At 36.4% G+C, this 72,089-nt stretch overlaps 4 protein-coding genes and 1 long non-coding RNA gene across 6 annotated transcripts; 4 read left to right on the forward strand and 1 right to left on the reverse strand.

The window, feature by feature from the left end:
• The first annotated feature begins 229 nt into the window (after window positions 1-229).
• On the forward strand, window positions 230-1,253 carry LOC110185952 (uncharacterized). The gene is made up of 5 exons (XM_020954971.2): window positions 230-403; window positions 467-563; window positions 629-822; window positions 883-1,080; window positions 1,136-1,253. The coding sequence occupies exons 1-5, from the start codon at window positions 338-340 to the stop codon at window positions 1,157-1,159; spliced, it is 579 nt and encodes a 192-aa protein (XP_020810630.1). The 5' UTR covers window positions 230-337; the 3' UTR covers window positions 1,160-1,253.
• Window positions 1,254-21,298: 20,045 nt separating this feature from the next.
• On the forward strand, window positions 21,299-22,441 carry LOC110185920 (uncharacterized). The gene is made up of 2 exons (XM_020954933.2): window positions 21,299-21,572; window positions 21,630-22,441. Exons 1-2 carry the CDS (start codon window positions 21,443-21,445, stop codon window positions 22,349-22,351), a joined length of 852 nt encoding a protein of 283 aa, XP_020810592.2. The 5' UTR covers window positions 21,299-21,442; the 3' UTR covers window positions 22,352-22,441.
• Window positions 22,442-30,595: 8,154 nt separating this feature from the next.
• On the forward strand, window positions 30,596-34,801 carry LOC110185995 (sodium-dependent nutrient amino acid transporter 1). 2 transcript variants are annotated; one of them, XM_020955023.2, is made up of 6 exons: window positions 30,596-30,796; window positions 30,849-31,155; window positions 31,614-31,863; window positions 33,279-34,020; window positions 34,129-34,405; window positions 34,459-34,801. In XM_020955023.2, the coding sequence occupies exons 1-6, from the start codon at window positions 30,713-30,715 to the stop codon at window positions 34,701-34,703; spliced, it is 1,905 nt and encodes a 634-aa protein (XP_020810682.2). In that variant the 5' UTR covers window positions 30,596-30,712; the 3' UTR covers window positions 34,704-34,801. The 2 variants fall into 2 exon arrangements, with proteins under 2 accessions (XP_020810682.2, XP_086697134.1); XM_086841008.1 differs by lacking the exon at window positions 31,614-31,863 and adding an exon at window positions 32,741-33,008 and having other exon boundaries at window positions 30,602-30,796.
• Window positions 34,802-41,012: 6,211 nt separating this feature from the next.
• LOC147644783 (uncharacterized) lies at window positions 41,013-41,713 on the forward strand. Its single transcript, XR_015273501.1, has 2 exons — window positions 41,013-41,295; window positions 41,397-41,713. It is a non-coding gene; the product is annotated as an uncharacterized LOC147644783 (long non-coding RNA).
• A 14,403-nt stretch (window positions 41,714-56,116) lies between these two features.
• On the reverse strand, window positions 56,117-57,265 carry LOC110185961 (protein rolling stone). The gene is made up of 4 exons (XM_020954979.2): window positions 57,066-57,265; window positions 56,796-57,009; window positions 56,434-56,737; window positions 56,117-56,373 (listed from the first exon to the last, which is right to left on the reverse strand). The coding sequence occupies exons 1-4, from the start codon at window positions 57,171-57,173 to the stop codon at window positions 56,196-56,198; spliced, it is 804 nt and encodes a 267-aa protein (XP_020810638.1). The 5' UTR covers window positions 57,174-57,265; the 3' UTR covers window positions 56,117-56,195.
• Window positions 57,266-72,089: the final 14,824 nt, after the last annotated feature.

Here is a 72,089-nt window from a genome sequence, read left to right on the forward strand (position 1 = left end):
ATTATAATTGCGATGGCTCGGCTCATATGCAAAGGTTATTGTTAGCTTGATGAATGCAAATGCCAAGGATATGGTAAATAAGTAGATGTATCCAAGGCTAAACAAGTCACAGCAACTGCATGTAGCACAGAGATAGCTAAAAGCATAATGTTATGCAAAAGTATTAAAGGGATATTAAGGTTCATGACTTTAGTTAGTCTGATTTGCAGTAAGGTAAATCTTAATTATGTAATAAAAGGACAGTAAATACTTTTGTTCTCTGCCATCATTTTAGTGTCAACACACTTTAGTTTCGGAAATACTATTCAAAATTCTATAAATTATTTACCTAAAACCAATGGCTGATGTACACCAGCTAATTGTGACTTGTATCATTTACCTGTACCAGATCTACCTGATTTTTGTAATACAATTATTGCATTCCAATCGAATCCTGTATTTAATACTTTCATCTTTCCCTGAACAGAGATCCATTAATCCCCTCAAGAAGGACGCCCTGCTGCTTGTCTTACACAACTTTCTGCTCTACTATGTGATCAACATGTTCAAGCGCTTAGCTCAGAGTGAGTTACTATATTTTCCCACAAATATTTATATATAATCATAAGCAATAACTATTAATCGACAGCTTCGATGGGCTCTTCGGGACCGGTAAACACCTTTTACTATGTACCCCTGGTATACGAGGAAACCGTGAGCTTGGACGCTGAACAGGATAGCTGGCATCAGGTGCTGCGGTCCTCCACTTGGCAGTTCTTTGAGACTCTCTTCAGACACCATTTGGCCCTGCTGTTGTCATTTAATATGGCCCTCATAGTGCCCGTAAGCAGACCCCATTGTCCTTTTTTTGCCGCCCAGAGTCCTCTTTCGATTCCATTGCAGCGCTGCAAGCTAGGCTTCATTAGCACTCTTGTCCTGGCCTCCAACTTCGTGATGTTCGTCTGCTTCACCTCGGCCATTTGGCAGCTTCTAATGTGCAGCGGCCAGGCCAATGTCAATGCACTGCGCCTCGTCCTGATCCTGAGCCTGGGACCCGTGTGTCAAGCGCTCCTGGGGTGTCGTCTCCTGTCCCGCATGTGGGTGAGTCACTTGCATTAGCAAAACCTAGCCTCTAATTCGTCAATGTTCCCTACAGGTTGGCCTGTGGATTGTTGTTTGAACGAGGGAATTCGATTTGCCAGGACACAGCCAGGAGTTAAGCTAGCAGCAGGAGCAGCAAATCAAAGCAATAAACCAACTGAACTGGGCTCTAACCGAAAATCACTTTCACTGCACAAAACTGCCAAACTGCTGGCATTTATGACAGCTCAGGGCATGGGGGCGAATGTGGGGAGTAAAATCGCATAACAAAATTGTTGCTGAAAAGTTGAACAAATATTGAGGTCAGCAGAATGTCGAGTCTCGAGTTGCGAGTTGCAAGTTGCGAGTTGTGAGTCTACACGGCATTGTTGTTGGCGCACAAACTGTTTGCTGGCCTCTGGCACAAAACTCCGGACACGCTTCGTCCCTGTGAAGGCCTCTCTCTATCCAGACCCTCGTCCTGGCCCAAAAATATTCAATGAAAAGCGGCAGTCGGCAGTCGGCAGCAGGCAGTCCCCTCTTTGTCAATAATACAAAATGGGAAAAAATGAGATGTGGCTGCCGCAGCTCGAGTTTGCATGGCGCAATGCAGACGTCGACGTAGCCCGGGGGTCCGGCTCCAGCTCCGGTCCCGGCTCCGTTTCCGATGTCCTGTCCCCAGCCTACCCCCCTCCAGGCTCCCCATGCCTCATGCCTCATGCCAGCTGCCTTCGTTTTCGCCTCGAATTGAGAAATTGCCGCAAATGCTTTTCGATTTTTCGTTATGGCTCGGACAAGCCTTGGCTTTTCATATTGCATAATTGATTGTGGGCGTGGGGGGAGTGGGATGGGATGGGTGTGCGGATTGCGTAAATACCCAGCAGACGGCATTGTCACCACCCTGTTTCCCTTCTGCAACGGCAGCGCTTATGCACATTTTCAATATGCATTTCCCCAGTCAGATGCATTCTCGATGCGTAGAACCGGAAAAGAGCATTGCCAAAAGAGCGTGCTGCTGCTGTGTTTACGCTTTCTTTGGTTATAATTAAATTGTGCAAATTTCAAAAGCGAAATTCTGTGAAAATCAACAAGTACAGTTAAAGAGGAATAAAGTGAACTCAAGGATTTCCATTAATTGGTTCGATCTTTTAGTATAAATCATTCAATCAAGCAAGAAGAGAGCTCCTTTGGAAAGGTTACCTGAGACAACAGAAGCTACAAATAGGTTAAGTAAATGTACTAAAAATTTACTTTACACATAACAATTTTTATATCCCAGCTATGTTATATTAATCCATTTTCAGAGTCCTGGAAAATCTTCAACATTTTATATGCAAATGCAAAAACACTTCGATGTTTATTTATAAAGCAGCAAATGCAACCCCTGCACTCATTATGCCACCTTCACTGTATCTGGTACACACTCGGCCACCCATTTAGAGCTGATTTTATGTGCCAACTCTGTATGAAATGCACACTAAATATATACTATATATATATATATGTGTGTACCATCCAAGCTTGTGGTGCCAAGAAGGAAAGATTGCAAATTGCAAGTGAAGTTCCCATGAGTCTAATAACATCAAAACAAAAGCAAAAAGTTCATATAGACCTAGGGGGCATAGGAAAAAGCAGTGATTCCCTTTAAAACTAAAGCCAACCTGAGTCTTCTTTCCAACTTGAAATAATGTTAAAGCTCAATGCAGATATACGTATATAAATTCTAAACTCCATTTTCATTCGTATATATACAAGTTGTAAAGTCGGATTTAATTGAACTATAGAAAACAATCTTAATTGGGGAATCTCCATGTGCAGATACTAACATGATTTCATCTCTTCTATATAAGTTTCTCTCCTTATAGTATGCAGTTTTCCAACTCGCTGCACTTTTGTGCACTTTATCACAAAGTTAGTTTACCCCGCTTGAGTGATGTACTAGAACTGGAGAGCCCTCTTCGAATCTCAAGTCGTAACGTAGCCGCACAGTAACGAGGGCTCCGTCGTTCTCTCCCCTCCACGTGTGTGTCTCCATAATAATGAGCAACGATACAGGTCCCGGAACTCTAAGCATGAGAAATTTAATTTTAAGCCACCCCACCATGCACCACCAAAGCCCACACCCATCACTCCTTGCCACACACACACACACACACACACGTAATTGTGTATTCAAGTAAGAGATATGGGAACTGAAAGAAGCTCCATCATGGGGCGGCATGGGTTGCCTTAAATTAAGATAATGACACGTGGGGTATCTGACGCCCCCAGGCGGCAGGAGTGGTTGGTAAATTGCGATAACATAGAAATGGCCTGAATAGCGGCTCACTTTAAAACACTTAACCCTTGACACACACGCCCCTCGCCTTGCCTTGTCCTCGTGCCACCCATCCGTCGACTGGCACGCACTTTTAAAGCGCACCTTGATGGCAAACTGCCAAAGAGTTTGACTCCATTGACGAGGGGGAGGGAATCGGGTGAAGAAAGTAGGGCATGCCAATGTGCCGGCTTTTCGAAATTTAAATTTCCAAGTAGAGAGGGATGTGGGTATATCGGAATGGAACAGTTTGATATGATGCGTACAAAAACTACGACAAATTGTTAATTGTTCTACATGTCGAAATTTAAATATGTAAATTTAGGGTTAGAAAAAGTAGAGGGATGTTTGCATTATGAATGGAACAATGATATGTACAAAAAGTATTAAATATAGTAAATAGTTTTTCCTATCGAAATGGTAAATATCTAAATGCATCGTTAACATATTGGACTTATTGATATATTATGTAAGTCGAATGCAACGCTAAAAAAAACGGGAACATCACATATTTTGATCTGAAAACCGAAAATATCCAATAAATATATAAAAACCTTTGTTAATTTATTATGTTCACTCCTATTTTTAAAGTTAAATCGATTATAATCATAAAATAATGAATTAAATATATATAAATCTTTATTAATTGGGCTTCGCATTAAAAATTGATACTCTATTGCTAAAACGATATTTTCTGATTTATTAATATTATGTTATGTCATGTCATAGGTAGTCATAGTTTTCGTTTCCTACATTACCAAGCTACATATGTATATGTACCAATATATTATTCATAAGAAAACTTAGACTTAATCAATACCATACATTTTTAACAGATGCATCAATGGCGGATTAATAATAATGTAAGAAATTATTGTAGGGTTTTTAGGAAAAGGGCAAACACCGGCTCAACTTGTGTTGTTTGACAATATTAACAATAATAAGTAAAATGTATCGAAAATTAAAACAAGGCTACGAGTTGGGTTCTGTTTTTGCAGTATTCATAATTAATTATTTATTTAATTATCAGTAATTGGGATTGGAAAATTTAATTTTTAAAACTTTAAAACGGAAAAAGAAGAAGAATAAAAAAATTGTGTTTGCCAAGGTGCTTAAGTACACAGGTTGAGAAGCGCCGAGGAGGGCACTTTTTAGAGAGAGAGTGAAATAGAGAAAGTTATTATTTTTAAGAAGCGCTGAGAAGGGATCTTATTTGAGAGGGAGTAAAAGAAAGTCATATACATTTTAACATTTTTTGAAAGCGGAGATTAGGTCTTATTCTTTATTTTGGTAGAGTGAGAGTTTGAATTAGTAACAAGAATGGAAGCTAACTTGCCAATATTTACTATATCCGGATTTATCCCTTAATCAAAGGCCGTTACTAAATGAAATCTCTATTAACGGACAGTTTTTATAGCATTCAGATAACTCTAGCGAACCTATGCAAATTATCAGCCGTTTCTCATAGTTTCCATCACAACTTTGATTGACGCTCAAATCAACTAATCAATTGAAGGTATGCACCAAAGCTAGGGAAATAAACTAAGCAAAACAAAAATAGAACACTTGGGCGTATAAAAGAAAAAATCCCAGGATTTGATATAGCAAAAAAGAATTTGCATTTGAAATAGCCGCAAGGTGAGTATGGGCGTTAGCTCTTTTTGTAAGTAGATATTTTCCTCGACGTGATTTGTGCAGACTGTGGGCCAGTGGGGAAAACATGCGAGACGGGCTGAAAAAAGAGTCTGGGCCAGAAAGAAAAAGATTTTTCCCCAAAGGCGGCCTCAGGGGTGCCAAATACTCAGCCACACAGCATCCACACAAGTCTTACCACACAAACAACAAATACGCATTTCTAAGAAAAAAAAACTCACAAGAAAGTCAAAGTCACTTCCTTGAAATTGGTATAGTAAGTCTGCACTGTGGTCTCAGAACCATCAAATGGTTAACCTTAATTCACGGATATAACATAATAAATTGGATTTAGTTAATGAAAGTAATCTACCTTCGTCAAGTTTTAGTATATGCTTCATGAAAAATCAGAAATTGTCAATAAAATCTGATAAATATTTGTTGCATAATATTATGTTGTTTTTGAGTTTCTTTAATTAGGATTATAATAATTAAATATATATAATTTTCTATAAAAATATCATTTTAATTATAAATCAGTGTATGGTGTGAAAATAACCCATCATACAGTGTCCTTGCCATTTGGTTTTCAGTTTTAATAGCTTTTTAATTGCAGACTACGGCCCAACGAAGTGTTTCCCAATTAAAAGAGTCTGCCTGACTCCGGACGACATCCGGCCCCTCAGCTTGCTTTCAGCAACCTTAATCTTTGAATGAAAGCCAAGGAGGACCGAGCCAGCGACATGTGCGCAATGGGGAATCCCCACCGAGTCGCGTACACATACATATCTGTTAATTATGCAGGCGGGCCGTGTCCCCGGGAAGATAGGGAGTCCAGTTGTCAGTGTCGATGCAGAACGTGAGCGAAAAGTTATTTCGATGTTGACTTATGGTGAAAACGTAGTGGAATTTTCAGAAAATCTAAATTCAATTTAACCATTCCCCCATGAGCTTGTACAAAAGATGTATGACTAATTTGAATGTCTTTAAGTTCCATAGTTATTTATATTTCCGTATTTCTACTGCAGAATACTTCAGTATAGAATGAAGTCTAGCTACAACTGATAAAATATCTCAAATGGAACTTGGTATAATTAATATCCTGTTTACATCTCTTCCTATCCAAAAGCACTCTCAATATCGTACTGACTAAATAGCTTTGATAATTGCTTTGCAAGAAGTATAACGTATGTATTTAAAAAGCCAAAACAGACTTGAAAGGCAATTTAGTCAAAGACAACCCCTTCTCTTCTGTAGTAGAGATACTAAAGATATTTTTTATTTTATTGCGTATATCAGAGGACAAATAACTGGCTCTTGTTTTGTTGTTTACACCACTCGCACGTGCTTGGAAAATTAAAAACTACTTTTACTGCTTCAGTTGTCCTGTATGCCCTGTTTACATATCTGGTCATATGTAGCTGTAGCTAAGTATGTGGTATCTAAATCATTTGTATATAAAAGGATTCCTCTTACATGTTTTTAAAAAAGCGTCTACTGCTTTACAAATACATATTTATTCATACATATTTTTAATCTTATGTGTAGCTCAGAAGAAGTCGATAAAAAATCTATTTGTTTTAGGTATATCAGTAAAAAATATGATGAAATAAAATGGATGTTAAGTAAAAAGGCAAAGAAACTTTATTTTGATAGATGAAGGTCTTCATTATTGCCATTTTTCAAACGACTATAAGCTGACATTTTAACTAACTGATTATTTCTGGTAAAAATTATTTTATTATTAAAGTTATTGAGTCCGTAAATAAGTGAAAATTATGTTTGCAATTATGTAGTTTGTTTTTCAGAATTTATTCACAAATTTAAGCATTTAATCGTTTAACGACTCATGTACCTGGGAATGTCGCTTGCAATTACGGCTGTAAATAATGCTTGGGGCCCCGTTAACAACAATGAGTTGACTCATTGCTGCATTTTTCAACCAACAAAACGAACCCTTCCTCCGCCTCCGCTAGCATTAACTTCTGCATCGATAAATAAACAAGTTGAGCTACTTAAGATTTAAGTTGTTGTTGTTACCGTCCTCGTTCGACTGCTGTTGTTGTTGTTGCAAGTGGTGTGCACACAAAATTTGTAGTGAATACTTTTTCCCCCCATAAACATGCACGCCCCCGTACTGGCACCCCTTAACTGAATTAACCCCTTCAGTCCGTTACAAAATTTCATATTACGTATACGCTACGTATGCGCATTTCAAGCATGAAACGCTTCTGCACAGTGCACAACAGCAGCTGCACTGCTGCGTGTGCCTCGGATAATAATATAAGCATATAAATGTTTATGTTAAATTAAATTGAATGCAAAAAGGCGGAAATGTTACGAAATGCTTAAAAAAAAAGAAAGGAAAACAAATACATATATTTTCGCCATGTTGGCTACGAGAGCAGGAAGCCGGGGTATAATTTCCCTCCCTCTGGCATCAGAAACTTGAGAAATTTAAGACGATCTCTTTAAGTTATGTTTGCTTTAAACAACTATACCCTATCCCTATGCAGTTGGCGGCTGTCAGGCTGAGTGCAGCCATAAATACGTTAACGTTCGATGTTTTAGGCGAGGCCAGCTGCATCCACAGAGCCCTAGCTAAGTGGCTGCACTTTAGCAGGTCCCCAAAAGGGTCCCTTCGACATGACACTAAGCAAAACAACTTTATGGGAATGTGTTTGTTTGTCTTCACATGAGAACAGGGGAATCTCCATATGAAAAGGTGTAGAAAAACTAAAATGTGTTGAAAATTAAAACAAGGCAAGGAGTTGAATTCTTTTTTTTCTGGATTTATTTAGCAGTAATTGGGATTGGAAACTTTGAATTTACACAAATTTTATAATATCGCAAGGTTTGGTGTATATTTAATAAATTTAAAACTTTAAACCAGAAAAAAAGAAGAAGAAAAAAAAAAATTGTGTTTGCTAAGGTGCTTAAGTACACTGGTTGAGAAGCGCCGAGAAGGGCACTTTTTTGAGAGAGAGTGAAAGAGAAGCATACATTTTATAATTTTTTGAAATGCGAAGATTAGGTCTCATTCTTTATTTTGGTAGAGTGAGAATTTGAGTAAGTAACAAGAAAGGAACTTCGGCACACCGAAGCTTGTATACCCTTTCATTTCATTCACCTATACAATTATATTTACAGTTTTACATATACAGCTTTGCATTTTCTCTATATCTAACGATCGTTTGTATGGCAGCTATATGAAATATATTTTATAGCATGTATAGGACATCAAATATTTATATTTAAGTGTATTATATACATAGTTCTTCACCCTAAAATTAAAGAGTATTTTTAAATATTTTGATTATTAAATATTTTAAAATATATAAATATGTTATATTGCAATGCCAGTAAAATTGTGATTTTCGTGGAATGATTCTAAACCTCTTGCTCCTGTTGCTGCCCCATAGACACGAACGGCATTGGAATTTCGTTCTTTATCAACCCATTCAAGTGTTAAAATATGTATATAAAATTGATTGGCTGATTAAGCACACACTTTGCACAACCCGCCCACACATTGTTACTCCTTTCATCCTACTATTATTCATTTTTTTCTCTTTGCATTGTCTGGCCTTGGTATTTTACCCTTTTTTGATTTGCCTCGGAAATGACGCAAATAACGCAACAAATTTAAGCCAGGACACCGGTACACACTCTGACAAACACACCTACAGAATGGGTTATTTATGACAATAGGCATGTGAGAGCCGACAACAGGATGTTTTATATTATGCCATTGGAAAATAAAGGCAAACACACACCAACACACATCCGCTCACGTACGCACAATGCCCAATTTTGTTGTTCCTGTAATATTTTGCATAAATTCCACTTAATATAAAGGGAACTAAGGGTATATATATGAGTTAAATAACTGAAATCTTGTAGAAACTGAAAAGATTAACTATGTTTGGAGAAAAATGTGTTTAAAAAGCCAAAGAATGATTAAGTAGGATCTAATTAGAATAAACCTTTAGCACAAGTAATTTAATGTATAAAAGTTTTAAAATAACAAACCCTTACTTTAATTTCTTAAATGCGTATCCTTTAAAGTAAAGGAAAGAACTTTTAATGCTCCGCAGTGACTTCTTTAAGCCGATTTCATCGAGAGAAAAAATATATCCCTTTATCGAGGGCATTAACAAGTCTTTTTATGTCAAACAAATACTTTTTTTCATCCTTTTTGAGTAATTTCGAGAGTGAAATTTAATTTTGCTGCTCATTAATGGCACGTCGACCGCCAGAGAGCTCACCGGAAATATGTGATTTCCGAATATAAATACATATTTGTACCATTTTCATATTACGCCCCATTGTACGTAATTGTGTGTTCTTGTAATACCCGTAAAACAAAAAGTCTGTACAGATAATTACGGGAAGTTTAAGAGGATGCAACAAAATGAATGAAAAGACTTAACTAGGATTTTAATAATGTGGGGAAAAACAAACTGGAAGCCAAATGAAGAAGTAACATATAAGCAAAACCGAATTTAAGAATTTTCATCTTCAGTAGACTTTAATCATTGCCTCAAATAGTCCTTGTTTTTTTTTTTTGACTGCAAAATATTCTCGAAACAGACTTCAAACTTATCTTCGAGCTTTCAGACCACTCATTTAAATACAAAGCTAATAAACCTTATTCGTTTAAGACATTGTTTGTGAGTAGGCAAGTAGGAGGCAAGAAAAACAAAGCCCAAAGCCGAAGCCAATCAAAAGCAAAACAATAAACAAGCATGACAATAAATAAATAAATAAATGGCCAGACGAAAAATGCGAAGCGGAGGAGTCGCACAGCAGCGTTTTGCCTTGCGTGAAAGGATAATGACGCGTTCATTTCCCACTCGGCCCTCATCCTCGCTGGCAAATGCAAAACGACAATATTGAAACGGCAGGACATCGGCAGGATAAGGCGGCCCGGCCCGCAAGGCCGTGAGGCGGGAATTGATTGAATGCCGTATTAAGCTTAAGCCGCACACACGCCGAAATAAGCAAACATTTATCTTTCCCCTTTTTGGCTGCGCTTATTTCGTTTTTTTACCCACTTCAATTTAACGGCTACTTAAGTCCATCATATTGAATAATGCTGTGTACCAAGAGGAATGCGGGCTTCAGCCATTTTCCCAGCTATTTCTGATATGTGAGTAAGCATTTGCAAGTTTTGCAGCAGGAATGTTGTTCTTAAAAACGAATCAAATAAATTATTTTGAAAAGAATTCAGCAATTAAAAACCATCTGAGAATAATACATATTTGCGTTATTTGATTTATGCAGCAGGAATTAAATACAGAAAAGGAATAAGTTCAGTTCGATGCGGGAAAAATGTATGAAATGTCTGAAAACACTGAGAAAAATTATTGGTACAATTTGAATTACCTCAGGTATAAAAATTTCAATTTTAGTGTAGATTTTTTAATTTCGTGTTAGTAACTGTGTCTTAAAATGTATCATATTTTCAGAGCCATTGAAAAGACTTCAAATATATACTTAAGCAATACATCATTGCTTACAAATTAAAATAAAATATTTTTAAACTTTTCTACTGCATTACCTCCCAAAGATTCCTCTCGGTGTACTTTACCTCCTTCAATTTAATAGCTACTTTAATCCATCATTTCAAATTATTATCTTCGCGCCTGGTGGCAAAAGTTGGCAAGTTCCCTTGCACGCTCAGTTGGCCACGCATCAAATGGGCCCTCAATGGGCATTAAAAGGCTCCTTGATGCCGCTACCTGAAAATCGTGATGCGGCGGAGCGAACCAGGACGGGAAAGGACTAAAGTGGAGGCTCATTAAAAGGCCACCGCACAAAACTGCTGACATCACGACAGACGGCGACGATGTTGCAGGGTGGCTACTTGGTTGGCGAATTAAAAAGTTGCCTTGATAATCCTTTTGCAAAATAGACGGGATTAAGTAAAACGCTGAGCCGGAAATTTATGCGGCCCAGGTGGGCATTGGCTGCTGTCCAGGTGTTGACCATCAACTTGGCCGACTCGAGTCGCGTCGAGTAAGGAGTTCGCCGCGAAAGCACTTAAAATGTGCCACAGTGTTGCAATAATTACCGTTAAATGTTCACAGTTAAAAACACTTGCAGAGGGGGGGAAAAAGGGGGGAAATTCAATTCCGGCACAGAAGGCTCTCTGTTATTATCCTTGCAGCCGTTCAGCATCGCAGAGCCTGGCAATGTCGGTGATTTGTAATCTTAAGCGGCGTATGATTAACTTTTGAGCTAAATGTGAGGGAACAGAGATGATTGGGGTTGTTAAGCCACACTTACTTAAGTCTAATTGCTTTCCTTATTAATTTATTTGTCACACTCGTCAATTTAGACTGTCAGAAGATAGTCATTGCTTTATATAAGCTTATCCTTTTTCGAATATATTTTTACTATCTGTAAAGCCCAACTGCCTGCAGACAACAACTAATGACTTGCCATTAAATTGGCTCGCCAAACACTACATTTAAATTAATGCACAGACGATCAAGAGAGCCCCCGGATTTTGGGGGGTGGCGTAAGGAGGGAGTGGCATCTACTGTCTGAGGGCAATTTCAAGCCCGATCCCGACCCCGGCACCCGTTTTCCGTGTCAGCCAAGTGTGCACTTGTACTTGTAGTTTAGCCAGCGTAAAAACATATAAATAAATATGAAAATCGCATAGAAAAACCAACAGAAGCCCACTGGCAACAACAACAACAGCAACAAGAACCCCTAGCAGCAGACACATGAAAATAGTCCTTGTTGGTGTTGTTAATGTTTTTGTAGTTGCTGTCTGAGTGAGCACGAGATGCCTGACTGCCGCTGCTGCTGCTGCTGTTGCTGTTGCTGCTGCTGCTGCTGCTGCTGCTGCTGCTGCTGCTGATGTTGCTGCTGTTGCTGTTGCTGCTGCTTTTGCTGCTGCTACTGCTGCTGCCTCTGAACCAAAGTGCCATGCATTTGAAATTTTTAAGCACAACACTGCGTATGATCAACGTGTGTGGGCGTCTGGCCAGAGGGGCAGCATGGCTAGAAAGGGGGTAAGGTGGGGAGCATGACTATATGGCACTGCACATGAAATAATGACAACAGCTATAAAATTTGGTTGGCTTTTTGCGACACAAGCAGAGGAGGGCAGCAAGAGTAAGAGATGTTCCCAGAAACGATGTCAACTAGGAAATTGGTTTTTGGGAAAAAATGGAAAAATCAAAATAACAATAACAAAAATCTTTATTGATTTGTTTTATAATTGCTAGAGTTAAATGGTGATGAATGAATCGTACAGAAAGCCAGCCAAAATGGGTCTAAAATGAATTATTATTAATAAATAAAAACCATTTAAACCCTTTGCTATTGTTTTAAGAGCTTATCAAGGTTTCATTTTTATGTCTTTTCAAGAGAATTCATTCTTTAGTAAATTTATTATCCTATAAAATATATATATTAAAATACTTATTTTCTGTTATAATTCGCGAGTTTTAATGGCGAAAGAAAGGCTCAGAACACAACGCTAACGCATTTACTCAAGTGGCTTTCTGACGCTCATCGTCTGTTTTTCCTGCTTTTCCGGCTATTATTGCTGGTGGAGGGAGGGAGGGAGGTATGGTGACTCTGCTTCTGCTTTTCCCATGCTGCTGTTGTTGTTGTTGCTTCTGCTGGTTATTTCCCTTGCCCGACTGTCTTGAATTATTATTCATGAGAGCTTTAATTTATGCTGCAGTTAGAATTAGTGCGCTTTACATTTTTCGCTATCTCGTTCAACTGTACATACTCCCATATGCACATAGTACGGAATGTGTGTGTGTGTTTAGTTTTCACAGCGGAAGTACTTAAAACGGCATTAATACTTTTATGACTTCTGGCCAAGGGAATCTGTGGCCAGGTGGTGCCACCAAATATTCACCATAAAATATTCATATCCATTCCATTTGAGATTTTGTGGGCAAACGGATTCCCCTGTATTAACTCGTGTAATTGACAAGCATTTCAAATGAACTTAAGGCTTGATATTAAATTCGGAATAGAATTCAATTTTTGTCGATTAGATAAAATAGAATTGAATAGTGATAATGATATACCAGGGAGATTTAATACTTGATGAGGGTTATTATAAGGAAATATAGCTATTAAATATATTATTAAAAATCCTTGATTATAGTTTTAAAATGTCATTTCTGTTACCTCTATTTCTATCAAAACTAAGCTCAAGAAACTCGGAAAATTGTATGGAATTGTAAAATTGCTCTTGACTTTAATTTACTCCCTAGTTTTCCCTCAGATTCACTTTCTCTAAATACTATTTTTACTATGTTATTTGCCTTGAACTTCCCCCTCAATCATTTTTTGTAGCTGCTTATGGCCATTTTCTTGTTGCCAATTTCCATTCTCGTTTGAGTGGCAATCAGTGCTGGGGATTTGTTTATGGCATTTTCATGCTTATTTTTATTTCCATTATCTTCGCCCCCCTTTTATTTGTATGTCTAGCTCTGGCCATCGACGACGAGCAGTGACTTGTCTCTCTGTATTTTCAATAGATATAAGCAAAAATTTGCATACCATCACGAAACAACAATAATAATAAGTTCAGAGATCTCCAGTAAACAAGCTTCACTTGCGTTTATACTATGTATATCGTAGAGTTTCCCTTTCCGACGAAGAGTTTCCTTCTTCCACGCATTCGAAGCGTTCGTTTTTGCATTTTTGCGCTGCTTGTTTGAAAACTAATTAAAAGTTTAAATGTTTGTAATTAGCGTCGAAATAAATGTCTGCCTGCCACATTATAAAATTAGTAAATTTTATGCCAAACTTCTGCTGCAGTCAAAATATACGAAACTGCAAAAAACAAACGCCAGAGCAAATCCCCTCTGCCCTTTCTGTCAGCCTCACTGCCTGCAATTCGGTGGTTTTAATTTCGCAATTTTCAGTTCGGTGTGGTTTTTGGTTGGGTTTGACTTATTCGAGTTATTAACCCAGTCACTTTTTATCAAGGATACACTTTCATTATCTACTTTTCTTTTTGTGTATGGATAGATAAATGAGACAACAAAATATACTTATAGCTAAGAAGTCACTACGTAATCGTTTCATAAAAGCACAAATGGAATTTTACAAGATCCTTGTCGACTGGTTACTCCTATGTCAAGTATTCAGTCATCAATAAAAACGCACACGCTTAATGAATTTAACCCGAAAAGTCAACCACGCGTAACGTAGACGAATAGCAAGGACATCGAGCCCGGCAATCCTGCAACAAATGACATCCGCTCCCCAACTGCCATTCACATCCTTAAGGTCCCTTCGCAAGAAAGCATGACACAATGACAGACATCGATAACAAGTTGTTTTTGACTTGGTTTGTCGGCATTAAAATAAAATACTCAAATTCACAAGGACAAAGGACACAATCAGACCGTTGTCAGTTCCCTTTGGGCGGGATTTAAATAAAAAACAGTCGTAAATGTTTACTTGCAACTTGCAACTATATTCAAAAAATACGACTCTTGAGAGCAGTGTCCTGATTTTATGGAAATTGCATTGTGTTCATATTGATGGCACATTTTTTATTTAATTTAAATTGCAAACTCAAGTTGTGTGGCCTTATGATTCTTTTGATATTTTGTAATGTCTTTGAGATTGACTTTATATAGGTTAAACATAAAGTTGCTTAAGTAACAAGGACATTTCTCTGAAAGGTTATATTTATAATCATATATATTCTTGTTACAAATTTATATATATTTTAATTTTTATAAATCGTAATAATTTAATATATATTTATTATCCTAAGAAGAACCAGCATAGACAGTTTTCCGAATTAAAATTAATGATATTGTGTCTTGGCTCTGAGTTCTTAAATATTTGAATTGTTAGCAAAATTGTCTCAGAAAAGTATCGATAAATATCGATTAAAAATGTAAACAATCGGCTTAGTTATTATCGATTTCCAATTCGATCCTTTAATTCGATTGAACTGCAAGACACTTCGGCTTCCCTAAGTTAGTTTCCTTTCTTATTTTATCTTATAAATATAAAAAATCAAATTATAATCCCAAAGGTTCATGATAATGTTTAAGAAATAACTACAATTAAAGATTTCACAAAGAAAATATACCTTTAAATAATTAAATCAATTATTTTCAATATCCTTACGACTTAAATGTATCAGCTTAAGATTTAACGCTTAGCCAGGATCCATTCACCTACTCAATGAGCTTAGGCCTTATGTGTATTCTCGTAGGCCATGTCTAAGTAAAAGCGGGTTGGCAAACATAAACTCATTAGCCCAAAATCATCCTTTATTGGGACGGCGTTGTTGGAGAGTTAGATGGGCAGTTCGATTGGTCAAATATTCAATATGCGTCGACTGAACGAACGGCCGGCAACACAGCACAACATCTGATAAATGCAACACAGCGTGGGCTTAATTAAGGTTTAGTACTCGGCCCATAACTCGCTCTGTGTTCCACCCACCCGCACCTATTATGGGCTCAGATCCATAGAAATACGCGTACATGCACTCGGACTACTCAATGTAATTATGTGCTAAGTGCTTGGGGGCACTGGCCAAAACTCATTCAATATCAGATAATCGCGCAATCGTCGGACCAGAATCGCTCTTCCAGAATTCCAATTGTGAGCTCGCGAGTCATTCAACAGAACATGTAGGTGTTTAAGGAGTTTTGGTTAATGATTAGCGGGGAAATAGTTACATTGGTGGATAATTATTGTTTAAAAGAACAGGCTATACTAAAAGAAGTCGTATCCTTTAAGGCAGGATAATAACATATATTAAACAGCGGGCTTAATCGATTATATCAATGAAAACTCTCCTTCATTGGCATGCCAATTTTTTCCTTCTTAAAATTTAAATTTAATCAACAGCTTCTTTTCCGAATTTTCTGCGCATCTGCTTTAACGCAACTTACTTTCCACAATTATTGCAATTTTCTTGAACCCCTTTTCCACCTCCTCCCATTGGATATATACTACGTTTAACCCCCGCAGTCTTAACCCCACAGTTGCGTATTGCTGGCTCAGCAGGGCGGTTCTGTGGACACAGAGCTGCGGGCGGGTTAAGTGTCGCTTGTGCTGTGTTGACCGGAAAAACGCGGGAAATTAAGGATAATGTAATTTATTGATGCATTGTAAAAGTTAAGCTCCAGCTCGCCAGCGTTGTCGTTGTCGCTGTCTGTGTCTCGGTCCAGTATAAATTACAATTTGACAGAAATGGCCAGCGAGGGTATCTGATGAGGGCTGGCCAGGGTTCATGGAAAATCGTGTGAGCTCAATTAAATTTACAATTAACAAATCCAATAATTGTGACGCTCCAATGGATTCATTTAAGTTACGCAAAATGAGATACGATAGAAATTGTTAAAGTATTTAGAATGAGGCTTAATTGCCATAAACAGGGAATGTGAAATCCTTTTTTTAAGGAATGAAACGGAAATTCTTTCTGACCCAACAATCAACACTTGTCTGGAACTCTGTATGACTCTCGCTCTCCGGCTGACAAAAGTGTGCAAATATTCCATGGCTTTCGGCTTTGACCAGGCAAACATATTTGCCGAAATGCCTTTGGCTTTAATTTCGGTAGACGACTTTGGCATTGGATCTGGATCTGGCTCTGGCTCCCGTCTATTTATATCTAAAGTTCCCCCGCCCATAACATATATATATCCCATATCCTTGGAGCTGGAGCAAGGAATGCCAGCAGCAAGTGTAAGTGTGGCGCATTCCACTCGTGTTGAAACTGTAAAATAGATGCTGCCATCCTTATTTCCGCCGCACACACCCAAGATGCGATTGCATTTTGTTACATACGAACCCACACATTGGTGTAAGTACAGTGCGGTTCATCAAGGGAATTACTAAAGGATAGTGCCTTGTTTGTTTATCTTAAGAATTATTCAACGTAGGTTTAAGGGGGGTTAAGAAATTATAGATTTATGTCTTCAGGAGTAGAGATATTACATATTAACCTAAGGTCTTGATTCAATTCTAGTAAAAAAATATTAAAAGTAGGTAAGTATGCTGGATATAATATATATTATATTTTATAAACACCAACTGTTGTAATGGGAAAAAATATATTATAACTATAATTGTATGGCTGATATCACTATATTATTGAAACGCAACTACATTCCCAACACATGCTTAATCTGGGAAATCCTTCTTGGCCTGCTTTCCCAAACACCAAATAACTAACAAGGAGGAGATGACGACGAAAGATGCCACCCCTTCTCGCATTCAGGTTCGGTATTCTGTGTGCTAGCTTAGCTGGTGGAGATTTATGGAGGAATTCCTAAAAGAAATCCAAGTCAATTACTTGCTTAATTATTTCCTTTGAAATTTATTGATTTCTTTCGCTTTCCCCTTCGGACTAAGGCAAGGAATTTTTGCTCAACAAGCTTTCCTTCCCATTTGTTTTGCCTTGGAAACCTTGGCAAATGTAAGACTTAAACCAGAAATGAAATGGGGAAATACCAGATGCAATTTTATCTCTTTTGGCGTTTGACTTTATTTAGAAGTGACTCATGACATTTTGATAGTAAATAGTTGTAATTATTAAAATGAAGAAATGTATAAAACTGTTGCATGTGTCATATAAGAAATTCCAAACAAACTTTCAAATTGGTATTTTTCTGTTGGTTTTCCACAAATTGATTTAAAAGTTTTCCAATAAATTAGCTTCCATAATGAAAAAAAGGAACATAATAGGAATAAAGCAACCTTGGCATCTCTTTGTCTTGTGCTAAGGGTAGTTGGTTGTTTGCTCAACTGTGCGTATGAGTAATATGAATATTGACGTACTCACGCTTCAGTGGCTTTTTGTTGTTGAAAACAATTTGTGTGTGTGAACTGCTGTTTTTGTTATTCCATGCTCTTTTTATTATTTTATATGTGTGCAGTGTGAGCTCATTGGTGAATGTTTTAAAAAAATAACCCACTCGTGTTGATTTTAAAGCAGTTCTGTGCCATTGAGTATTTTGAGTGGAAGTGAAGTCCACTTGCGGGCCTTTTCAAACAAATTGAATTATTCTGTAGTATGCCTTTAAATTAATTGATTAAAGACTTTATATCATAAATAAATTTAAGTAAAATTGTATGATATACAAACTTCTAATTAAAATATATATCTAAACAAAAATGTTACCTTTAACCAATTTAAATAAAAAGAAGCCGAATCTATTATATTTTGATTCAGGTCAATGTCTGGCGGGTAAATTAAATCCAAAAAACGAATCTGTGATACATTCACATGTTGGATTTATGCATTCCGCCGGCGAGGGTCACTACAATTGTTTTCACTCACACAGAAGCGACGCTTTTTTTGTTAAACTTTTGGTGTCGCATTGAAAATGTCTGGGTTTTTGTTTTGTTCTTTAACGATTTTGTGTGTCTGTGTGTGTGTGCACCCCACGGCAACAGCCACAACGAAAATCTCTTTATTGGATTATCCTGCAAAATTTACGCGGCATTAAAAGCGGCCAAACAGGACCCTCTGCCCGCGGTCCCTGGGGGATCTGAATAAGTGTATGTGTGTGTGTCCTGGGTACTGGGTGCTTCAAGGGGTTAAGCGCAAAGGTAGCCAGCTCGTGAACAACAAAACGAGAGAAACGTTTATTTACATTTTTAAGGTCGTCGTCGACGCTTCCATTAGTCCAACAACGAGCTCCCAATCCGACCTCCGACAAAAAAGAAAAACAGTAAAATAAAAATAAAAACGTAAAGGAAAAGTAAAAAAATCCATTAGCTTGGCATTTCCTACTTAGAGCCATTTAAAGTTTTAAGGCCGCAAAAGGAGTTTCTGGTCCAAAAGAGTTGGATGAAGATCTAAGTAATTGAATTTGGTTGTATGAAAGATATAACAATATAGAAAATAATGGGAAGATATAAATGGAATTTTGGGTTTTAAGGAAATTAACATTTCTAAACAGTACTGAAACTGAGCTATTTTAAAGACTGGTCGAACTGTACTTATACTTAGACGCATTCTCAGAACTTTTCCAGTTCCTGGGTTTTTCAAATCCCAGTTTCAACCTCTCAGCTTTGCATCAGCAAAAAATCCAGAAGAAAGAATGCCGCACGCAAATTGCTGAGAGAACCCTGCAATGCCTGCAAACGATTCTGGCTTCCTGTAACCAGGACAGTCCAGGACCATATCCTTAAAAAACGAAAAGCTTACGAAAACATGCGTGTGTGTTTGTACGAAGGTCGTTTGTTTGGCTGCATCAAATTGAAAAACTCAAACCAACAATGTCCTTTGCAGAGCGTATCCAAAGTCACTCGAAGAAAATCAAATGTTGATATGTTATAACATCTCTTAATTTTTACTTAAGTAGTACTTTAATAAATTAAGGAAATAGAAATATATATTCCTATTAAATAATTTATATAAAAAAAATTCTTTATTTTTAGAAAACTATCAGTGATACTTTCAATGAATAATAATAACTTTGTTTGAACTGTCAGCGCCTTCAGGGTATCATAGCAACAATAATTGAATATAATTTGGCATAGAAGTCAAATAAGTGTGAAAAAGAAATTGAAAATGTCAAATGGAAAAGTATGATGGAAGTGGGTTTTCTTTTCACTCATGCATAAACTTTATCTAGAATAGAATGATGAAGAAACGTGTCTCTTATATATTGTGTGTTGTGATAAAATCTAAATTCAAATGCAATTTTGCATATTTAATACGTGAGGGATGAAAAGGAAACCATGGCACATGATGGTTTAGATTCTAAGACTAAAGTTTAAAACATTTCTTAAGAATTTCCCCTACAAATACCTTCGTTATAAGGTAAAACATGTTAAGTTAAGTTTTTTCCCACAGTACATTTAATATTGCATACTTTTCGTCCTCGCAAAAAGCAAAATAATATATATTTGAAAATAAAATAAATAGAATCAAGTACGTATATAAATAAATATATGGCAAAATAGAAGTGCTTTGTTGCCCGCAGCTGCATCAACACAATTGTGGAAAACTACGCCCCGAAGCCCTCTTGCTTTTTGCTTTCCTAAAAATCACGCATGACAAATGCCAGAGTGCCAGCAACAACAGCTACCAAAAATATTCGAAGGAGGTTTTGAACGGGTTTCTGTCGTCCTTTTTTCTCTTTTTTTTTATTTCGACCAGAGCAGCAATGACTTTTTACAATTTTCATATGAAATGAACCATTAAATTGAATTGGCATTAAAATTATGTTCATGTTCGTGAACGAAACTGGAGCGCAGGCGCAGGGAAGAGACTTTTCTAGCTTTTGGCACTTTGCATACGACTAACCAAACCCATTCGAGTTCGAGTTATTTGCATTTTTATTACAACAACTGCTAGAGCGACGCATTTGCTGCTCCAAAGAATGAAAACGGATGAAAAGGAATGGAAAAAATTCAAATAAATGTTTGTTAAGTATTTTTGAATTGAGTTTCATGCACACTCACTCGCACACACACACACATTCATACTCGCATTAGAGGCAACTGAACGGGGGAAAACGTTTAGCTCCATGCACCTGCTGCTTCACACACAAACAGCAATGGCATCATCAGGACATCAGGGCTCAAGGCTCATGGCTCATGGCAACGACAGCGACAGATGTTTGGTAATATGAAAGGTGAGGAAATATGAGGAAACTGGCCAGGTTTCCTCACAATAAACTCGGTACACTTGAAATACGAAATCCTGCAGGGAAACCAAGGAAACTTGGATCAATCTCTGACGGTAGTTCAAGGAGAACTTGATCGAACTCATATGACTTTTAAAACTTTCTAAGGGATAGAAAACAAATATTTTAGTTTTTGTTCCTTGTCAAGTTTATTATTAAATTTATAGAATAGCGAAACATGTTTGTTTTCATATATAAAATAATATTTATCTTTCAACTGAATAACTGAAATGATTACTCTATTAATGTCCTTAGATTAGACACTGCCTTCTGTTGAAATTTAATCAGCAACCTATTAGCAAAACTAAGACAAACCCATTTGATAAGACTGCTCACCTTAAATTAATTAAGAACAAAAGGAAATTCAACAAAAATATTTTTTAATTAATAAGGTAAATATTTTTTTTGTAATCTATAAATCAAAAATGAAAACAAATTTGCTTTCGAATGGAAACTCAAGCCATGGTTTCGAACTAGACGGTCATGGAAAGACTCCTTCCTTAAGGATATTTAAAATTACTATTAAATATCAATCTATTTTAGTTTTCTTAATTATATTATGTTGGAAAAATAAACCTAAGCATAGTATAATTATATTAAAGTGATTTCAAAAGTTAGTCAATCACAGCAGGTTAGTTATTCAACTTCATCTACAATTTGAATTCGTTATTAATTTTCACATTTTCAACACGTATCCCCGACTCACTCAGTTGTTGTTTTTACAAGCACACAAGTTCTAGTACAGACTAGCGAAAATTTCTTCAAAAACATGTTTGAAAACATTAGTTTTCTTTTCCTATTTGCAATGGCCCTTATATCCTGGGCTGTGCTCTGCCTCCAGCATCTGGTTGAAGTCCAAAAGCGCGCTGCCTCCAATTATCATGAGGAATTCTACAGAGGTGAGCAGGAAGACTTCAACAAAGACAGAAGCATAGAATATAATGTAATTCTTGCAGAGCGACCCGAGATTGCTTTTGAGCCACGTATGAGCCACAAGCCCTCAGATCCAATTGCTGTAAGAGGAGTCTTCAATTTCACGTTGAGCTTTTGGGTGATACTCGCAGTGACCTTTGGCCTGTCGAAGCTCCTTCAATTGATCGAAAGACAGGCCAAGAATTACCTGAAGAACCTTAAGGCGCTACAGCCAGTTAACGCAGTGGAATGCCGATCCTTGACAGAGTATCCTGTCGCAGAAGACAATCAACCAACTCCCGATTCAGTTGCAGTGGAAGAAAATGCAGCTCTGAGGGAGCAGCTGAGCGTTCTTGAAACGCACTGTTTGGAAATGCGAGAAATAATGCACGAACTGAGACTGAGCAAAAGTTCCACTAGCCAATCCGAAGATGAGGGTGTAGTATCGTTGAATTACTCTGAAGAATCCTTGATGATTGGAAAGAGAATGAGCTACATGGCAATGTCCCCTTCCACTCACTCTTTGCCACTTATAAACTGCTCCTCCCAGCCAGGTCAGAATATCTATATCACAAATAGCCACATTCACATCCGAGGACCCGTTTTCTGCTCGGAGAACAGATTCAACTTGGAGCTCTCCAGGCAGGCATCGATGTATGCGAGGAAGCAGAGCGAATTTATCCAAGTGTTTGGAAAATATATCACCGGATCCAAGGAGCGCCCCATGATAGCCGGAAGTATGCGTTGCAACAACATCCTTATGTAAGGAGTGCCACCAAATCTATCAATAGTACGCCTAATAAACATTAATGTGCTTAATTTAAGAGAGAAAATAAGTAAAGTATTCTAAAACCTACATTTAAGTTGTATTAATTTGTTTCACAAAGAAACAACTAAAAGAAGCTGCAATATTAAAGCTACTCATTATGGTTTATATTTTCTATGCATTCAAAAATCACGAATGCTATGTTTGGCCACCATTCCGGCATTCCTAAACATTTTCCCGCCCATCAATTGTGGCTTAAATTTCGCAGTTGGCTCCAACTCCGGGGCAGGACTCTTTATGGTTTCGATTTTACGATTTCCTCGCACTAGTTGCAGGCATCGCGTGTCCCTAATGACCCGCGACAATGGACGCTTTTGGAAATCCGAAATTCGGTGGCCACCGCCTCCTTTTGCATATTGCACTGCAGCTGACATAAAATTGCCCTCGCAGTCCGGGGCCAAAACACTGAGCCACTGAGCCACTCTATGGCACAATCGAAAGCAGTTTACAGTCGGGGTTTTTGCAGTTTATTGGTTTTGCGACAGAAAGACAAAACACCATTGGGGAACTTCTTCAGTGGCAGAGGTTTTCTCAACTCGGTATTTGGGGTACTAAATAGAGTGCTTCAAGTGAATGGCACTTGGTTTTGTTCTTCAATGAAGATTATTGATTGGGTTAATAAGGACTTGGCAGCAAATTTATTTGAATTCTGTATTTAATTAAAAAGCTTTACGCTGTTTAGTTCATTTTTAAGCTTGGCTTAAATCAAGAAAATATTTGGTAGAGCCTGTAGCATTCTTCAAGTTTATAGTATTTTCTTTTAAGAAATTCTCGAGATCTTCTCTGCAGATATAAAGATGTTGTATTTTTCCAGCTAGTTTAATAGTGTTTTTATAGATGTTTTTTTTTTCTTTCGTTTAATGTTCAACCATTATTCTCTAAACAGTCGTCGCATTCCGTTTTGTCTTTTAATTTTAGCAGCTGAATTTCTTAAGCAGCTTTTCCTTAATATATTCCGAAAGGAATGTAGTGCTTAAAATAATAAAAAAAAAACGAAAGAAAACTTCTATCAATTTAAAAATAACTTTATAACATTTGACAATATTTTCCTTCACAAAAAAGAATTAAATTCCCTTCCATTTAAAGCCTTGAGTGGCTGTCGATGGGTTCGATGCCACTCGAACCGTTTTTTCGCGAAAGAAAGGAAAGCACGATGAAATCCTTTTCATGTTTTGACATTATTTAATTAACAAGCAATTTGCTTTGGCCCGATGCTAATTAGGCGAGCCCCATCAAAGGCAGTAGAAGACAAAAGTCGTTGTTTTCGTCGTCTGGCGATGCACCGAAGCGAGCTCAGATTCCACCTCGCGCCTTAACCCTTGACAGCACCAACGCCTTCAGACACATTTCCATTTTCACACTCAACGCGCCGAAAACAATTAAATGAAAATGAAACTTACAAAAAAAAGGGATCCTTAAGGAAACGAGAACAAAAAAAGCGATTGCTTTTGTCTGAGCGAAATCCTTTCAACTTTTTTGGGGGGGGTTCCCCGCCCTCAGCTAGAATCAAATTTTAGGTGTGTATCCAATGATTTTTGGTGATGATGAAAAGCCGCCGCTTTCCCTCGGGAATCCTGAGCTCATCTGACACGCGGCGGCAAAGTTTGCTAGCTGCACGCACCACAAGAGTCAGCTAACTATAACAACTTGCATTGCATGCCTCTTTGAGTCGAACAACAGCTATAACAACTAGCACGGCATTAGTGGTCGAGGACTCTGGTCAGGACCCCGTTCTGAATGCAATAAGGCACTGAGAGAAAATATAGATCAAATACCAAATTCGAAATACTCTATTAAAGTACATAGTTTTACAATTAGTCTAATATTTCAGCTTTAAGTCTAGAAAATGCACTTGAAATTATTATTACCTCTTTCTACCCCAAGTCTTTTCAAGGGAATAATGAACGCTTTGAAAATTCATTTTCTTGCAGTGCATGGAGTGGAATCGTTGTCATGGTCACGTTCAACATCTGCTGCTGCATCCGGCTGCTGCTCCGCACGAACGGACGATGAATGGCGGCCATGTTCCGAGCTCCATGTTCCATGCACCAACCGCAACAATTGTCAAACAAGCCAGAAAAATGGCGGCTTTTTAGTTTGTCCCTTCAATGGTAGAAGCTACATTTACTTCTACTGTTTCTTTCACAGCTGCTAGCTTCAACGATTTGTGGCCATGCACTAACCATTGAATGACTAATGATGCGAATAAAAGTGCATAATTAATCATTAATGAATAAACGAATCCCAGCCTCTTTTACTTCTCCTCTTTATGGATTAATTTTTGTTTGAGCAAGCCATTCCACCTAATGAGAATCCCTTTCAATTAGCGGTCAGCTTGGTACATTTATGGGATTTGTCCAATGTGTAATTTGTGGGGGAAAACTTTTGTTTATGACTCAAACACAACAAATAAAAATTTGCCTAATGCTCACAGTTTGTTATGCAAAAGCAGTAAACGCCCACGAAACCGAGTCCTCTAGAAATCCCCATTTTATGCTCAGGAACTCGCCGCAGGACCTCCGTCAAAGTTGCCGCAGTAATAAAGGAGATTACCTTGCACATAACATGTGAGTAGCCGCCAGAGGCGAGCGGATGGAAAGACATTTGGCGGGACCAAAATGATTACTAACCTAGCCGCAAAAGCCAAAAGGAACCTTTGACGATCCTGGCCACTGCAGACTCTGTCTCGGTTAAAGGAAGTGGGGAAAAATTGGAACCGGAACTGCGGACCTTGTCTGTGGAGTTTACGAAATTCATTAATGCATTAATAGTTTCACCTGAAAACTCTAGCCTAGTTTTACATATTTTAAATATTGTTAAAATACAAAATTTGCAACTATATAGGTTTTGTTTACAGCTCCATCTCCCCTCTTTTAATTTTGAAGTAACCACAACATGTAAGCCCGAGATTGAGCATTTTCTTAGCCAAGACTTTTGCTTAGTTTTTAATTGCAATTAAAAAGTTGTGCACTAGAGAGAAAGAGAGAAAAATGGGCTGACACAACCACCGAATGTGCTATGTGGACTGTCCAGTTTGGATATGGCTCAGTTTTGTCACTCCCCAAGGTTCCAGTCATAATGGCAGAAAGGACACTGGACGTTGCATCTGAAAAGGGCGTGTGGCAAGTCCCACAGTGTGAGACTCGTAGTGAGCCACAAAATGGCCATGCAACCAATTTTCTAGCATAAAACAAGCTAACTTCTTTCCTCCGATCCCTCGGCTCACCCCTGTGTCTCACTCCTTCCGCTTCCTTCCGGCCTCGCTGAAATTTCTCTGTGCAGACTTAATGATTTTTGGCTTAAAGTTTTACCAGTTAGCAGTATTTTTGCAAGTAGTTAACATTTTATGAGACAAACCAACCCATACCACCTTTTGCCGGACCAAATACCCAGGGGGCTTTATTTTATGCATTTTCTAGGTGCACTATGAGAAAAACTATAGAGAAAATTGGAGATAGAGTTGGAATGCATAGGAAATTAAATGTTATATTAAACTTGGAAAAATCTTTATAATCTTTTTGAAGTCTATTTGTTTTATTTTTATATATTTGTTCTAGGTTCATGTATTTTTCCCAGTGCATTTTGGGAAGAACTTACCCTTCCTTCGCACTTTACTGGCCTGGTCTTTTCCTATCTTATGAAGAAAATCAACGAGAGAGCTAGACGCAGACCAAGACGATGACGACACACAAAAACGAAACGAAAACTTGATAAAAACTTTTATCATAACAATTTGTGTGTTGTTTTGCTTGCTGCTGTTGCTGCTGCTCCCTTTGCTCCTACTGCCCTCCAATAAGAACAATGGCTTCGTGTTTATGTGAGTCTGGGTGTAATGAGAAAAGTGTAAGTGCATAGCCTCCAGCTCCAAGAGAACCCGAAGGCTAGTCCAGGCATTGGACTTTAAGAGAATTTAACTAAGCATCTTGGAAATATTATATGATTCTAATCCATCGTATATATTCCCAACGCCAAGATAGATACAGTCGAGTCCCGATAATTCGAAATGGAATGGGGATCAATTTTTTTACGAATTAGACGGGAATTCGATTTATCGAGATTTCTATTTAAAGGGGCTCAAAAATGAAAGAGTCGAATAAACGGGGTTTTTACATTTCACATCATGTTTACATAATAAATATGTACATTCGTTTGTACGTTTTTCAAATTAAAGGAAAATTAAACAAAAAATTAACAAACAAAATTAAGCAGAAAGATTAAATTATTAAAAATGAAAATTCAAGATTTAAAATAATTGGTAATTGTTTATTGCTTCGTGTTTTTTTCTTATATTTTTTCCATTGCGTTTTCTAAACCTATTAGGTTGTCAAACACACTATTTGGCACATCATGAGTCGAAAAATAATGTTTAAGTTGAGGAATTAAATGCTCTGGTTTGTAAATTCTATAAAATTTCTTCTCCGATCTGATGCCTGCAAAATCTAACGTCGCTTTAACTACAAAATATTTCGCATCGCATTACGATTTATAAGAGGTTTCGAAACAAAATTACAATTTATAAGAGGTTCAATATTCTTTGCGTTGCGCCAAATACTACGAATTAACGAGGGGACCAAAATGTATGGAATTTTTACGAATTAACGAGTTTTTTTCAAGGGGACAGAATTTTTTACGAATTATCGCGATTTTCGATTTAGCGGGGTACGAATTATCGGGATTCGACTGTACTTCCCCCTAATCCAATACATAAACCAGTTACTAGTTTGATCGTTTCGCTGAGACCCTCCCAGCTGCTACGAAGATCGTTTAGCTAATGACACAACCCAATGGCTGTCAAACACTAGGCTAAGCTTTCACCTATATAGCCAGCCAGCTATATGGTTATTTGGCTGCAGACAACGTCGGCTCTAGAGTCAAGTTCACAATAAAACCATCGAAACCTTGCCCTGGCTCATTCAGTTGGCTACTGTCACTCGGCCTGGCTTTTTGGCGTTTTGGCTGCTTGGTTTTTGCTTGGCTTAAAGACCTCTTTTTTGGATTTGGTTTTTTTGTTTGGCTCACGTGAGCTCGGGAAACGCGATCCGCGACCAGTTGCCAAAAGCCTAATGCAATAATAACGAGTTTCACGGAGTCTCTCGGCTTATTTCGGTTCGGAAACTTTTCCAAAAATCGCGTGTGCAGATGCGCAACAGTCAAGTCGAGTCGTCGTCGGGTTATCCAAACAAATAATATCAAAACATTAGCATTTGAAAATACGCAGCCTTGTCTCTGGGCGTCTCTGAGTTTTAATTGAATAACTACGCTTCCAGCCGGTTCAAAGCAGTTTTAGCCGCATGTTACCTTACCATAATTTACCTTTATTAAAGATCAAAATAAAATCAAAGTCTGCAACTCACTTACACACAAACTTAATTGTCTCAAAGTGAAGTGAACTTATGGAAAGATCTCTCAGAAAATAACCTCAGAAGCTGCTTTAACAAAATAAGGCAAAGACCTAAACTAAGTCATTCCAAGGATGTCTTGTTTAAATTAAAGAAGAACTTAAGGAACTGAATAGTTATAAAATACAGGGAATACTTATTGCTTTTAGTTTAATTAAATTGTAAGAAAGACAACTAGCTAACTTCGGTTTTATAAATAAATCAAAGGCATGTTCTTTAAAGATCTTAAATCAAGATCTTAGTTAATAATTAATTCAAAGAGACTCTTTCAATAGCCTGTATAATAACCGAAGGCAGATTTATGACTATATATCAAATGTTTTTACTTGGAAATCAATATTAACACTGGTATATCCGATCTTCCCTATGACAGCTATAAGACTATAAGATTGCTTTCTGATATTAAAGCATAAGTATGAAGGAAAAGGGAATTACTTAAAGAATATAGCTAGAACGACTCGTCCACTGATGCTTATTGTAAATGCCTTTACCAGGTGACATTTTAATGTCAACAAAAAAATACTCCAAATAAGTTAATAATAAACAAACGATATTGATATGAGTAGAAGATTAAGTACAAATACATTTAGTGATTAAAAATTCTTACTATTACCATCCCCTCTACATTAAGATAATAATAAGCCACACTTAATTTAATTTTAACTTTACTTTATAATCTTAAAGCATCTAAAATATCTCAATATCAAATCGAACACTCGACAAATTGACCTTTTCCCCCTATACCGTTTTATGACGTATACGCAACGTGGGCATTAAACTAATAAACTTTGATGCATACCAATATATATATATATTTATATATATTCGTGATTTGTCTAACGATCGTTACCGTCCATTTGTTTTGGCAGCGAGCGCAACAAGTTGGCCATATAAAAACACGTTTTTGCATGCTAATGCCCTGTCCGGTAGTTAACTGAAGTGTTTGTTGTTCGAACAAGGTAAATTTGAATAGGTTTATTTATTTATAACAAAGAAATTAAAATATAATAATAGAAATATAAGCCGGTCTCAGACCATCTTTTAACCTTTTTATTTATATTTGATTAATTTCAAAATCTCTTCAAACACCAAATGAAAACTAGTTGAAACTGCCTAAAACTCATCTCGGCTGACTGGTATTTGTGACGTCAGTAACGACATTCTCTTTATTCCACTAGAAGAACTGAATATAATTTTATTTTTGTGACTCATCTTATGGGGAAATCATTTGTTTTGTTTCTGCGTCTGCTCAGAAGAACTCAGAATTTCTTACTAGATCTGAAAAAACCAGTTTGCTAATAAGAGAAACAAAAAAAAAGAATGCAAATAATTCATTACGGATCCAAGCCAGTTGTGTGCTTTTTTTAGGTAATTCCATCTTGTTTGTAATCACAGTGATGAATGGGGGATCCACTTTTCTGTTTTAAGCTTAAGACAATATGAAACTCAGTCGTAGATTGAAGGTAGCTCTTTATTCCTAAGAGCCTTCAATCTTAAAGAGACAGAGGGTTTGAAGGTCGTATTTCTTTGTCTTGCGGTGCAGTTTATAATTAGAAATATAACAATACAATCAGTAGAAGATAGGTGATATTCAGCAAGATCGCTGGAGTGCTTAAACATTCTTGTTTAAAACATTGAATATTTGCATTTAATGAATAAAAAGTGTGTCTAAATGAAAACCTTTTTTAAATTTTGCAACCAACAGCAATTTAAAATTATAATTCTTAGCTTGAGTCACAAAGCTATTATCTCATCTGATATTGCATCTATGTATCTTACAGATAACATTCCATGATCTTCAAATGCGGCAAGAGATAGAAATATATTTGGCAGGCACGAAGTCTGAAGAGTGCACACATTGAATTATTTCGAATATTATGAGTCATGATATCGGCAATTAATTGAAATTAATTTGACAGTCACATTGCAATTGAAAAACGTGCTCTCCTACCTCCAATTAATAATTCTAAATAAATGCAATCCAGACGTGTCAATATTTTAAGCTTTTACCAACCGGTTCCCACAACTCAGGCACAGAGACACTCGTAAATATATGACTTGCCAAGAAAAATGTAAACATTTATAGAGTAAATATTAAGTTATTTAACACATTCACGTCTAAACTGTTTTATCGCCCACAAAAATTAACAACTGAACGCAATAAATCCACCAAATGTGTTAAGTGCTTAAACGTCTCTATCTCTTAGTAACTTAAATAAAAGAAAAAAACTATACTGTGTTGTTCTGATATTATAAAAGTGGAGAATTTGTAATTTTATTTGTTTTTTGTAAGTGGAAAGATATCAGCCTTAATTGGCATTGTGTAGTCATTGAAGATGTACCTTTATCTAAGAAAATTACAGAACTACTCATGTCTTCATGATTGCAATCTGGTTATGAAATATTTCACAACTAGCGTTAATATAAAATCATACTAATTAGCTTTGTTTAATATTTTAATGTTGAATGAAATCATAATGTGTTATTTTTAAGAGACCTCAACATGGGACCTTGAGATTTTTATAGGAGTAAGGAAAAATGTGTGAAAACTTATTTAAAAAAACTGCGTTGATAAAACTGAAGATTAAGTGATTTTAATTATATTTTATATATAAATGTTGTTTTCCAAAATATTCCCAAACTTTGACGCTTCATTGTTGAATACAATTGACGCCAGACAAGTGCCATAATTTGAGTATCTAAAGGGCATCTCTCTTTCCCTCTAGATCAGTCTAACCAGAAAAGACTTATCTATCTTGTGATAATGACATCATTTCTTATCTTCAAGATCCCTCGGACGTCTCTGATTGTCAGTTATACAGCTTCAGAGAAGTACTCCCAAAAAAGTGACTATTAGTTCTGCTTTGCAATTCCTCGCTAATAGAACGGTTTGCTGGCCATAATGGACGCATCCCACAGGAATCATCGAAATGCAGCCTTCGTGGGCGACGATGGACGCAGCATTGCCAGCACAGTGGACATTTCGGTAGGAAACTGCAGCAAAATAATCCATGAGTCAACTAATCATCGTTCCATAGGCTAGCAGTGCTGCTCCCCGGGATAATGCCAACGACGATCCGGAGGCGAGTAAATTGCCAGAGGAGCGAGCCACCTGGGGCAAGGGTGTGGAGTTCCTGATGTCCTGCATTGCCATGTCCGTGGGTCTGGGCAACGTGTGGCGCTTCCCCTTCACCGCCCTCGACAATGGCGGCGGTGCCTTCCTCATTCCATATCTCATTGTGCTGTTCCTGATTGGCAAACCGATTTACTATCTGGAAATGGTAATTGGCCAGTTTTCCAGCCGCGGTTCGGTAAAGGTGTTCGATTTGTGTCCCGCCATGAAAGGTAAGTGCCTGTGAGAACATTGCAGTAGGTTCACGGCTGTCATGCTCTTTTCAAAGCTGAAGTGGTAAATATAATAAGCTTGAAATAAATTTTTCTAGTTAGGGAGTTCCTTAGGAATCAGAAATCAACCCAAATTAAATACCTTTATATATTCTTGGGAAGCAAGAACAGCAGAACTTCTACTATAGATATATAATATAGTATTTGTGAAAACTACATCTATATTTAATAATTTTCAAAGGTAATTCTCAAGTATATGAGCTTAAATTTCTTCGTAAATCTTTGTGCATTCCACTGTGAAAGACAGTACGTTAAATGCGATCAGTTAGGGCCCCAATAAAAGCGTATTATCCCATTCAGCCAAGAGCATGGCAACAGTGAACATACAGAAAGTACATCGTCATTCTGTTCATCAACCGACCTGCGTGTATATCCCATGAACGCAACCGCATCTGTAGGCGTCGGAATCGGCCAGGTGATATCCATATCCATGGTGACCACCTACTATGTGGCCATAATGGGCATAACCCTGCGCTACCTCTTCGATTCGTTTCGTTCGCCGTTGCCCTGGTCCGAGTGCCGGCCGGAGTGGCAATCCCAATGCGTGGCCTCCAGTCTGGGTAACACCACCTCCCAGTTGGCCAAAACCGTGGATATGGAGATGCTGGCCGGGCAGAAACCGGTCGCCTCTGCCGAGTTGTATTTTCTGTAAGTACGGGTTCCCGTTCCCCGTTCCTGTTCCCTTTTTTCCTGTGGTTGGATCGGGACCTGTGTCATTGTGGGTTAGTGGTGTTGCAGCGGCATGTTTTCGGTGTTTTTCGGTATTGTGGGTGTGTGTGGGGTGGTGTGTGTATGCACAGTGGGTAATCTTATCGCGAAACCCCGGCGCGAACTCAAGTTTATGGCCAGTATGACAAAAGGCGCATAACGTTCGCTTTATTGCTCTACTAATTGAATGAGAACCCGCATCCCTCTCCGGGCAATTATGACGCCAATATTGCCATCAATTGTGAGGGCACTGCAATAGACCGATGCGATTGCAACAGCCAAATAGAGACGGCTTCGGTTTCATCCATTCCTCGGCAGACCAATTGTCAATATGGGCCCAGTCATTGCCCCAGATTGAATCACTCAATCACTACAATGTAAAACCTTCACCTTAAACTCGAAATTACTTGGAAATGTAATACACAATTGCACCTTAATACAGAAAATTTCAAAAGTTAAAGGAACTCAAATAATTGACTAAGCAGAAAATGTTCACCCTTAAATCCGTCACCCCATTTTTAAGACCTTTCGCACTCAATTTTGGACAAAGATATTTTATTTTTTCCACCCTAAACTGCGCATGAATTCACTAATTTTAAAGTAGGTAATTTCATAATTATGTATCATCAAGTGATTTAATCGCATATTACTTTTGCAAAATTCATCAAATTGCTTTCTTCTTAGTTCAACTAACATATTTTGTATCTACCAAAAAGCTTTCTTATTTTCCCAATCAACCTACAAACTCATTATGCTTTCTCATTTAATTTGTGTTAACCTACTATTTTCCTAAAATTGTTTTTAATGGAATTAAAAGGTGTTGGAGCCGGTCAGGCCTTCCAGGTGTTTATGCTCAGCACTTACTACGCCGCCCTGGTAGCGATTATTGGTCGATATTTCTTTGAGTCATTCCAAAACCCTTTGCCCTGGGCCAAATGCCGGGAGGAATGGGGTATCAACTGCATAAACTCAGCACCCGATGCACCTAATTGGTCTCAAATGGATAAAGATGATCAGTCCCCGAAAAATTACTCAGTAAAATCTGAAAATGATCGTCTGATCACCAGTTCGGAGTGGTATTTTGTGTAAGTGCTAAGTTTTCAGGAATTGTGCGGATGTGACGCTGGGATTTTAAAAAATTTTACATATATAAGGATGTATTCAAAATCTTTAAGAAATCTGTGCAAGAAGCTATGTTTTGGTATACAATTTTTCTCTAGATAATAAGCAGGAAGGTGTCACAACCGCATGAGTATGAAAATCGGTGATGGTTTTTTAACCTAACTCATTTTGAATTGGTGGTGGTTTGCACTTGACTATAAGTCCCATAACTCGATACTTTTCAATCGTTCTAGTAAGGAGGTGTTGCACGAGAAGCCCAACATTGAAAATGGCATTGGTCTGCCCAACTGGGAGCTAGTCATTGGATTATTTGTGGCCTGGGCCTGCGTGTTCCTAATCATTCGCCGTGGAGTCAAGAGTTCCGGAAAGGCCTCGTACTTCCTTGCCATTTTCCCATACGTCATAATGGGTGTCCTTTTGGTGCGAGCTGTAACCCTGCCAGGATCCCTGGATGGCATCTACTATTTCATTAAGCCACAGTGGGGCAAGATCTTGGATCCCAAGGTTTGGTATGCTGCCGTGACCCAGTGCTTCTACTCGCTATCGGTGTGCTTTGGCAACATCATCATGTACTCCTCCTTCAACAAGTTTGGTCACAATGTACATCGAGATGCTACGATTGTAACTGCTTTGGATACGATGACTTCCCTGCTTGCTGGGTTTACGATATTCGGAATTCTGGGACACTTGGCTCATGAGATTGGCACCGATGACATTGGCACTGTGGTGAAAGGAGGAGCAGGATTGGCCTTTATTTCGTATCCCGATGCCATTGCCAAGTTCAAGCAGCTGCCGCAGATCTTCTCGGTGCTTTTCTTCCTTATGCTCTTCGTTCTGGGCATTGGATCAAATATAGCCATGACCTCCTGCTCAGTGACAGCTATCAGGGATCGGTTCCCCAATTTTAAGCAGTGGCAGTGCTCCCTGCTGATTGCAGTAGTCAGTTTTTTCATTGGACTAATGTATATTACACCGGTAAGATATTAAGAATACGATTGGATTTCAGAGAACTTTATACATAAATCAGATGGAATTATCAGATCCTTGGAATGCTGAATTTATCCTTTATCCTTTTTCTTCAAGGGGGGCCAATACATGCTGACTTTAGTGGACTTTTTTGGTGCCTCGATGATAGCATTGGTTCTAGGAATTGCTGAACTGTACACCATTGGATGGATCTATGGCACAGATCGCCTGTGCAAGGACATTGAGTTCATGCTGGGCCGCAAGGTCGGCCTCTACTGGAGACTTTGTTGGAGCATAATCACTCCCCTGATCATGACTGTTATTCTGATATACTTCTATGCAACATATGAGCCACTGACCTACAATAATATTGTGTACCCCAGTTGGGCATATAGTAAGTCTTCTTAAACTTGAAAATTAATACAAACTAAAGGTGTTCTTTTACAGGTATTGGTTGGGTGATAACCGCTTTTGGTATATTACAATTGCCAATTTGGATGATTGTCGCCATTATCCGAGATCCAGGTCAGTCTCTGGGGGAGAAAATTAGAGGGGCTTTTACTCCCAAAAAGAACTGGGGACCCACCGACCCTCTGCTCCGTGAGCAGTACAACAAGGAAATTGAGAACGATCTGACCCCAAAGCGGGGAAAGGGTATTTGGGCTGCCATCAAGCAGAATATTTTTGGTTAATCCTAGCCATTGAAAAACCAGGTGCAATGTACATAAAGTCCAAAAGATCTTGTATTAATCTTAAGTCTGCCAATAAACTTGATAAGTATGAAATCAAATACATGTTTTAGTTTTAAAAAATATATCTTTTTATAAAGCTTTTCCAGCATGGTTTTGTAGTTATTACATCTTCTAGTTCCGATAAGGTGTAATTTAGCTTGCACATCACCTTGATTAGTTCCAAAATGCATTCAGGAGCATTTTAAATTATCAAAAAAGTGAGATAGAAACAAAAGCTAGAGCTATTCTTATCCACCCATCAAATCACCTCGTTTCGCTTCCACTTCGTTTTGACCCCACAAATTGACCGCAACATTTGACAATTTTCGGCATTTGCTAAATCCGCCGCAAAAATGGTGGCTGGGAAAGAGATAGGGAAAATCAAGAAAAATGTTATGTACTTTGTCTCCGTTACTGTTCCAAATCAAACAATGGAAACGGACGTCAGGGATGGAGGGAAGGGTCGCCTCGGCAGTCGCCGGTCTCTCTTATTGTAAGCGAGGTACAGTGGTAACAAAGCGAATGTATTGCTACAGAATGCTACAGAAACCATTACGAGTTTGAAATCTTCTCAGGAAAAATTATTTTTGAAATTTACCACAAAATAATTATGATTTGATTGCATACTTTTGGTTAACTTTTTCAAAACTCTTTTATGACTTAAAAAATTCTGGGATTTTTTAAATTTCTTCACATGCTTTAATATGAATCATTATGTTGCTTAGGTACAATTATTCTTTATTGTACTTTAAAAATGTAGTAGTTTGAATTGCCTAGCCAAGGATTTAGTATATATTAAGAATATGTTATAGTTCGAAAATGTTGTAATTTAATAATATATTCTAAATATCAAAAATATAAAAAATTTCATATTATAATAAATCCAGACTTAAGGTCTAATAAAATTCCTTAGGGGAGAAATAATAATACGGGTTACTATAAAATACAATACATATCCTGTTATTAATGAATGTAATATACTTGATTATTAAATATATGGCATTTTCCATAAATATAATTGAATATATTTAATCTAAACACATGTTGTAATATTTCTCCTATGAAATATATTGAATATTATTGTTTCATAATTATAGAAAATGTGATATATTTAATATTAACCCACATTGTAATATTTTCCCTTCTAAAATTGAATCTCAGAGTTCAAGAAAGTAAGTAACCACTGTACTCTTATGGCCAAGAGAGGAAGACGGGCGTTAAACTCAACGACGAGGCATCTTAGAGATAATTGCTTTGATAAGGCTTCGCGCTCGGTCAAAATGGGAAGCTCGAGGCTGTCCGAGAGCATTTTTTATAAATGTCACCAAATATTTACATGTCGCAGCAGCATTGTGGAGCGACCAGTATTTTTTTTCTTTCTTTTTTTTTTGGAGGGGAGGGGAGCTTCTCCGGCAACCCCGGTCACCCTGCTCGCCCGCATTCGGCCTGCGGCTTGACTTTGCCAACTGTCCGGCAGTGGTAGCTTCCAGGCCGCTGATTCCGGATGGCGGTTGCCGGCGCCGCGTTGCTGGAAACCGCATAAAAGTCATTGTCACAGCAAATGGATTAATTTTCGCGACACGCCGCCATATACACCTCTCTTTCGGGTCCACTTTCTCTTCCTCTCTCTCTCTCTCTCTCTCTCTCTCTCTCTCTCGCTCTGTCACACCCCCAACGGTCCGCTTGTCTTTCCAACTCTCTCCCATCTCTCTCTTACATTCTATCTATTACAGTAACGGGTATATTGGAAGCAAGATTCCAGGATTCCAAGTATCAATTTTGGGATCATTTTTTCATATTTGAATTTTTATAAAAATAATATAACATTAATGGGATAAAAAAATAAACAAAAATATGATTTCAAACTTAATCGTTTTTAATTTATAGTTTATAGAATCCTTATAATTTAGTCGGTAGGATCAAGTTTTAGCTTGAGGCTTATAATATATTAAAATCATATATTTTATATATTTATTTAGATATACAATTTCTAAGTTCCACAGTTACTCTTAAAGAATCAAAATGTATTCTTCAAAGTAATATTACTAAAATAATAAATTATAAATTAAATTTTAACTATTAATGTACAAATTTTTCAAATAAAAGCACGTACATATTAATTTTTCAACAAAGTTTAAGTTGATAAAAATGAATATTTCAAATATTCTGGCTTTTAAAGACAAATTTATCATACATATATATAAGACGATACATTCAACTGATCGGAAATGATATTACTGGGTATTAAACAGTCCATCAACTGATAAATATCATTTAGTTAATAAAAATGAATATTTCAAATATTCTGACTTTTAAAGACAAATTTATCATACATATATATAAGACGATACATTCAACTGATCTGAAATGATATTACTGGGTATTAAACAGTCCATCAACTGATAAATATCACTTTTACTAATTTTTTTTTTTTTTTTTTTTCGTTATAAAGAAATGAAAAAAGCCTGGTCTGTGGTTCAGCAGCAGTGTGGGGGTTTGGCATTTACCGCAACAATAATTACGTTTTGGGTTGGTTTTTCAGATCCTGATGCTGGCACGGAAGTGTATAATGTTGCTAAGTAGTTGCGGTTATTTGTTGTTGTTGTTGGGCGACATTTTTGTTTCTTCATCGCCCTTTGTGTTGTTGTTTCGTGTTCCGTAATTATCCCGAAAGGCAACAGGAGGTTTATTTCATACTGTAAATGCTACATAATTAAGTTTTGTAGATGTTTAAAATGCGAATAGAACTGGCTTTACTTTTACGTTTTTTTTTTCGTTTTCTTTTTTTCAAAGATAAGTAAAATGCATCTTCTTGGAAGAGCGGAAGTTATTCGTTTCGTTTTATTTGACGCAAAAAAGTATGCTATACTTTTCATGACAGAGATTGAACACTTGGCATTTATCATTTTTGTCGTTTATTATTTCCGCCTACGAGTATTAAATCTTTAATTTAAGTCCCTGACTTTTAGCAACAATAATTCTATAAAGAATTTTATGGAAAAATTTTTTCTTCAAGGATTTCATTAGGAGTCTTTCCTCTTCTTTCTTCAAAGTATTACGTATACGCCCCATAGTACTGAACTCGATATCATTTGTATCCTACAAAAAAGTATTCAAAAATAAAAGACAGCAGAAATATAATTTGTATATCAATGCTCTCGAAAGACATGCGTATTCTCGAATAAAAGATTTGTAATCCTGGCGCCACCCAAAACCGATTTTCACCAAAACGGAATGATTTTCAATACACACACTTTTTCCCCCACTGGTTTCTTCACTTCATTCTGAGTGCTGACATTTTGCCAATCAGTCCAAGTGCCGAAAACTGTTGCCGAATGCAGCAAATGTGCACACACAGATACCAAATAGAGTTCTATTTAACTAAAAGCTAAAAACACCGACAGAAGCCAGTCAGCGGGCTTCCTCCTTCTCCATCGCCAAAAGACCGCATTTCTTGCCTATGCTCACAAACGCATTTGTCTTTCTTGCCGAACAGCCCGCAACATGCTGGAAAATACGAGGTCCTTCTACTCCTCCTCCTCCTCCGGCTTCCCCAAAAACTAATCCCCAATTAGGGATGGCATTGAGTGAGTAATTGAAAGACAAGCTCCCACAAGTGCGTTCTAAACTCATGCTCTCTGGTAATGTAGGAGTAACATAGTATAGGTTTTAGTAGCAGAAAGTTGCCTTATAGGGAGTGAAATTAGAAATTACATCAAATGGTACTCGGATAAGGTGTCAACATTGAGTAAAAGGTAAATTAACTACTTATTTTACTTAATTAAAATAAATAAAATATAAGGAATGTAAAATCTCTAATAGGCCTTTAGCCTTTTACGATCAGATGCCGAAGGATTCAAATAATTGGGGTTTTTTGTACCTCTTTTCATCTCAATTAATATCAATGAATATTCATATTCATTTGTAATCTTATATGTATTTAAAGCTTATTTTACTTTACTTTATTTATGATATAAATACATAGTTACATTTAGTATTACATTGTACATTATAAAAATGAATCTTTAGGTTAAGAAACATATCTTTTTCGTATGATAAAAGTTCTGACAAAAGTGGCAAACAACAGGGACATTTTAAAATTAAATCAATTTATATTCTATATAAAACTGCTTCTTAATTTGGTTCCCTTTTTATAGAAATCAAAAAACATATTACAATTTTTATTTTAAATTTCCCAGAAACTAACCATTCAACTCACGCCACCATCTCCATTTCGAAATGTAGCTCTCTGCTTCAGTTCACAGATACCACTGGATACGCCAAAAAAGATTTCCAGCTAAAAGCGAACCGCCATAGAAATGGACCAAAAGGAGAACACGCCAGGACGCCAGGACGTCAGAACGCCGGAAAAAGGACAGAGCTAAAAAAAATTTGGGAGTTCTTGGGAGTTCTCAGAAAGAAAAAGTTGCGCGCTCATGCGAAAAGCCGCAAATGTGTGCAATGGGCATAAGTTTCAAAATGGGCCAGAGATGGGTTTCCTTTTTCCTGTCTGCACACCGCCATTTTTCCTGTTCTCAAACACTCTTTTTCCCCAACACACTCTCTCTCTCTCTCTGCCTTTGCCATTTCTTTCAGCGCCGGGTGAAAATTTCAACGTAATTTCGCGAGCGTGTAAAAAAAAAGAGAACTTGAAAATGTTTGGTGTTTAGAGCAACTGACAGGTGCTGCAACTGTGCCTGGATATGGGGATATGGGGTTGCAAGGATACGGGGGGATGCAAGGATACTGAGGATGCTGGCCGTGTTTGTTTTGCGGCTGGCACATGGCGAGCAAACATATGGGCGTGTGGGCGAAAATCGGATGAAGACCAGCAAAATAAAGTAATTGAATTTTCATAGTGCCCAAAGCACACAAAACTTTTGCAGCACTTTGCTTTTATATGCATTGTGGACTGCATTCGGTTGTTGTTAATTCGCTGATTGTCTTTTTCAAAGAGCACCAAAAAGGCTTACAAAAATATCAAATGACAAACTGTATAGGTATCTATTTTGTATTTTTATTTATAAATTAAAACTCTAAAAGTTCAAAAATAAATAAATAAATTAATTTCCTAACAAAACACATTACTTCTTTGCATTAATTGCATATAAGAATTCAATGTAACCTAAAGTCTTCCACAATAAGATTTGATTAAATAAAATAAATTTCTTAAAATAGATTTCTTTAATTGTAAACTCAATGTATGCAATTAAAAAATAAAATTACAAACGTTCCAGCTCTTATACTTAGACCAAGGAATGTATCTCCTTTTTTCTCTGGGCAAATTGGTATAAATTCAGTATTTTTAGGGGTATTATTTGCAGGGTATTATAATTTTAATCAGAGTAATTTCTGAGACCATAAAAATATTTATTTAATATGCCTAGAATACAGATTTTGTAGGTTTTCTTGGAGGTACACGAAGGTCAAACAGCTGATTATCAAAAGTCATATGTATTTCTATTTGGAATCAAAATTTTAATCAATAAAGTAACAAACATATAAAAATAATATCGAAACACTATTTTACGGAATTATTCAAAGTTTTGAAGGCTGTAACATCATGAATATTGTCAAAAATTCATAAAATTTTTAAGTTTTTAAATATTAAAACCTAATATGCTATTATCCAAATATAAGACAACAAAGAAAAACTTTCCAAATTGAGATGCATTGAGAGTAACGATTACTTCTACTCTAAAAAACAATTTCGTCATTCGGCTTCAACAATTCCCTTTAATTACAAGGCCAACATTTTTAGCTCATCTCCTCTTTGACAAAGATGTTTGCAAATAAAAGAATAATATAATATGATCCCCATTTAAATAGGAGGACATGGATATTGCTCGCAAATAAATGAGTAGATTTATTATTGAATAAAAATCTCTTAACATTTTAAGCCAGATCAACTGCCGCAGTACCAAGTCCTCACTTTTAATTACGAAATAAATAAAAGACAGAGAGAGAGAGGTGACCGAAAATGTTGGTAAAAATCAGGGCTTTGATGGCTTGATAAATGTGACGGGTCCATTGGCATTTCTGCTTGTTTGTTGACGCGAGCCTGCAACAAAAGGCAATCGGTTGGTTAAGCCACGGGCGGTGCCAGGATCTGGAGGATACTGCCTGTGGGCGTATCGCCCAAGTAGCCGCAGCGTTTGTGGTCCGCCGCAAGCGGATGCGCAGCCCCCGGGCCAAAATGACGATATCATTCTGAACACATATATACACAAATTTATATATATTTGCGTAGAGCACAGCAGGCAGCGCGTTAAATTTCGATAAATGTTTATAAATATATATGTATATACTGCGGTCGCACCGAAATTTAGCACGGAAAGTGGCTCATGGGAGGTGCATAAACCACTTTCGGCAGTGGCGGTTCATTTATTCTAACTTTTTACATTTTAATTACATATAATTTGCATATATTCAGTTGTTTTTATACCGCTACGCTCCAGAGGTGGTTGTGGTTTTTTTGGCGAAATATTTTTAGCCAAATCGTGTCAATAACAGTATATAAAGGCTTACTTTTCTAGCTGTGTGCGTTTAACTGGTAAGGTCGAGGAATAGAAAAACAATGGAAAATTAAAATATACTATGAAATATGTGTTATATTTTACTTTTATATATTTTCTTTTCTTTGGTCTTGTTAAGTATTTTTTTAAGAGACAGATGGAATCACGGAATGACAGGATATTCGCGCCGGAAAATACATTTCTCAACAAAAACTAAACCAAATCGATAGCGACCACATTGGAACATATTACGGAAGCAACAATAACAACTACTAGTTATAACTGCAGCATCTGTTTGAACAAATAACCGAAACATGGAAACGCAGAAGGAAGTACCTCCACAGCTAATCCCCACAGCCCACCACTGTGATTGTCCTTGCAGCCCCTTGTCAGTATTAAATAGGAACCCTGTCAGTGGTATTCAGTGATGGGGAAAATAAATAAATACAAAAATTAGATTTTGTCTTAAAACTTAAATTAATATTAAGCATCACTATATATTTAAATATGTATAATGATTTATATGAAAGAAGAAAATGTTATGTTTAGAAACGTTATACCCCCACAGTAAGGGATGTTTTTATATATTGTTTAAATTCTTAATCAGCACCAACAGGCGAGTTGATCTAGCCTATCCGTCTGTCAGTTTCCACGAAAATAAACATCTCTATATGGCAGCTATCAAATGAATCTTTTTAGATATCATAATATTTAAGAATTTATATTTATATTTTATAATGCTATTCATAATATTTTTTTAAATTTTACCTTAAATTCTGTATCTTTACATATGAATAAATTATTTATATATATTCTCCTATTTACTTATTTTATCGAATTGAAAATGATATGAATATTTAATGCCTAATGACAAAGCTTGATTAATTTCTTGCTTTGAACTTTATTTAATAATAATTCTAATTCAAATTAAATCTTTTAAACGTTCTATATTTAGAAATTAAATATGGCACACATTTCTGATTAAACAATCAATAAAATATATTAAAATGCAATATAATTCATTTACACAATTGACAGATGAACATATGAAAAGAACCCGATTATTAATATTCAATAAAAATATATAATATATTGATAGAATGGCTAGACAGCTCCTTATAATTTAACCTTTTAATATTTTATACCACACAAAGCCAGGACAATCATTCGCTCAGAGTCAGAAATCTCATTTAGGTTGTAATAACAAAATGTCGAGCGAAAAATCAATTAAAATCATTTCCCATTAAAATTGTCCATTGCAAAGCAGAGCAGAACAGAACCCAATACCAATTTGGAAAAACCTCGCCTCCAACCTTCTCCACCTTATTTTGGCATCTGTTGCCACCGCTGTCATTTCGGTCGCCATTCACGTGTCTCCACCGTTTTTCCCCCACCAGCTTCAATTCTGCGGCACAGGCCTCAACAATGTTGTTTTACATTTCCGGTAATAAATATACATTTGACAAAATAATAGAGAAAACGAGGGAATCGGGTAAGGGATACATACATATACACAGGTGGCACACTTGGCAATGTGCCCAACAATTTTTGCGTGGCGTGGGAAATTGGAATTTTGGAAATTCACTCGGCTAGGTGAGAAACTTTGCGGCATTTCATTTCCTATAATTAATTAATTATTGCTTTGAGTCGTGCTAATAGCTTCCCGCCTGCAAAGTGTGTGTCTATATAACGCGACAACAGGGGAAATCCATGGGTGGTGGTACAATGTAATATTTGGAGACAACTGTGTCTAAATTAAATGGAAAAACTTTAAAGTTTTCATATACAGATCGAAAGTAGATCCTGTATAACTGAAACTGAGTGGTGACATGTGTACACTTCAAGGCATTTATATAGCCATAATATGATAATTGCTCTACCTTAATCAGAGGAGATGACATATCATTCTTCGGATGCAGTCTTCAGAATGATATGGCAATCTTAAGCAGCCTACGCAATAGACTCTAAGTTAACAAATTATTGTAGTTTCACACATCCTGTTGACATTTAACTGACAGCGCGGCTAAACAAAGGAATGGGATTGGTCCAAGCATTCACCTATCCAAAAGGGGGAAAGGTGGAAGGACACAGTCAATGGGCACACCTGAGACGGAGTCAGGAGTCATAACCATGACCAAAGTCACACGACATGAAACTCACACACACACACACGAGGCCAGCACATCCACATCCGGTGACATCCGGTACTTCCTGCTCCGAACACTCCTCCCCCTCCATTGCACCCACTCCCCGAGGATGCTGGGCGGCTGCGTTCCTGCGGCCTTGTCACACGTTATCCTGCCCACTAACAACTGCCCAGTAAACGCAGCACCACCGAAGGCAGGAGCAGCAAGCAAGCATCTCACTTCACGAGTTGCTAAGGCAACAATATCTCGCCAGAGAAAGCGATGCTGGGAGAGGAGGACGAGATTGCAGATGCAGCTGCAGATACTCTTGGTATGGAATCCATTGCAAAGGTCTTAAACTTGGTTTGAAAACTGTGCAAATATACAGAAAACTAATCAAATTTTAGGTAATTATAAGAAATATATGTTAGGAATCACAACAATTTAGATATATCGATAATGTATCGATATATGAGGGGATAAATCGATATACAAATTAATATTTCTATGTTGCGATATATGAATGGTAAATAGATATTCTGCTTGATATAAAGGATTTATATATTCGATAGAAGACACAAATATTTGTACATTTTACGGTAATATCGATATGTTACAAGTTCGATACTTTAATGATAAATTCGATACATTTTGATAGTTAAAAGTGCGACACATAAAAATGAGCGTTAATAAAGATTCGATATTTTTGACATGGGTAAATGCACTCATTGGGGCTGGAGATATCTCCTTCGGTTTATTATTTTACTTGTTCTTATACCCCAAGGGCTGCATCCTTCAAAAAGGATCTCATCTCTGTAATCAGCTTGCGAAAGAGTGTACCAAGACTGGCTACATAAATGGCTTTTTGCAGCTTTGTGCTGCAGCTCCGGCTCGTCTCCTGTCTGTCATGCATCCGCCTGCAGGACGCACGGAATAATTCTATTTGTGCAGAGTCCTGGGAGCGTGGGCGTGGCACTTTTCCCCGACCGAGTGGTTGGGGCTGACTTATTCCTCTTCCTACCCGCTCCTCTGGGAGCCGAGCTAGTGTAGCCCTGGATCTCTCACGCTTGATGTAGTTGGTGGTTTACTACTAATTTGCAACCACATCGTTTGTTTTGTGTGAGCCTTTGCACCACTCCTCCACTCCTCCGCTCCTCGGCGGCGGAGTGTCCTTTGTGTGTGACAGGAGGCCCTATTCACCCCTTTCCCCCCTCCCTGCTGCGACACGTCTGGTGCATTAATTCTTGCATCACAATAGTGGCGGGAGGAGGACACTCCTCTGCTCAGCACACTCCACTGTCAGCTCGCTTTGTTATAAATGGTCTTGGTCCTGGCGCTCGTTTTGGTCCTGGTCCTGCTTTGGGTTTCGTGGTCTCGTCTTTTTGGAACGCTCTCTCGCTCCTTATCAGTCCGAGCTGCATATTTTGTGCGCCATTGACATGGCCAACGGCAGAAATTCCTATAGCTGAAAAGGAACTTTTCTGGCTCTTCTTAAGGTAATCCTAATTATGAATACATTGTTTAGTGCTTACATTGTTCATCATACTTAAATCATAAATCTTAAGTTTCATCCTTAAAACATGGAAATTCTTATTTTTAATATCTTTACGGACTGCTTTTTTTTATATTCTTTGAGCGACTATTAAAAACGTAAAAATTGATATGCATTGAAAATGTTTTGCATTTTTCACATACATAAAAGGTTGCCATCTCCCAATAAAGTGGCATTATATAGTATTTAGCATGTTAACAAGGCAGAGGAGACACTGAACTGGAGTATAAATTGGTTCCAGAGCTCAAATCACAAAAAATAATAAATGTAAAAAAATTGACAGAAGCCAGAGTTCGAATGTGAAAGTCGACGAATAAAAAAACAACAACCACAAGAACAACATTGATTGCAATATAAATATATACACACATTCTTACAAAATAAAAATACTTGAACAACGTATGATATAGAAATTGCCTTTATAATCGGCTTATGATTTTGATATGGAGACAACAGGCAAATGCCAACACACAAACAGGCTTAAATTGCCTTTTCTACGCACATAATATTAAACATATATATAGAATGGTACGGTGTTGTACAGTAAAATCCCTCATGAGGGGACTATGAAGGCATTTTTTAAGCCTCTTTCATGGACCAATATTCATTCAAAATTCAGGACCGACCATGTCTAAGCATTTGACGGCTAAAATAACCAACAAAATTTGTTAAATTGCTTATATTTTCAAGGCATGTGTGTTAAGATACAGTCATGTACAAATATAAAATAAGTATCAGGAATTAAATAACTAAATATAGATCGAGGTATGCAATGAAACTTTCTTTCAAAGTTGTCTTTGAGTATAAGATAAATTTGTATTATAAAGATGGGACCTCTTAATGGAATAGCTATTTGCAAACTAGTTTATTTGTAGAGTAAAAATCCATTCAAAATAAATTATAATCTTCAATCTCTAAGAAGTATATACACTTGAACAGGATCAACAAACGGGATGAACATTCAATATTCTTCAACATACTTCTTACATCATTAAAAGCACATCGCGTAACTAAAAAATATTCCTTGTTTTTTGTAGAAGACAATAAGACATCTTGTGATTACTTTTAAAACATAATGAACTCCTCGCAAGGATATAAATTTAGCAATTTTTAACATAAAGAACTCCTTGCAAGGATATAATTTAAGCAATTTATGTAACCAAGAAAACTATAAGAGGAAAAACGAAACTGTCTTATAAAATCTTTCGATTGTTGCAAGTCAAGATTGTTCCATTAAAATTTCTAACTGCAATTTAAAGCGAAACTCCTTGAGATGTCGCAACCCTTGAATGTCTCAACAATTTCAAATCCCAACCTGTGCTGCACTGTCTTTAAGCGTTTTGAAGTGGGGTCCCACAGAGTGTATTTTTGACATGTCCTAGCTGGAAAGTTCGGTGGGACAGTTCCTCTAACTACGCCTTGGTCCTGCCGCTTCGTCTGTGGCGAACGTGCCCAACTTTTGTTCGAGAAGTTGTTGATAGATAGAAAACGGGGCCAAGGGTCAGCAGTCAGCAGTCAGCAGTCAGGGAGTCCAGAGTTGGGCATGGGGAGTTGGGTAGCCTCGTCGCCGCACCAGGGGACATGGGTAATTATCGAGACAATGCGCGCGTCCTTCGGCCCCTTTGGCCCTGCAGAGATCCTTCTGTCCCCGGTGTACGTTGTTTTTTTTGTTGTTTGCCCGGGCCAGGAAGTGCAGTAAATTGTGCGACACAAAAATAGTACCTACAGCAGGACAATGGCGTCGCAAAATGCGCCATGCAGTGCAGCCTGCCTGCGGTGGGAGGAGGGTAGTCCTGGGCACTGGCTGGTGGTACATAAGTAGTGGGCGGGCTCATTCCTGCAAGCCTGCAAGGACATTCGATATGGGGAGCGCTGTGCACAACAGACGCTTGTCAGCAGCAGACGTGACTAGACGACAACAACGTTGGTGACAAGAACAAGAGAAAAAGCCCCCCGTTCCTCCAGTTCGTAAAGGAGAAGCACACATACGTACATGGTTGGGCTGGGAAGTTGGAAAGTGATGAAAGTCGTGGTTTAAGCAAGCAATTGGGCATAAAAGGGCTTCAAGCCATCTGATTCAATTCAGTTGAGAGCTCTACCTGGGGAAACAATTAAAAAATCGTTTAAGAAATCAAGGTATTTCACCAAGATCTCTTGAGATAGTTATTAGCTTAGGGTTTAAGGGGTTTCTACTTTACAATGTTATCTGTTGGTAAAGAAATTGTATACAAAGTCATAGGTATTGAAGTATTACATTATTCAGTAAATCTAATTAAGTTTGAAGACGTTTAAAATGGGAAATAGAGTGGCATACGAGTAGAAAATCTTATTGATGCTGAGGAGATTACCTAGGCAAATAGATAGAGTCCTTGCTTACTTTTCGACTTCAAAGAAAAATCAAATCAATTTAGAATGTTCACTAAATCTTTTGATTAGCAACAATAATTTGTTCTAAACACCAATTAAGTTGAGATGTTACAGGTTAAGCATTTATCCCTTTAATTTTCATTTTAATATAATAGTTGTAACAAGCAATCAACCACATTTAGCCACATCAATCAATCAGCTTTTAAGAAACAATATGGGAGCTATAGTTTAAATACATGACATACGTGAGTCTCATCCTATTTATAGCAAAACATATCTACTTTATGGAATCGCAAATGTTGGCTTCTCTCCCATTTAGCCGAAAATGTTTTGAAGTTGAAGCTCCGGCAGACACCCAACAAGTTGAGCAGACTCTGGGCATGCCGCAATCATAAACATAAATCTGTGGCATTTAGCTCGGGCTAAAATAAAATCAGGCAGCACACAAACCCACTAACCGTCTAAACGCTACGGATTTCGTTCCAAGGGGGGGCGGAATATCCTCCTGACGCAAAACCCGGGCATGATATTCAATTGTTTTTGCAGCAGGAGAATTTAATTTGACACGTACTTTTAATGTAGGGCTCTATGCTCTCAGCCGCCAGCTCTTGGCTCTCGTCAGCTAATGCCGGAACACTGGAACATGGGGCATGTGGCATGTGGCAGGAGCAGGGCGATTCCCCAGTACCAAAAGCACACGTGTGCGTGGGGTAGTCACAAATTCAATTTAGATACAATTTCCTGTGACTGCGTGACTCTGAGCCTAAGCCATTCCAGGGGCCTCCGTTAGCCGCTGCTTCTACCGCCATTTTCACTGACAATTAAAAAAAATTGCTAGCCCTGTGATCGAGCCAGGGTATATGTATTGGGGGGAAATTTGCTGTTGCCAAACAATAAATAAGCAATTTATATGCACAAATGCATTTATCGAGCGTGAAGAGAGGCCACGAATGAACGGGCAGGAAGATCAACATTGTTGAACCTTTAAAGAGAATAATAATTGTATTTACTTCATCACGCTTATGTTGCTATTCATTATATTTGCCACTTCAAATGGAAAAAAATCTCCGACAAGAAAATTTTTAAAAAGAATTATAGAAAGTTGAATCGGTACTAACTTATATGGATATGCTCTATAAAGAACTTCGCTTTAATTAGAACTTATCATCTAGGAAAACATAAAAAAGCATTCGGTTTTCAAGAAAATAGTAACTAAGAAAGACTTTTCTATAAATAAATTGAAATTCATATAAATATTAAAGTGAATTAACTGTGTTAGTGTATTCAATTGATATAAAATATTTATTAATCACATTTTTTGGCCACTTTTTTTTTGTGCTATGTCCTTTTTAATTCATATATTCCTCTTTGTCTCGTATTCATTGTTGTCCTCTACCCGTGGCGAAAATTTAATATTTGGCTAAAAAATTTACGAGTCATGGAGTGAGGTTCTGCATTGTGTGAATAATTTTCTCGATGAGTGGCCGTTGAGTCGCCAATGTTCTCATGCCCCAAAAGGTCAGCAAAAAAATATGATTTTTAAATCCTGAAACTCAGGGTTAAAATGTATGAATATATGCAGCAGAATTAAAGAGAAAATTTGGCAAGGTTAAAGTCCCTATTCGGGCGCCATAGTAATCGGTGAGAGTTTTCCAGGAAGAACTTAGATGGAAATGTGATTTTGAATGAAACAATAACATAATATATAGTTAATCCTATATTGGCTTCAAATACATAGATTTAAATAAAATATATATATGGTACAAAATTTGATTTTATCACCTGTTTTTATGGTACACTAAGTATCCAAAGTATGTTAATTAATTTAATAAATTAATTAACTAGAATTATTTCGTTTTCTTAGTCAATAAGTCTCAGATTTTCCCAACTATCATAAAATAGCTCCTATTTTAGGCCTTTGTAAACCCAAACAGACGCTAGGAATCGTCATCAAAACAGTCGTTCTCTAGAACGTTAAATTTGAGCTTTGTTTTGGCCCTTTGAATTATTCGTGAAGGTGGACCAGCTGCTATCCGCTGGTCCACGATGCAAAATTAATCACGAGAGGTACTTTGGACTTTGTTTGGACAGCGGCATTATGACAAACGGCGACAGCAGATGGCGCCAGCATGCATGCCATGCAAATTATGAAACTTTTACGCTTCTTCTTGCCCCCAACACACACAATCCCCTGTGATATTATTGAAATCGGACCGGAAAACAGACAAAACTAATAAGAAAAATAAATAAATGTTGCCTCTGTCTTCTTCATCTGCCGGTTTCACTTTCCAAACTTGTCAAAATTAGTTTTATTGTTTATGATAAACGAACAATGAGAGAGAGAGCGTTGCATTCAGAGAAAACCAATTGGAGGAGCATTTATTTCTGCAGCGTAACTCGAGACACAAACAAACTAAAAACAAAACACTGGTCCTACTTTCGTTTTCAATCCCCCAGTATTCTAGTATTCGTCTCTGGCAAAGAGTTTTAATTTTCCAAACACGTATTGGTCAAATGAAAATGGGAGCCATCTCCATGCCTGTTCTTGTCGCTTTTCCGATACCTAATAATATTTTTGAAAGGGTATATTCAGTGTACAATAGCCATTCCTAAGGATAGTAAATATCTACTAAAAGTTGGAGTTTATATTCGGAACCGAGAGCTTCTGAAATTCGAATAAATACCCTGTAATGCCCATACAACACTGGGTATTTGACAGGTCCAGAGACCCTACATTTAATAACCGTGTTTAGTTGTTTTTCTCCTGCAAGGAGTGATGATGATGATGGGGATATCGAGATGCTTTTGGGAGGAGCAAAAAAGTTCCTAGCGAAACTGTCCAGTTTCAGTTTTTCTGGGGGGGGACGGGTATCGAATTCGCAGGACATATATTCCGGACACCCCGCACTTCCGGCACGCTCTCACTCGGTCGAATTGTCTGTGCAAACATATGTACGGAATAGAATTGGAGAATCGCATACGTGGAATTGCTACCAGAAGCTACAGCTCAGCTCTGTCCCCCAGCTCCAACCTAACACTGAGCGCACGACTTCACCTTCTTTGTTCTGGTGAAACTCTCCGGGTCATCCCGGCGGATAGTTAAAGTGTCCGAAACGATTTAGTGGAGGATGCTCCTCTGCCAGTGGAGGTTATGTGTTTGCTGCGTGAAGTACTCACTGGGAATAATGGAGTGCCTCGGCCAGGGTCGCTTCATCTACTTCTTTTCTCTATGTTTGTCGGGGTGAAAGTGTCGCCTTAAAGGTCAGCAAAACGATTGGTAACACATTGTTGTCCGGCAGGGTTCTGCACAAGTTTAAGGCTATCTTAATTGAATACAAGGAAAAGTTCTTTCTTGTAAATAGATAGATGGATTCACCTACATATTCCTCAGATATAGAGGAATCTGATATATGTCTAATTGGCTTCAGCAATTTTAAGGACATTCGAATGTTATCACCCACATGAAAATCTTTGTACCTCTTGTAGGCTACATTCTTCTAAGCTTCTTCACTGTTTGAGTTCTGGCAGCTATGAAAAACGAAAGAAATATTATTAAAGTCGGAGAGGTTGAAACCAGATATGATCTCTGAAATCTTCCCTATCAACAGGTACGCCTATTCTTTTTGAAAGGTTTTAAATTGCGATTTCAATGATGCATGTCATAGAAGCACTTATACAAGGCAGAATCTAGTTTAATAACTTATACTTTCCATTAAAATTTGATAGAGAGAAAATTGGTTTGTTTCGAGGAATTGCAACAAATATGGAATTATCCTTATACTCAACGAGTGGCAGGTATTAGAACTTAAAACCCCATTTTGCATCCCGCTGGACGACAGTGGCGGGCACTTAAAGCCAAATATACCCGCGCCTGGATAAACAGTTAGATGGAGAACGCCCAAAGCTCTCTCTTCCCCACCCCGTCAAGCGTCCTTCCGCCTGCGGCAGGTGTATTTGCGGGCGTTTTCGCTGGTGTTTACAGAACGCAATATGCTCAACATGTTGGTAAACTTTCACAACTGTTAGTGTAAATATTGCATGCAACAAAACGATGCCTTGAAATAACAAAGCGCCTATGCCAATAGAGCCACGAAGGCCGTGCCGCACAGTGGGGCTTTAGACTAAAAGCAATATTTGAGAGGATTTAATTAAATCAAAAAGTACTTTTTTTTATACAAGAAATATATATATATTATTTTCTATATAAATAAATATATACATTTTACTAAGAGGTGTTGTTTTTGAACAAGTGATGTACATAACATAGTTTAAGCTATAATTATCATATAGAGAATTAGCTATTTTCTAAACTTATGTATGCTGCATTTTTGGTACTTATATACTTAATTCAATTTTCAAATTTAATTGTAACTTTTAAATGTAATTGAGTGCTAAGGCTTTCCACTGTGCATTTGAATGGAAAATGTTATAAAATAAAGAGAGTTTGGAAAAGTACACTTAACAATTTATAAGAGAATTATTGTTTATTGGGGTCTCTGTACTACAGAAGAGGAAATATGCCTAATAAGAGCAATTCTCATAACACTGTATTCAAAAATTTGATTAATCAGAAAGAAATACTTTTATATGTTATATGTTTATATGTTTTTATACGTCATACTCGTTTTCCCTAACACCGATTTAAAATGTAAAAGTAGAAAGTTGTAGTAAATATTTATGCGTTTTAGAGTACTTGCCCGAAGTTTGTTTGTTCAGTAATTAAAGTAAAAACATATTATATTAATTAAACCTCATGATCTTTTTTGTTTATAAATTTAAATAGCTTTAAACGTCTTTAATGGTTATTCTGTTTGCATTTCTCACAATTTAAGGATTGCTTTCCAACTTCAAAAGAAAAATTAAAATAATTATTCGAGCAAAAACATTACATAATCTTTTTTAACCTATTTAAAACTACTTAATTTTCTAAGAAACCTACCGATTAAAAGAAATTGAGACATTTTTGGAAGTTACTAAAGAAAGACAGTTGTGGATTTGATTTAAAATTGGCAAAGACTTTTTTCTGATTCCATTTCTGCTCTGTCAATTTCTCTTCCTTTATTTTCTTTGGACCCATGAAAAGGCTTCTAAAGTTGAGGGTGGCAAAAGGAAATGGTATTGCACGGAATATTAGTAAACGAAACGAAAGTTGGCAAAAACTGCGTGCACCGGTTGTGTGTGTTCCGAAAGATTGAAAATGCTTTTTAACAGAACGAAATTGCACGGCTTCGTCCGGCACCAGTTTCATCCATGGGTCCCTGTATCATCATCTGCCCCCAATCCTAACCCAGTGACCACCTCGAACGATTCCGGGGCTTGATGCATTTACATTTCCACCTGTGCCAGAGACACACACAAACACACACAGAGGCCCAGCGAGTTGTAAGCTTAAGTGCCATTACATGCAATCGAGTCGAGTTTGAGTTTCTGAGTTCTCCTCGCTCCGAAACCATTTTTGTTTCCTTTTTCTTGTAGCTCCTCACCTGCTCTGATGTTGTTCAGTGATGCTAATACTTGGTGAAGATAATGTTCAATATTCTTATATAACATATAAGATAATGTACCTACTGCTATCATATTTATATTTGAATATAATTGCATACAAATGTATGACTTTAATACATTTTGTATTCCAAAAAAATCAAGTTAACATTTCTTGAAACTAATCTTATCCCATATAACCTAACCGAATCACCTAGAAAAATGAGTAAAAATTACATAAATTTCTTTCTAATATTCTTTCCAAGAATATTGACATCACTGTTTTCCATGAAAGTTTCCTGTATTTGGTCCATAAGAGCATAATGCATATTTAAGCATATTTTGTAGTCCGCTTTTACTGGCAGTTGGCAAATATGGCACCCCTTGACCCAACACTTCACCCAACCTACCCCCTCCCCCTGACTCTTGGCGCAAAGTGCACTTCATCAGACAATTTTGTTGGGCGTTTTGGTCCACCTCTGGTTCTGGACTTTGTCTTTTTTTTTTCTCTTTGAGGGAGAGGAGAATTTGTGGGGCTTGTAAGTGGGTAGATTATATACTGGCTAAGCTGTGACAGCTTCGAGTGATAGCCAGTAACTATAAGTGGCCTTCGTTATCACTTTGCGAGGCATAAATGACGAGGTAAATGTGAATTATTTGAAAAATTGGAATTCTAAAATGCTTTAGCGAAGAAATTAAGGTAACAAAATATAGCGAAGGCTTTAAAAATATATCATGACTTAATCAAAAATGTGGAATGCTTAATAATACAATAACTATAGAGCTCTTCTACAATTTTAATATAAAATATTAATGATAAACTTTCAATATATAAGCTAAAGAAAGTCTTGGGAGAAATTAATGGGAAATTATAGCGACATTGAACACTTTCTGTAAATTATATGTTTCACATAACATCAATTCCTTCAAAAGGATTGATAATATAGGGTTCCCAAAGATCAAATCTCTTGTTCAAACTCTTTTAAATGTGTTTAAAAGCATTATTAAAATTCATAATATTGTATTGCATACTTTTGAGCAACTTTGTTAGTAATTTCTGTAGCACTATGTATATTTATTTCTATAGAATATTTGTGATACATTTTATGAACCTTTCCAGTTGTTTTTCTACCTGCCTCTTAATGAATTGATAGAAATGAATGCCATCATCAAACTCAGGGCTGCATTGGTTGCCAAAAATATATATAGTGTGTGTAGTCTGTAACATGACTGAATAAACACAATTTCCTTCTGTTTTGCCGGTTCGTTCGTTTGTCAACAATTCAATTCATCAAGCGAAAGTTTCACCTGAACAGCGGCAGATACTCCTTCTTCTCGCACAGGGGAATCCTGGGACAGAGAATCGTTTCGTTACTTTCCTTTCTCTATTTTCTTTAACTAAAACACCCTTGAGAGTTTTTCTTTATTTGATCATCTTAGCTGCCACTTGCAGCGCACAGACAGACAGACAGACAGGCAGCAGGACGAAGGACGAGGTCGACCTCCTGACATCCTTGACTTGCTGCCTCCCATAGACTTTTACTTTTGGCTTTGGCAAACATGTGCAGGTTGTGTGGCCATGTGGGTGTGTGCGGGTGTGTATATGGAGGGGCACAAAAAGTTTGCCAACTTATATTGAAAAATGTTGTTAACACGCAAAAGTTTTTGCAACGTTTACTCAGCCCAACAACAGAGGTAACAACAGCAACAGCAACAACCCCAGGATGGAGCACAACAAAATCAAACTAAACAAGTGGAATTCAATAACTGGACACTGGAAGCAAACAAAATATCCCAAAAAGCCGCTCCTCAGCCCATGTTAAAGTGTTTGGAAAGAGGTGCCCCCTCGGAGCAGGAGATGAGCCCAGTTCTGGTGCCTGATTTGAATAGAATTAGAATGTTTTCTTTACCTGAGACGTGTGCAAACGAGAGCAGCTTGTGAAGGACTATGGAGTGGCAGTGGGATCTGAGTAAATATTTACCCGAGGTTAAGGGCCATTTGGAAGTGGCAGCTTTCCCAGGGAGCTGGCCGAAACATTTTCCGAGCGAACGCTAATTCAATTTCGGAGAAAGTTTTTCGGGAAGAACTCTGAGGGTTATTTCTCTTCACTAAATTATTCTGTAAGAGTTATGCCATGTTCTTGATTATAAATCTAATTTATTATTATTATTTATTTGGAGTTAGATGATGTTAAGTCTCTTAAGTAATGTTTGCAATAGTTCCATATTACTATTATTTACACCTTTTGACAGCTTTTTAAATGGATTTTCTGCACTCTCTCCAAAAATCCTGACATCAATTTCATAAAATTTCTATACAAACACACACACACAAGGGGTCTCTTCAATCGCAACCAAAAATGAAAAATAATTTCAAAAAGCTGAGTGCCAGGACCGTAAATACTGGTCGGAGGACTCGTTGTTGCCTTCTCTATGTATGTGAAGGAAGCTAATAAGGATTTGCAATTTAATTTGTTTGCTTGCGTGCGTGGCGAAAATAAATTTTTGTCACCCAGCGAAGAAGTCCGCTCAAACATGCTTGGAATTTATGTTTGTATTTTCGGTTTCAAAGGAGAGAAAGAAGCCCCATAAGGTTTATTTTTAGGAGAGTTCAAGGGGGGGATATTTGTGTTTTTTCGCCTCGTGTTCATGGCTTATGGCTTCTTGGCTTTGCGCACAGTTTAATTTTATAATTATTTGCATTTTTGATCACGTACTACTAACAAGGTTGCCCTTTTAAGTCCGCGAATAGGAGGGATACGTAGCTTGAAATCCTTGTGATAGGGGATCCTTAACGAAGGATATTTTAAGCAGACGAGCACCTATGTTCGTCAAGATGATGTGGCATCATGGAGGTATTAAGTCCGGACAGACTAGAAATGACTAAATCAAGGAGACATATACACTTTGTTGTTTTAGAAATGAGTCTTTCTGCCTGTAATCCTAGATATTGATCTACTCTTTAAGAAATGTATTAATATTCGTGTGAAACATTATCAAGACAAGTGAAAACAATGATTTAGATACCTTATACTGACTTTATAAGTATGTTCAACTATGGAAATATGTTCAAATATGTCAAAAAATGGAAAAAGGACATAAAGGACAAACTAAAGTTGCGGTACCAAAAGTAGTTTTTAAATTTCCAAGCACGTGCGAGTGTCGTAAACAACAAAATACGAACCAGTTATTTGTCCTCTGATATGCATAATAAACTAAAAATTATTTGAAATTTCCCTTTCGTTTCCATTTAGACAAGTGACTTTAAAAAACAAGGGTATGATCAAATGATCTCTCAAGGACAACACCCACCCTAGTACTACTAATAAATTATTAAATGTTCCTAAAATTCCCTGTATTCTTAAGCAAAATTCCATTTCAAATTTAAGTACATTTCCTAAGCATCTTTCGATTAGCTTGAGTCCAAAATAAGTTTGCCAAACATTTTTGCCATTAATGTTCTCAGTCGATACACTCCATACTGAAGGGTAGAAGATGCAAGTATCACAAACATGACCACAGTTGAGATTAAAGCAGTTTTTGCCGGTTTAGAGTAGTTCAGGAATGAATATATATAAGTATGTCCCTTCCTAAAATTAAAATCGATATAATAGTCGCTGTTTTGGCAAAATATAAACAATACTTCTTACAAGTCTCGACCTCCTGCGACGTAGAAAACGATCGTAAATCCCAAATAGACCAAACAAAAGCCCATTGGATAAATAAAGTGCAGAAGTCGAGAGGGATGGGCCACCACCAAGTTATCAATTGTGAAGAGAATAATCGGCATTGCATGGGTCCAGATGTTATATAGGTCTGAGACATATGTCGGACTGGTTGGCACCCGATCGCTGGGATATATCAAACACCAATAAGTAAGGGAAACCACATGTGCGGCGCACAAAGTAATCCAGAAGCAGGCCCAATAGCTCTGCATCACCCAAGTTGGGGGAACTAAAAAGGAACGGATCTTATATATTAGGGAATATCATTAACTTATTTCTAGATTTACCCCATGAACTGTCCTGAAAGTGATATACTGTCTGCAGAATAGCAGCGTAAACACTGGTAATGCCACACATATAAAACGACCAATTGGTTAAATAGATGAAACAAGTCCCTTTCTGAAAGTATCGCACCGTATAACTGATGACACCGATTCCAAAAAATGCACCCAGAAAGCAGCGGTAAGCCAGGAAGAAACTCGATTTAGGTTTTGATTGCCACTAAAAGATTGAATAAGACTTGGTAAAAACAATAGTGATGAGTACAAGTTACCAACTTGGGAACGCAGAAAGTTCAAAGGCGAATTGTATCCCAGGCCAAATCGTTTCCAACGGAACTCTTCCCTCAGGCTTAAAGGCACTTGCGAATGGTTAAAGCCCTCCATTCATCTAATTTTTTATTTAAAATTTTTGTAACTAAACATCGAAATGACTCTACACTCCAGGAGTACCCAGTTAATATTACAATATAGCGAAATTCCCGTGAAACAGGTGAGTCCAATGTCTGATAGTGGCCACACGTGAATTAGAGAGAAGGCAGATATACATAGATGTGGGCCGGCTGTCGAATCATTTAGGAATGCTCAAAAAGCAATTTAAAATGATTTACGTTCGTGTACGAGCATGGGCAATGGGAAGCGGAAGTCGGTAAGGCGGATAACGATTCTAGTTTGGCAGTTAATTACAATCGTTGTTGAACTCTATCTTTCTCTGCTCTAATAGTGAATTAATAAAGTGCCAGCCAGCGGGTGATTTATAGCCTCAGTTTTGGAAATCGACACTATCAGTTTTGAGTGCAAATATAGTGTTACGTTCCAAGATAGTTCCATACTCCATTTTTGCATGTTGTTTTCTTATATTTTTTTATTTTGTACATTTGTGTGGAATGTTTTTTTCACCCAAGTAAATCACTACAGACACTTGCTAAACAATACTATAGAATTCTCCGTCTTGAAGGGAATGCAACTAAGCAGCGGCGGAAGTGCCTGGAGCGGAATGCACTCCAGCATCTCGGAGGTGTGGAGGGACTTCCCCGTCTGCACTAAACGACGAAGTGTGCGACCATTGTTGAGGGCTGCCATACAATTTGACTCTTCCTTATCCGCACACTTTCAAGTGCCAATACAACAGCCGGCTCCAATGAGAGCTTCAATTTTGTGCCGCTTCCTCCCTCCTTGGGTGTCCTTGGGATCCTACTGCTCCTTTTCCTGCGACAATGAGTTGTGCTCGAAGCGTAGCTCAATGACGACGACGCATCGTTGACATCAACGGCGCAATGGATTTATCAAAAGCCCAAGAAAAGAATAAAAACGGAAGCTGGCGAAAGTGGCAGCGACAAAAGAGCAAATCACTTCCGTGTGAAAGGACCAATAAGCAGGAGGGGAAAGAGAAAGAGAGAGCGTCAGAGGAAATGGCGACGGAGTAAAATGTGAGTGCGATCGGATTTCCGGTTGAGGGCCACCTAAGTTAAGGGCATATTTATAACCTGAAATTTATTGAAATTGATAACGTCCAGTACAGAAATCTATTTTTTTTTGTCATGTATTTTATGTTACTTGATGGAAAGAATTAGGCGTAAGTGTTAAGGATTTTAAAAACAAGGTAATTTACAATTACAATGGGAAATAGGGAAAGTCGAAATAGTCGCCTAAGAAACATAATGGTCAGAGTCTTAATAGATTTTAAATAATACTGTAAAAAATATAAAACTTAATTTGAAATATAAAACTTTAAAGGCTAAATCTTTTAATTCTGTAAAAAAAATTGAAAGTAAACACATTTTTTAAAGACTAAGAAAGTGGATCAAGAACTGGAAAAGCATATTTAATAAGAAAGTACCTATGATCAGTAATTAACTATGATCAGTAGGTAAATTTGATCAGTAAGTATCAATGAACCTTAAGTAACTATGCTCAGTAAGTATCTATGATCATTTACTAACTTTGAACACTAATAAACAATGACTTGCAACTTTTGTAACACAACACATTTCTAAGCCTTGGCCGGCTGAAGTCACTTCGTTCCGGGGATGTTAGAACCAGTTGGGAATTATACGCATATATGTGCGAGATTTGTTTCGAAGCAAATTTAAGAGAAATCTATTTGAATGAAACTGTGCAGTTATTCTTCTACAAAAATTTTAATAGTATATAAGTCGGAGCATTTCAAATCAGTGGACTGTATATATATATGCCATAGGAACAATCGGAAAATTATAAGAAAAAAATTATACATTTTCCAGTTTTCAACAGATTGTCATCAAATTTGATATATAGTCATTAAATATTAACCTAGAATTTTGTTTAAAATTGAATGAATATATAATTTATATTGTATTAATTCCTAGTGATCGAATTTCAATCTGCAAGGGTATACAAACTTCGTGCGTGCTTTCTTGTTTTAGAATTATGCATTTCCAAATTAATTAAATTACTTGGACTGATTAACTTTAAACAAGTTTTAAAAGTATATGCCAAACTTTAAAAGAAAAACCGTACTCTTACACTCAAAAAAAGAAACCGATCTCCCAAAATAAATATAAAGCAATGCATGTGTCTGGGAATGCAAGAGAGTATAAGAACTTGAAAGTTTGGCTCTTTTTTCTCCTATTGGATGCTGTCTGGCGAAGGCAGCGATGCAAGAACAACATGACATAAATCTTCATAAGCAAGTTCGGCGAAGGAAGCCACAGCCTGCCCAGGTTTTCTCGGTTATTTTACCTTTACCTGAGCACAGCCATTTGGTTTTAGGCTTCCTCTTCCCGCCCGCAGTGTTGGTGTTAATTTTTTGCACGCCTTCGTCTGTAAATAAAACACGTTGCAAATGGCACGCCCCCAAAAGAAGCTCACCAACACACAATAGGCGCCATAATTCAACATAAAATATTACGCAGAGACCAGCGATTTGGTGGGGGAGGAAAGCCAACTGCTCTGCAGTTTTGGCAAGTGGCTGGAAGATGTTCTTTTTAGTTTTTCCCACATCGGGAAAACTTGTCTGAAAGTCGAGGATACGCAAAGTTTTAGCAGCAGCAAACCGATTTTTATTTTAGCCCCCTTCTTGTTAGTTCTGTGAATGTTTAAATATAAAATAGTCATGAAAAATGAAATATCTAATGAGTGATTTTTCTTTCTCAAAACATAGTAGAATTAAAAATTATAATAACTAATATTTAAAGACCTTAAACTATAGAATATCTTCTATTTATATGTGATTTGTAGTCTTGAAAGCCTTGACGTTTTTCTAGAAGAAACAATCGAGGCAACAAAAACCGTCAGAAAGGCAATAAACGGAGGCAAAACCCAAAAACTTTTCTTATTTCAGATGAAAAATGCAAAACTTTTTTAATATGCGAAAGTAAAATTTTTATTTAAATCAAGCCAGCTGCAGAAACGTGATGCAACTTTAATGCAAAGGCTTAGATTGATATCCTGCGTTGCTATATATATTATATATGTATTTAGACCTATTGAAAAAATATATATATTAAACGGTGGAAAATCAGTCAAGAAGGTAACTTCAATCAATTTTCGGGAGCTAGCCCAAAGAGCTGCCAACTCCAACCGGTGTCCAGTTTGAAAATTGTATGCAAAAATGTTGCTGCAAAGTGCTTCGGCACTCGAGTTAGGTGCAAAAGCAATTACGCGCTTTGACTTTGTAATTAAAATCGATTTTCATCAAGTTTTACTGCCAACCAAAGCGCTTTTGATTTCCCCTCAATCGCACGCACACGCGGACATCGCCCAGGACCCTGCAAAACACACACACGTATATACATATAATGTACATGTACTTTCCATGTGCAGTCCTGAAACAATCCATTTTTGTCTGCTGCAACTGCTGTTTTGCGGCAATTTTGATTAGAAATTCGGCACGTTCCCCTTCACTCTTTCTCTGGGCAAATTAATCTGCCATTTGAACGCATCCCGCACTTTGCACACCCTTTTCCCCCACAAAAGGAAGGACCTCACGCCCCATCATCTTCATCGACATCATCATCATCCTTGCCACGGTCCTTCTTTCGCTCGGTGAGCTCGTCCTTTCTCCCCTCCCCACTCAACTGTTAACGTTTTAAAAGGGACAGCAGTTCCGGCCTTCCGCCATGCACTTAGCACTTGATGAGCTTGTTGGTCTGCTCTCGACAAGGATACTTTCATAAATCTGCTGCGAGGGGAATTAGTGTTGATGGCAAAAATTAAAGGCTTGCTTAAAAAATGTAACCAATTAAAAAGATACATTTATAAAACTATGCCGCCTATTATTCGAGTGAGGATATTTTAAAAGAAAATGCAGTGTTATTTAGGATATGACACTGCATTAAAACCACAATTAAATAGAGTTTATAAAGAGCCTATGAACCATCAATTGGGTTTAAGCTCAGTCAGAGTAAGACAAGAGTATAAAACTTAATAAATGAATTATCAATTGATGTTTTTTCTTAGAAATTACTACACAGAGTTATTAGAAGAATTCCCCACAATTATGTATGTATGTCGAAGTCCAAATCGATTTTGCTTACTTCTTAAGACAGTGTCATAGTCGAATAAGTTTAGTGAAGTAATTTTATTCAATTATAAATTAATTAAATCAAATGAATTCAATACTAAATCCCCAAGGTACTCTAAAGATCAATTATCAGAGAATTGGTATGTTTAATATACCCTTACAGGGTACTATAATGTTAGTCAGAAACTTAAAACGAAGTGAAGGAGTCATTTTCAACCCTATAAATCATACATATATTCTTGATCAGCAAGTCGATCTCGGGAAGAAAAAACAATTGTAGAAATTTTTTCAAAAATTTATAAGAGGTAAAAAGTTTTAGAAACTTAAAGAAAAAGTGGCTAACTTGCAGTTTGCAATTAAATCATTAAAAAAAAGAAAATAAGAAGAAATAAAATATATACGTATGATATAATAATTAGATGTTGAACAAATTTAAAACAATTATTTAAAACCATATTAATATAGAATATTAGTATACAATATTAATAGTATAAATATATATATAGTAGAATAAGGGTTGAAGTAAATATTTGTAAAATTAGAGTTTCGTTAAGTTTTGCTGTACTTTTTTCAAATTTATATATTTCCAAATTGCCATGAAATGAAAAGGTAAAAAAAACGCGGGTTTTCAATTATCCAAATGTCAAAATTGAGATCCACAAGAGTGGATCGTATCTCTTTAGCGGCTCTCTCACTCTTACGTTCCTCTCTCACCACGAAAGCAAAAACAAAGAAAACAGCGCAGGAAAAATTCGCGCGCTTTCACAGACTAGTTTGAGGATTAGGAAAATAAGAAAATTGTGTTTTTTCACTCACCCACTTAAAATGCATATGTATGTATGTAGCTCCCAACGGCGAATTAGTAAACGAAACACGCTCATTTTTTGCATTGGCGCATACAGAACAACAACACAACAACACACAACTTGCCAGCAAATACGGCACTGATCTTGGCAATAAATGATTGAAAACCAAAAACACGCAATGGACAGGCTTCCCCCACTTTAATTTCACTTTTCACTGTGGGGACCGCTGTTTTCCTACAGTTTTGGTACTTTCCACTGTTTTTTCCGCCGTAATTTTCCATTTATTTCACTTTTTAGCGCAGCGTTGACCTCCTGCAGATCTTTTCATTTTTTTTGTTCATTTTGGCGTTGGGGCTAGAGCTGTGAGAACGTCGATGGCTAGTACCGATCGCTAGTATCGATGGCTAGTATACGATGTCTTGTAAATATCAGTATTTTTACACCTCTAGTTGGAAGATCTGATTTCCAACATTGACGGGTAGAGGGCGAGTTCTCTCCGCGAAACGTAGCTTGGCGATGTTTTGCAATGTTTCGCAATGTCGCGGCTAGATGGCGAGATAAAACTCAGTTTTCACTGAACACGAAAACCAATATTAATGATGGATAATTTTCCTAATTGGTCAAATAAAACAAGTAAATAAATAATTGATAAATATTAATAAAAAGTGAAAGTATATGGAATAGCAGAGAAATTATAACTATTTTCTCTCAACTACCGCTCGTTTTTATGACAACTATAGTTTTTAGTTGTCCAATTTTCATAAAATTTAAACTGAAATTTTTGATTCATTAACCTAATAAGAAACAAACATAGGAAAGCTTTCCGAATAAAAATTAATGATTTTTTGTTTTAGTTAAGACTTTTTTAAACTTTGATTTGTCGAAAAAATTGCCATACAAAAAGAGCGATAAATATTGTTTAAAAATATGTGAATATTTTAGGCAAAGTTATAATCATTTCCGATACTATCATACTATTACATAAATTAGCTGCAACTTTCCGAAGTTAGTTTCCTTTATTTTGTTAAATAAGTTAAAATTACTTTAATCTGTCTGTGTTTCTTTAGTTTTCGAATAAAAAACATAAATTAATAATTCCGTTAACAACTTAAAATATTCAAACATTCAGATTCTCTCTTGTATAAATACTAACAACTGACTTAAACAAAATTTTATTAACTTTGTAAGCGGTTCTAGAAAATATGAACAGAAGACAACTGCATCTTTGTTTCTTTAATTAATTTCTCTCTCTCTTTCTGTCGCTTAATTTACGTACATATGGGATAAATAAATAACGAAAATAAAAACCATAATTAAAAGCGAAATTCGCGCGTTTCATCTCTGCGCTGTGCAGTGTAAATAATAAAATATATGTATATATTTTAAACTGGCCGAAAGCAACGTTCCACGTGCTTTTGTATTGTGCCAGCAACACTTTTATTGAATTAAATTTTGTGCCATTACTCGAAGAGTCCTCGTCCCTTTAGTGTGTCCTGTCGCAGCTCCGCGTGCCAATTCCGAATTTCCGCAGTTTCATCCATCGAAGGACATACAAGTCACGACTGCCTGTGCACATTGCCCACATGTGTAATCTGTTTGCCAATATTAAAATATTCATTCACCTTAATTGTCAACGGTTCAGGCCCGGCTCTGGTCCTCGGTCTCGATCTCGGCCAGGACCTCGCAGAGCACCACAACCGCGTCAAAATCCCCCTATATTTATCTCTCTGTCACTTGCTCCCTTTTGCATATCTATATATATATATATAATATAAAATATATATATATCTGTGGCTATATCTCCTGACCCAACCACCCGACTCCCACATGTAATAACTTGATCTCTGTTGAGTTGTCAGCAGAACATCACGAAAATTGTAACGAGCAGGCTAAAAAAAACTTGGAAAAGTTTTTTGTTTTTCCTTTTTTTTGGACATGAATACCTAGTACTCGACAGTGGGAGAGATGGGTTTGAAAGTAAAGAAATGGGTCTTGATTTTGTATAAATTTAATATAAAAATTGATTGTTTCATATAATTATATACGATCCTGACATATCTTATATCATAAATTCATAAAAATATATAAAATCTTTTCTTTTACGACCTTATGCTAAATTAACTACATTTTATTATGGGTTTAAAAAGTTACTAAGCTATTAAGCTATTTTTTGAAAAATATATAAAATATTATTTTGATTAAATTTAATTTTAAATTATTTTATTTGAGTTGATTATATAATATCCAGAAAGATGTCATATAAACAAATCATAGAAATATATTAAACCTGTTTTCTTAATGATTACATTTTGGTATTAGTTTGAAGAGGTGAAAGATAGTAAGCTATTAAGATACATTTTAGAAATATATTAAATATTATTTTGATCTAATTTTATGTAGATGATTATATAAGATCCAGACAGATATTATATAATCAATTCATAGAAATATAATTAATTTTTCTCATACACCTTTTGCTAAATAATAATAATTATATTTTGAAATGTGTTTGAAAAGCTATTAAATAAGCTATTAAGGTAAATTTTAATAAATACATATAGATATCATATGGTATAGATATAATAATAAGTAAATTCTATAACAAATACAAATATAAAATGTATAAAACACAACCTTATAGACTAGAACTATTAAAATTATAACCAGTTGATTCTATGATTTTAGTTGCTTATTTTAACCAATCTTTTTACCAATTTTATTTAAAAAATCCCTTTAAGAACATGTTTCAAAATATTCTCCAGCATATCAAGTATTCCAATACCATTCTCACTTTCTTTTGCAAAAATATATAGATATATATTTTGTTGTTGTCCCATTTTTACCAATGTTTCGTGTGCGAAAATTTCGCAAGGCCTGCTACACCCAAACGAAACTCTAGAGTTTGTTGTTCTTTTTTATTTATCTGTCTGTGATGTGCTTTTCCCCGCTCCTGCCAGGGGGGAGAGTGGGGAGGGAGGTGGAGGGTGATGCTGCGCAAGGATAGGTCCAGGAGTACAACAATTGTAATCACTGGGAATCAGCATGTTCCACATACCAACACGAAAATCTGTCGAACATAAAAGCAAAAATGCTGTGCCCACCACCTCCATAAAATAAAACTGTTGTGCGGGGTGTGTGTGTGGGTTGTGTGGGGTGTGTGTGGGTACCAAAGTGCTGCGCTGCACGAAAACAAAAATAAAATAAAACTTCGGACCATGTGCGGGCGGTGGGTGGTCAGTGGGCGGTGGGTGGTTGCCACACCCTTACGCATTTTTACCTTTTGCGCTCCGCATATGAAAATTCAATTTGCTCTTCAATATTTGCACTCCTCCAGCACCCGCCGCCTGTGTCATCCGCTTTCCTTCGTTCTGCTTATTTGGCTCTTTCCTTTCTTGTTTTTGTTTTTGTTCGACATTTAAATTTCATTCCGACTTGTTGTAATTAATGATTTTTATCCAGTGCAATAAAAGCGGCCATTGTTTGGCCAATGCGAACGTAACGCCAAACAGATACCAAAAAATAAGAACTGAAGGACGAATTCAGAATTTCATTTTATACCAAAAAAATTGTGTTTAAGTATTCTATGAAATGTATTTTCTTTATATTTTGTGAGAGTTTTAATTTAATAAAACTCTATTAATTGTATTAAAGGTCCTTGAAGTTTTAGTAAGACAGGAATACTGCAAATAAATATTCATTCCCATTAATAATAAATATTGCATTAAGATCAGAAACTCTAAATAAAATATTTACTTACTTGAAATGTTAATAAAAGTAAAATCCATAAATAATAAATAATACATAAGGATATGAAATCCCCCTAAAATATCAATTATTTCTTAACTAGCTAATGTTGAATTCTCTAGAAAATAAAAAGAAATTAAATCGTTTTTTGAACATATAATCATGATTTAAACCTTTCATGGTCAAATAAAAATATAAATAAGCAATGACAAATATAACAAATATATACAAAATATTGTACATGCATTTATAATGTATTAAAAATTCTAGTTAACAATATTTGCGCTTTACTCAACTTTTAAAAAGACTTACTCTATCACAATGTGTTTTAATAATACGAATTTTCTTTTTTACATGTTTTTTTTTCCTTTTTTGAAAAGAAAATAAATTGAATTTTGCCATAATTGCACTTATTTTTAATGCAAACAAAAATGTAATTAAAAAAATAAGACTCGTTAATATTCATTTCCGATGTCCACAGTCAGTTTCAGTTGATTTCAAAAGTGTTGTAAGCAATATTTAGTCTGTTCTCAACCTTAAAGAAATCATCACTCCATCAGTAAGTAATTTATTTATACGACTTCTTTACTATTTAAAGTATATCCGATGTTTTACAATACAACAAAGAGGTCATTAATTGCATCTTTTTGTTTTAATGCAAAAAAAATTAATTCCAACTGAAATTGGACACGGTTAATATGCATTTTCCACTATCCGCGGTCAGTTTCAATTGATTTTAATGACACTTTTTGGAATGTCAGTCCGCGTGGCTAATTCCAATTACCAAACAAAACCATTAAGGCCAAGCGAGCAAGTAATCCCTCCCTTTAGTCAAAAGGCGACAACGCCGATAAATATTAATAATAAACAAAACCAGCACAAAAAAAAAAGAAACTGGCAATAGTATTAATAATCATTTCACCAGTGACCGCAAAGTTTGAAAGGCTTTTGTAGACTCGGGGAATCCCCGTATGCATTTAGCACGTAATTCACAAGCAATTTAAATCCGAAAACATTCAGAGACCCGGCAGCGATTCGGCTTATACTTTCGCTCTATGCATCATTTGTGTGCAATGCCGCACACACCGACCGCAGAATATTTATTCTACATATTCCCGTTTATATTTATACTTTTTTTTTGTATTTTTTATTGGACATTTTTTCCCTCTGGCCTGTCAAACGATTTGCAAAACCAACTGTCGGCTGCCGTTAACAATTGCATTTGCAGTTCTGCGTTCTGTTTGCGTGGTCAATTCTCATACTCTTTTTTTCCTCTCCTCCGTTTTGTTGTTTTAAGCGTTAAATTTAATTACTCGCCAATGGCTGGGAAAACTATAAAAATTCATTGTCGATGCTGCTGTGTGTGTGCCGTGGAAAATGCATCCGGAATTGGCATAGGAATTTGACCATCTGCTGCGGCAAATAAGCAAACAATCAAGAGGAGAGGGAAAACTTGCCGAAACATAATGCCCCCGGGGCAGGTAATCGAAGGTGAACTGAATTCGAAAATAGTTGACCGCAATAAACCAATGTTAAGAACTATGTTTATTTTAATAAATGATTATTTTTTGAAACCAACAAAACCACAATTAATTAAAAAGAATATTGTGTATTGAAAGTTTTTGATCAACAGAAAAAAAAGAGACCTTTCACCGCGGTTTATTCTGTGTTTGTTTCATAGAAAATTAGGTTAGCATTTTTTATGCATTCGCATAGCAATTAATTAATAAGCTTATTAATCAATATTATGGTAATGCAAAAAAAGGAAATGATGCATTTAAGTTAAGTCAATATTTGAGAGAAAACTGTGAAAAATGGTGAGTAGTTAAATATATCTCTTGGTAACATTTGGTTTGATTTTATAAGTTAAAATCTTGTCTGTCCCTACTTCAAGTTTGGTTATTTAAATGCTTAATTTTTTAATTTAAAAATCAAATCAAACAGTGGACGAAAAATGGGAAAAATTAAGAGAATTTAAATGTATTTCTTGGTATAATTCCTGGAGTTATTTCATAATTGAAAATCTTCTCCATTCCTACTTCTTCTTGTTTGTTCTCATTATTTCTTAATTTTCTGTAAAATCTTGTCTATTCTTACTTCATTTTTGTTTATTTAATTGCTTTATTTCTTAATTTAAAATCAAATATAATAGTTAAAAAAATCTACGAAAAATAGTGAGTACTTTAATTTATTCCTTGGTAATACTTGTTTTGATTTTCTAATTTAATATCTCGTATATTTCTACTTCATGTTTCTTCTCTTAATTTACTATAAAAAATCAGTTTTTACTCAATATTTGCTCTTTTAAATGCTTAATTTTTTTATTTAAAAATGAAATCAGAGCCTTTGAAGTAAACTGTGAAAAATATGAGTATTTAAATATATTTCTTGATAATTCCAGGAGTGATTAGTAATATTTTAAAATCTTTTCTATTCCTATTTCTTAATGTTTGTTATCATTATTTCTTAATTTTCTGTAAAAATCTATAAAATTTTGTATGTTTGTTTGTTCTCTTTATTTCCTAATTTTCTGTAAAAATCCCTTCTACCATGTTTAGGTTTAAATGTTCGACAAATAGCCGCGTAATATTATCGCTGGCAATTACAAGGACTTTTTCGATTTATGACTGCTTTCATTTACCGAAAAAAAAAGAAAAAACTTCACTATCGGACTCATTGGTCAAATGTTTGGTGGACACGCATTGGGGTTTAATTAATTTAACACGAAATCATTGAGTTCCCATTTCCTAAGAGTTGGGATTTTCATCAAATGGTTTGTTGACATGACAGAATTGGATGGTCATTTATTTTTTAAGGCGAAACAGTCTTTGTTCTGCTTGCTAACATTTATTTTGTATTAATTTATACTAAAAAAAAAGCACTAACATTTACCTTATTTGATTAATTTAAATTATAATTCTGTTCAGCAATATTAAACTTCTTTTCCAGAAAAAATAATATAAATAAAAAGTACTCCCACCAACGTTAGAAAATTTTCAATTTAAATTTTCAGCTGCAATCTTCTTGGCTTGTTAACGGCCATTTTACTGAAAAGCAAAGTTTTTCCAGCAGCTCCTCTCCCTGCTGGAACACACGGAGTTTGGTCTATTTCAAAGTGTTTATGCGGCTACAAAATGAAGCAAAGCAAAGTTTTTCTTTTTATTTCAATTTTTCGTGTTTTGACAAACTTTACTTTTGGTCACAAAAACTTCTGCAGTTGGCAGCTGGCAAGAGTGGCGGCGGGAAAGTAAAGAAAAACATTTTTCATAAATTTAAAATTGCAAATTTTTGGTCCCAAATCAAAGGGGCGAGCAGAAAGCCCAAAGTAATATCTATTTCGGTCTCTGGTGCCGTGCTTGAAGGATCTCAAATCAATAAGGACGAACCCAAAGACAACTAAATCGTGCGTCCGGCGGCGGACAGGACACTAGATAAATAGGCGCAAGGCACGGAACTCAGGCTGCCTTCGATGGCCAACGTCTTAATTGATTTAACACGAAATCAGTCAAACGATAATCGAAAATTGCTACGCAAACTGTTTGATTACATGCAATGTGGGAAGGACGACCACAGCCAGCTCGATTGACCCGTCGCGCTTACCCACCAACGCATACAGTGAGAAAAAAAATTGATTATTTAATGAACTTATCAGGAGTTTAATTATTTATCTGTGGGTATAAAATATATTATAAAAGATAAAACAAAATATGTATAGTATAGTATAGTATATAGAGTACTAATTTAATGTTGTATAATTAATTGAAAGAGTTTATGTATTCAAAAACAGAATAATAATAATAATAACTTTGTGCAATGTATACTTAAGACATGGAAGAAATACAAGTAGTATTGTTACAAAAAAAAGTAGTATTAAGTAAGGAATATTAAAATAATAAATACCAAATAGTATTCTAAATAATATTTGTTATTTTAATTATTTAAGGAATATAAAAATAATAAATACTATTATAAAGTTTTTTACTATCCTGAGGTATTTATTGCTTAAATGCTCCTTGCTTAATTCTTAATTTAATTTTATACTTTTTACATTCTTTAAGTCATCCTTAGTTTCAACAGAGTGTTTTAACCTTATTTTCAAAAATATATCATATACACATCCTAAAGATGTATATTCAGGGAAACAAATCTAAAACATATAAAAACTATTGTAAATATTGCAAATATTTAATATACAAAAACTATCTTCTTACTTAGAAATATAAAAAAATATCACAAATATTGAACTAGAATACGAAAATCTTATTTAATTTATTAGTTTTCTTAAGGAATATATGTAAAACACATTTAAACCGACTTTCTTGATTCTTTATTTATACCAAAAAGGATACTTCAAATAAACCCTACACTCTTTTTTGGCCATGTTCGATATATTAAACGAAATATTGAAATATACGAAAACGAAATATTAAAATTAATATAATATTCTTAAGGACTAGAAACTATTATTAATTTATATTATATTTATTGCAGATAATAAACTATTATCAATTAGATTAAATTGATTCCAAGAAAAGCCACTATTATCATGAAGATTATAATAATATATATATTTTTGAATTCCAGTAGGTCCTTAAAATTTTCCACTGTGTAGTCGTCGAACCACAGTTCGGGCCCATGGACATCCTTCAGCTCATCCGCTTTCACTACGCTTCACTGCTGACAGAGGAATTGACAAAGTTCCCTCGATTTGCCCCTTCTCGTGGGGGGGACATAATTGAATTTCCTAAATTACAACCGTTAGTTTCTGCGGCTGCGATGTGGGCGTGGCCGGTCGTATGAGCAATTGTCGTAATTGTGTGAATTTTCTTTGCTTATCATTCATAATCTGCGCCTGTCCCCCCTCATACAGTATCTCTTTCCCTGCGTTATTCAACGGCGCGGAATTACAGTCATATTGGGCCAGTTCCTTATCGGCAGGCTTTACATTCGATTTGGCAATGAACTACCGGTCTGCCAGTGTTGACTAATGCACTATAATTAGTCAACACTGTTGTTGTTTTTGTGTGTGCCATTAATGTTGGATAATTTATATTTATTTATGATTATTTATGGGAGGAAAGAATAGAGTAGGGTTGAGAATAGATTTGGTAAAGGAAATTAAGTGTTGCTCACACATAATTTAAGAAATGCTGATAATATATTGTCTTTAACGAAAATAGCTTGACTTCTAAGTATAGAAAAATGTACTTATATACTTATAAATAAGCAGTAATTTCATGTGCACTTTAACTAAATTGAAAACTACTTAACCCACCCTATTTCTCTTACATTCTAAGGCCTTAATTTGTATTGCAAAATGTATGTATATATCGGGTAGGGGTTCGAAATAAGCAATTATGCATGCATAAACAAAATGGTCATTTCGGTGACGGGTGTTGGCGTACATTGCGGTCGATGGGCGGCTTGGGTAAATACGTGAGCAAGTTGGCACTTAACCAGGACCGCGTTCTCCTTCCTTCGCAGTCTCCTGCGAAATCGCAATTGAATTGCCAATGAAGCAAAGTGCCATCGTATGAATTAATGAGCAGACGCCTCGGTAGCAACAATAAGAGCATTAAGGGGGATCCTGGGGAGTCGCTCTCCAGATCGAAGCGAGGCATTTCCATTGAGTTCGATTGTCCGCAGGCGTTTCGCTTTCACTTTCACAGCTTTCACTTTGGCCAAAATGCTTTTGGCCGACTTAAATATTCATGAGGCTTGCATACAGGTGCTATATGAATGATGCAGCCAGTGTTGGTCATTTTGCAAAGCCTATCGACAAGGTTGGAGATCTTTAAAATGTCAATCTGATTAGTATTAAAAGATTTATGTTTAAAGTTTAAATAATATGTATATCTTGTAGATATATGTTAAAAATAAGGCTAATAAGGATAATAAGGCTGAAGAAGCAAATGAAATCGTTAAGCATTGATCTTAAAATCAGCAAAAGATTATAAGATATTACTTAATACATTTGTGTTAACAATTACAAGGTTAATAAATATAAAAGTCATTAGAAAATAAACCTTCCCAATTTGTTAAGTTCTATATAATGATGTATTTCTGAATTAAATCTATACAAAATAAAACCTTTAAAGCTATTTCCCCGATTCATTTCTCAAACTAAAAGATTTTCCCACTCAGTTGATTGAATTGTCGCTCTGTCAGTTAACATTTTCCCAAAAAAGAGGTCAAGCTAGACCTGATGGAGTCGTAATCGTTCAAACTCATTTCATTTCACCTGGAGAA

Source organism: Drosophila serrata, unplaced genomic scaffold, assembly GCF_035046125.1.
Source record: "Drosophila serrata isolate PLE 108 unplaced genomic scaffold, ASM3504612v1 contig_100, whole genome shotgun sequence".
Lineage (NCBI taxonomy): Eukaryota > Metazoa > Arthropoda > Insecta > Diptera > Drosophilidae > Drosophila > Drosophila serrata.

What these genes read in the sequence shown, in the direction of transcription:
- LOC110185952 (XM_020954971.2), top strand. Translation starts at nt 338, where the DNA reads ATGGCTGATGTACACCAGCTAATTGTGACTTGTATCATTTACCTGTAC. An exon ending in ACCAGATCTACCTGATTTTT is followed by an intron (nt 404 to 466) that starts GTAATACAATTA and finishes TTCCCTGAACAG; the next exon opens with AGATCCATTAATCCCCTCAA. An exon ending in GTCTCCTGTCCCGCATGTGG is followed by an intron (nt 1,081 to 1,135) that starts GTGAGTCACTTG and finishes TGTTCCCTACAG; the next exon opens with GTTGGCCTGTGGATTGTTGT.
- LOC110185920 (XM_020954933.2), top strand. Translation starts at nt 21,443, where the DNA reads ATGTTTGAAAACATTAGTTTTCTTTTCCTATTTGCAATGGCCCTTATA. An exon ending in TCATGAGGAATTCTACAGAG is followed by an intron (nt 21,573 to 21,629) that starts GTGAGCAGGAAG and finishes TAATTCTTGCAG; the next exon opens with AGCGACCCGAGATTGCTTTT.
- LOC110185995 (XM_086841008.1), top strand. Translation starts at nt 30,713, where the DNA reads ATGGACGCATCCCACAGGAATCATCGAAATGCAGCCTTCGTGGGCGAC. An exon ending in AGTTCGGAGTGGTATTTTGT is followed by an intron (nt 33,009 to 33,278) that starts GTAAGTGCTAAG and finishes CAATCGTTCTAG; the next exon opens with TAAGGAGGTGTTGCACGAGA. An exon ending in GTACCCCAGTTGGGCATATA is followed by an intron (nt 34,406 to 34,458) that starts GTAAGTCTTCTT and finishes GTTCTTTTACAG; the next exon opens with GTATTGGTTGGGTGATAACC.
- LOC110185961 (XM_020954979.2), bottom strand. Translation starts at nt 57,173, where the DNA reads ATGGAGGGCTTTAACCATTCGCAAGTGCCTTTAAGCCTGAGGGAAGAG. An exon ending in TGAACTTTCTGCGTTCCCAA is followed by an intron (nt 57,010 to 57,065) that starts GTTGGTAACTTG and finishes TCAATCTTTTAG; the next exon opens with TGGCAATCAAAACCTAAATC. An exon ending in GTCGCAGGAGGTCGAGACTT is followed by an intron (nt 56,374 to 56,433) that starts GTAAGAAGTATT and finishes TTTTAATTTTAG; the next exon opens with GAAGGGACATACTTATATAT.